The sequence below is a fragment of the Neoarius graeffei genome, chromosome 27, assembly GCF_027579695.1.
Source record: "Neoarius graeffei isolate fNeoGra1 chromosome 27, fNeoGra1.pri, whole genome shotgun sequence".
Taxonomy (NCBI): domain Eukaryota; kingdom Metazoa; phylum Chordata; class Actinopteri; order Siluriformes; family Ariidae; genus Neoarius; species Neoarius graeffei.
The window spans coordinates 15,529,093-15,601,181 of NC_083595.1; the positions used below are offsets into that span (position 1 = coordinate 15,529,093).

Genomic DNA, 72,089 nt, shown 5'->3' on the forward strand with positions numbered 1-72,089 from the left:
TGTAAATAAAAATGGAATGCAATGATGTGGAAGTTTCAAAATTCCATATTTATTCAGAATAGAACATAGATGACATATCAAATGTTTAAACTGAGAAAATGTATCAATTAAAGAGAAAAATTAGGTGATTTTAAATTTCATGACAACAACACATCTCAAAGTTGGGACAAGGCCATGTTTACCACTGTGAGACATCCCCTTTTCTCTTTACAACAGTCTGTAAACGTCTGGGGACTGAGGAGACAAGTTGCTCAAGTTTAGGGATAGGAATGTTAACCCATTCTTGTCTAATGTGGGATTCTAGTTGCTCAACTGTCTTAGGTCTTTTTTGTCGTATCTTCCGTTTTATGACGCGCCAAATGTTTTCTATGGGTGAAAGATCTGGACTGCAGGCTGGCCAGTTCAGTACCCGGACCCTTCTTCTACGCAGCCATGATGCTGTAATTGATGCAGTATGTGGTTTGGCATTGTCATGTTGGAAAATGCAAGGTCTTCCCTGAAAGAGACGTCGTCTGCATATGTTGCTCTAGAACCTGGATATACCTTTCAGCACTGATGGTGTCTTTCCAGATGTGTAAGCTGCTCATGCCACATGCACTAATGCAACCCCATACCATCAGAGATGCAGGCTTCTGAACTGAGCACTGATAACAACTTGGGTCGTCCTTCTCCTCTTTAGTCCGAATGACACGGCGTCTCTGATTTCCATAAAGGACTTCAAATTTTGATTCGTCTGACCACAGAACAGTTTTCCACTTTGCCACAGTCCATTTTAAATGAGCCTTGGCCCAGAGAAGACGTCTGCGCTTCTGGATCATGTTTAGATACGGCTTCTTCTTTGAACTATAGAGTTTTAGCTGGCAACGGTGGATGGCACGGTGAATTGTGTTCACAGATAATGTTCTCTGGAAATATTCCTGAGCCCATTTTGTGATTTCCAATACAGAAGCATGCCTGTATGTGATGCAGTGCCGTCTAAGGGCCCGAAGATCACAGGCACCCAGTATGGTTTTCCGGCCTTGACCCTTACGCACAGAGATTCTTCCAGATTCTCTGAATCTTTTGATGATATTATGCACTGTAGATGATATGTTCAAACTCTTTGCAATTTTACACTGTCGAACTCCTTTCTGATATTGCTCCACTATTTGTCGGCGCAGAAATAGGGGGATTGGTGATCCTCTTCCCATCTTTAATTCTGAGAGCCGCTGCCACTCCAAGATGCTCTTTTTATACCCAGTCAAGTTAATGACCTATTGCCAATTGACCTAATGAGTTGCAATTTGGTCCTCCAGCTGTTCCTTTTTTGTACCTTTAACTTTTCCAGCCTCTTATTGCCCCTGTCCCAACTTTTTTGAGATGTGTTGCTGTCATGAAATTTCAAATGAGCCAATATTTGGCATGAAATTTCAAAATGTCTCACTTTCGACATTTGATATGTTGTCTATGTTCTATTGTGAATACAATATCAGTTTTTGAGATTTGTAAATTATTGCATTCCGTTTTTATTTACAATTTGTACTTTGTCCCAACTTTTTTGGAATCGGGGTTGTAAGGTATTTGGTATACTCTATAAGGTGCCATAATGTTTCATGAAAAGTGATCAAAATTTTGTCATAAAAGTCATAAAATAGCAGTTTTTTCCATAACTTTGAGCTCCTGGTGTCACCATTAAACTTTTGAATTTTGTCAAAATGTTTCACCCAGTGTGTTTCCTTACCAAAAGGAACATAAAAACAAAAATGCATCATGATCGGAGGAACTTTTCATTTTTAGGGGGCAACTGATGCACCCTACTGTTTACTGGACAACTGTTTAGGAAAATGAGAAAAACCTTTATGTTTATAGGCTATTATATGTATGCTAAGTACGTGCCATAAATTGCATAAATGTCACTAAAGCTTTATCCTATGCCACACTCACAACTAGGGATGTTAACCGATGACTGTTTGACCGGTGGTTGACCGAATCAACGTCAACCGGTTAATTTTTTTTGGTTGTCGGTTAAAAAAAAAATCAATCGTTTTGAAGCTGCCGATTTTGGAGCGGAGGACTTGGAATTCTGTGTTGTAAACACTTGGGGCGTGCCATGCGGTGTAAGGACGACAGCTGACGAATCAGAAACACCCATTCAGTCATGTCCCGCCCTCCTGCCCCAGTTAAAGACAGCTGACAAATCAGAGACACCCATTCAGTCATGTCCCGCCCTCCCGCCCCAGTTAAAGACAGCTAACAAATCAGAAACACCCATTCAGTCATGTCCCGCCCCAGTTGAACACAGCTGCCACTCGGCGAAAGAAAAAAGTGTAGACACAGGCTTTTTAGCTTATAAATTACTATTCTGTTTTGTTTTTTTAATTATTATTAGAAGGCACATCGAGTTTAGTCCTGCCTTGGCCAGTGCATTCTGAAAGTATGTTTCGGTCTGTAGCCAACAATGCATGTTATTGCAGATCATATCTCTCCACACAAACTAAAAGCGCAGATGCCGACTTTTTCATGGCTGAATCGTGCAGATCTGATTGCTTTCCTTTGAGCATACAGAATTTACTCTGATGAAATTATTCAGACACTCCAACACCCCCCCTAAAAAAAAAATCGGATCTTTGCACGATTCAGTCACGAAAAAGGCAGCATCCGCTAAAAGGCGTGCCGTTTGCATCCCTGTTTAAACTCATAAGTTAACCGACTTTAACCGGCTAATGAGGCTCGGTGGTCGGTCAAGATTTTTTTTAGTTTTCGCCATCCCTACTCACAACCCGCCGTAAGTATTTTGGACACGCACAGGTCGCAGGGTTTGGTATCTCGCAGCCATGCCACAGGGTTGCGGTGAACCCGGGGGAAAGTTTGGAAGAGGAGTAAAAGCAAAGTACTTGTCAAGTATAGGTTGCACACCTGACTTCCTTGAGGCGTGGTAAAAATTGCGCCGTTAGCCCGTGGAAAGCATGTATCTGACACACGTGATCAGTGTGTGTTCAGTGAGTGTGGTGTGTGTGTGACTTGCATTTTACCAGTTTCCTGCACTACGAGTTCGGGCCACACTTGTGAAGCGTGTGTGACCAGGGTTCCTGCGGGTCCTTAAAAAGTCTTAAATACAACTTTCGGTTTTCAAGGCCTAAAAACGTCTTAAATTGTTTGGAATGACTGGAATTTTCGAAAGGGAGGTATTAAATTTAATATTGGACCGAACGAGTGAAATGTCTCCATCCAGTTTGGGGTATTTTTTTTAACCGTAATTTTAAGTGACCAGCGTACCTTTTGGGGGCAGCATTGGTTCTGTGCGTTCTGTGCATTCCGTAGATCAAGAACTAACGTTAGGAGGCTACTGGAGGAAGTGTGGTGTGGTGTGGTGGGTGTGAAGAGTGAGAGATATCAAATCAAATCAAGTTTACTTGTATAGCGCTTTTAACAATAAACATTGTCGCAAAGCAGCTTTACAGAATTTGAACGACTTAAAACATGAGCTAATTTTATCCCTAATCTATCCCCAATGAGCAAGCCTGTGGCGACGGTGGCAAGGAAAAACTCCCTCAGACGACATGAGGAAGAAACCTCGAGAGGAACCAGACTCAAAAGGGAACCCATCCTCATTTGGGCAACAACAGACAGCCTGACTATAATATTAACAGTTTTAACAGGTATAACCCTCAACTGTCCTCATGGGGCCGTCCTTCACAGGAGCAGTGCGATAAAACTCCAACCAGACACAGGGCACCAGGATGGATCAAGCAGGTCCAAGGGGCAGAAGAGGCCAGCATCTCAATCCCAGGATCAACATGTAACTCAGAGGGACAGATTGGGGGGGGAAGAGAGAGAAAGAAAACACGTTGTTAGGTATGCCCTAAAAATGACAAGTATTAAATCTGTGTGGTAGGCTCGCAGAGACGAGAGTCTTTACATCAGGCATAACACACAACAATGGCATGTTAATATGGTAAAATATATCATGACCTGCTCTGGCTGGATGCTTGATTGGGTGATGGGAGCACACTCCTCAGCAATGATGAGATGCAGATGGGACCCAGATTAGGGCTGGCCAAGACAATTCAGTTACATTTCACTGGGTCTGGGACATGCGACAGAAGTCTGACGGCCGATTCCCTGCAGGCTACGATAGCCAGTCGAGGTCTCCACCCTCTCCACCAAAAGATTTCCTGTTGACTCCATGTAACTCAGAGGGACAGATTTGGGGTGGGGGGAGGGAAAGAAAACACAGGTGGTTAGGTATGCCCAATGTCACCTGAATAAGTAGGAACAGTATACATATTGCACCGAGTACAAGCAGGGACTCCAGCAACTAACTATGACAGCATAACTAAAAGGAGAGAGCCAGAAGGTAACACAGGCATGAGGGAGCTCCGGGACATAAAGCAGCCAGCCACTACACCGTCAACAAACTCAAGTTAGCAAGCGAGTGGGGACTGACAGCATCCATACATCCCAGTTTACCAAAACACTCTATGTCTGAGGACCCTCCAGATCTACTCCTTTACCTCATAAACACCATTAACAAAAGGCTTGACTAAACAGATATGTTTTCAGCCTAGACTTAAATACTGAGACTGTCTGATTCCTGAACATTACTTGGAAGGCTGTTCCATAACAGTGGGGCTTTGTAAGAAAAGGCTCTGCCCCCTGATGTAGCCTTCACTATACGAGGTACCAGCAGATAGCCTGCACCTTTTGATCTAAGTAGGCGTGGCGGGTCATAAAGGAGCAGAAGTTCACTCAGGTACTGTGGTGCGAGACCATTCAGTGCTTTAAAGGTCAATAGTAGTATTTTATAATCAATACGAAATTTGATTGGGAGCCAATGCAGTGTGGATAAGACAGGCGTGATGTGGTCATATTTTCTAGTTCTAGTAAGGACTCTTGCTGCTGCATTTTGAACTAACTGGAGCTTGTTTATGCACTTATTGGAACATCCAGACAGTAAGGCATTACAATAATCCAACCTGGAGGTAACGAAAGCATGGACTAGTTTTTCTGCATCATGCAATGACATTAAATTTCTTATCTTTGCAATATTTCTGAGATGAAAGAAAGCTATCCGGGTGATGTTATCAATGTGAGTTTCGAATGAAAGACTGGGGTCAATAATCACTCCGAGGTCTTTTACTGCTGCACGTGAAGAAACAGAAAGGCCATCCAGAGTCACTGTGTAATCAGAAAACTTACTTCTAGCTGTATGTGGTCCTAGCACAAGTACTTCAGTCTTGTCAGAGTTAAGCAGAAGGAAATTATTAAGCATCCAGTGTCTAATGTCCTTAACACATTCCTCAATTCTATTAAGCTGGTGTCTCTCATCAGGTTTTGCAGAGACATACAACTGTGTGTCATCAGCATAACAGTGGAAACTAATACAATGTTTACAAATAATATCGCCCAGAGGTAACATATATAGAGAAAAAAGCAGTGGACCCAAGACAGAACCTTGTGGAACACCAAACTTTACCTCGGTACGTCTAGAAATATCACCATTTATATCGACATACTGATAACGATCAGTTAGATAAGACCTGAGCCAGGAGAGGGCCATTCCCTTAACTCCCACAACATTTTCTAGTCTATTCAGAAGAATGGAATGATCAATGGTATCAAATGCTGCACTAAGGTCAAGCAACACAAGTAGCGAGACACAGCCCTGATCAGACGCCAACAGTAGGTCGTTTACTACTTTAACCAGTGCTGTCTCTGTGCTATGATGAGGTCTAAATCCTGACTGATACATTTCATGGATGTTATTCCTATGTAAATATGAGCATAACTGCTGTGCCACAGCTTTTTCAAGGATCTTGGAGATAAAGGGGAGGTTTGATATTGGCCGATAATTGGACAGCTGACAGGGATCAAGGTCAGGTTTTTTAATCAGGGGTTTGATAACTGCTAGTTTAAAGGATTTGGGTACATAGCCAATCATAAGAGAAGAATTTATTATTTTTAGAAGCGGTTCAATTACTCCAGGATTGTCGGTAAGGGATCTAGTACACAAGTTGAGGCTTTTGATGTAGAGATTAATGAAAGTAATTCAGTTTCTTTTAGGGGAATAAAACATTCTAACTGATGATCTGATACAGTTATATTGTTAACTACAAGGTCACTTTCATTGTCTAACCTTAAATTAGTAGTTTGAATTTTTTGTCGGATATTCTCAATTTTGTCATTAAAAAAATTCATGAAGTCGTTGCTACTACATACTGCAGGTGTGCATGTGTTGATAGTGGGCTTATTCCTGGTTAATTTTGCTACAGTATTAAATAGGAACCTAGGATTATTTTTGTTATCTTCTATTAGGGAGGAGAAATATGTTGATCTCGCAGCACTAAGAGCTTTTCTATACTTCACGAAGCTCTCCTTCCAAGCTAATTTGAACACTACCAATTTTTTTTGACGCCATTTACATTCCAATTTTCGAGTGGTCTGTTTTAATGTGCGAGTGTCATCATTATACCAGGGTGCTAATTTTTTGTCTCTGACCATTTTCCTTTTTAGAGGAGCTACATTATCTAAAGTATGGCGGAATGTTGACTCTAAGCATTCAGTTGCCTGATCAAGTTCTGCAGGGGCTGACAGTGACCCAATCAAAGTTGACAGCTCTGGGAGATCATTTATAAAGCTCTGTGCAGTAGTTGACGTGAAAGTACGTTTAATACAGTAGCGTGGTGAGGTGCATATATTATTACTCAGACATATTTTGAATGAGATGAGACAATGATCTGAGATAACTTCAGACTGTGGAAGTATGACTATATTGTCTACGTTTAATCTGAATGTTAGTATTAGATCAAGGGTGTGACCACCATTATGGGTCGGTCCTATGACATTCTGCTTAATCCCGACTGAATCTAAGATGGACACAAACGCTGTTTTTAAAGGGTCTTCTGGGTTATCGAAGTGAATATTAAAATCTCCGACAACTAAAGCTTTGTCTAAGGAAATAACCAGATCTGAGATAAAATCTGCAAATTCAGAAAGAAACTCAGAATATGGCCCCGGGGGCCTGTAAATAATAAGTAATGGAATTAACTGGGTAGACTTATTTTTCGAGGCTACATACATTATATGAGTATGAAGAACTTCGAATGTATTAAATTTATAACCAGGTTTGTGTGTTACACCTAGATAATCGTTATAAATAACCGCGACGCCTCCTCCTCTGCGAGTTAGACGAGGCTGGTGTATATAACTGTATCCAGGAGGACTCGCTTCATTTAATGCTATATATTCATTTGGCTTAATCCATGTTTCTGTTAAACACAGTACATTAAACTCCTGATCAGTAATGAGTTCATTAACCATTAGCGCTTTAGATGTAAGAGATCTAATATTTAATAGCCCCACCTTTAGATCAAAGGTGCTGGCAGCAGCTGTACAGTCAGTATGATCTAATTTTATATTGATTAGGTTACTGGAACAAACTCTCTGAAAATTTCTACCTTTTTGTTGAGCTCGGGGAACAGACACAGTCTCAATGTAGTGGGCCCTGAGTGACGACTCTGTGCAGCTAGCAGACAGTCGGTTTAGCCTGTTCATCTGCTCCCTGGCCTTGGCTCTGGATTGTCAGAAATTAACTAGGCCTGTTCTGAGACTATGACCTATGCTGCAGGAAATGAGAGCAGCACCTTCCCGAGTGGGATGGACACCGTCCCACCCTAACAGGCCAGCAGTGCCCTCAAAATTAGCCCAATTATCTATAAAGATAATTATCTATAGATAATATCTATAGATATATATCTATATAATTATCTATAGGTATCTATAGAGATACGCAGGTAGCTTACGCGGGCGCTAGAAAGCGTTGATAATTATGGGAAGATGTCTGTTTAACGACAAGTGGTTGGGGGATGACAAATACCCCCAAAATATGGAGAAGAATCGTTTGCGATAAAAAGCGCTGGATCGCACAAATGTGTTTAAAGATGGTAACGCAGCGCTGGGGACATGGCGGACTGGGAAACTGGCTTTTCACAGACACGAGGTGCGCGCGCGTGTGTGTGTGTGTTAGAAGTCAAGCACTCCGGAGTGAAATGCAGGGGGGTTCGCGCATGCGCACAAGAGTCAGGTGGAAAATGGGACTTACAGGAAATACTACTAATAATAGTGATTAGCATCATTTTTTTTACATAATTAACATTGTTTATTGTACTAAGTTTAATATAAATATATAAACAACCTTTATTTCAAAACTCAATTAAAAAGAACTCCAGAAAATACAATAATTCTAAATATAGTACAATATAAATAATTTGTACAAAAAGTTTTTTAGTTTTATTACTTATCGTCTACAACAGTGTTTTTAATATAATAATAAGAATAATATTAACAACCACTAATAATAATTAGTAGTAATAGTAATTATTATTGATTATTAATCATTACTACTTATGAATTAGTGATAAGTACTAGGGATTATTAAATGTTATACAATTAAGTTATTAATTATTACAAATAATTATTAAAAAATAGTAATTGGTAGAATACAAACAAATACTCATGGATTATAGATAATTTTTTTAAAATAGTGAACATTGATATAAAATAACTATACTACTACTACTACTACTAATAATAATAATAAAAACAATAATACTACTAGTAATACTTGTTGTAAATGTTTATTATTATTATTATTATTATTATTATTATTATTATTATTATTATTATTATTATTATCAGTTCAATTGTTATAGCAATGTTCACTATTAAAAACAAATTCTCGTCTCGTCTTCTTCCGCTTTATCCGGGACCGGGTCGCGGAGGCAGCAGTCTAAGCAGGGAAGCCCAAACTTCCCTTTCCCCAGACACCTCGGCCAGCTCCTCGGGAAGAACACCGAGGCGTTCCCAGGCCAGCCGAGAGACATAGTCCCTCCAGCGTGTCCTGGGTCTTCCCCGGGGCCTCCTCCCGGGGGGACATGCCTGGAACACCTCCCCAGGGAGGCGTCCAGGAGGCATCCGAAAAAGATGCCCGAGCCACCTCAGCTGATTCCTCTCGATGTGGAGCAGCAGCGGCTCTACTCCGAGCTCCTCCCGAGTGACTGTGCTTCTCACCCTATCTCTAAGGGAGCGCCCAGCCACCCTGCGAAGGAAACTCATTTCGGCCGCTTGTATCCGCGATCTTGTCCTTTCGGTCATTACCCAAAGCTCATGACCATAGGTGAGAGTCGGAACGTAGATCGACCGGTAAATTGAGAGCTTCGCCTTTTGGCTCAGCTCCTTCTTCACCACAACGGACCGGTAAAGCGACCGCATCACTGCAGAGGCTGCACCGATCCGCCTGTCGATCTCACGCTCCATCCTTCCCTCACTCGTGAACAAGATCCCGAGATACTTAAACTCCTCCACTTGAGGCAGAACTTCTCCACCAACCTGGAGAGGGCAAGCCACCCTTTTCCGGTCGAGAACCATGGCCTCGGACTTGGAGGTGCTGATTCTCATCCCAGCCGCTTCACACTCGACTGCAAACCGCCCCAGTGCATGCTGAAGGTCCTGGTTTGAAGAAGCCAACAGGACAACATCATCCGCAAAAAGCAGAGATGAAATCCTGTGGTTCCCAAACAGGATTCCTTCTGGCCCCTGGCTGCGCCTAGAAATTCTGTCCATAAAAATTATGAACAGAACTGGTGACGGCTGAGCTGGGGAGCTATAAGCAAGCCCACACCAGCCCGCCGCCGCTCACCACGGGCGACTCCAGAGAAGTGGAGAGTCCAGCCCCTCTCGAGGAGCTGGGTTCCAGAGCCCAAGCTGTGCGTGGAGGTGAGCCCGACTATCTCTAGCCGGTACCTCTCAACCTCCCGCACAAGCTCAGGCTCTTTCCCCCCCAGCGAAGTGACATTCCATGTCCCAACAGCCAGCCGCTGTGTCCGGGGATCAGGTCGTCGAGGCCTTCGACTGCCACCCAATCCACATTGCACCAGTCCCCTACTGCTACCTCTGTGGGTGGTGAACCCACAGGAGGTCGGGCCCACGTCAGCTCTTCGGGCTGAGCCCGGCCGGGCCCCATGGGCAAAGGCCCGGCCACCAAGCGCTCGCATACGAGCCCCAACCCCGGGCCTGGCTCCAGGGTGGGGCCCCGGCTGCGTCATCCTGGGCGACGTCACGGTCCTCGGATTTCTCTCCATAGGGGTTTTGGTGAACTGCTCTTAGTCTGGCCTGTCACCTAGGACCTGTCTGCCTTGGGAAACCCTGACAGGGGCATAATGCCCCCGACAACATAGCTCCTAGGATCATTCAAGCACACAAACCCCTCCACCACAATAAGGTGGCAGTTCAAGGAGGGGTAAAAACAAATTATTATCTATAATCCATGAATAATTGTTTGCATCACTACTACTACTACTACTACTACTAATAATTACTACTTTTTAATAATAATTTTAACTAATCTTATAACTCATTGTTTATAGCATTTTAATAATCACTACTTATTATTTATTAGTATTATTTAGTCGTTGATAATAATAATAATTATTACTTATTATTAAATTACATTTTGATAATCACTGCTTATTAATTAGTAATTAATAATACTGAATTATAATAATTGCTACTCTATTATTAATTAATATAGCTAATAAGTAGTGATTATTAAAATGTTATTGAGTTAATTTTTTAAAATTATTAAAAAAGTAGTTATTATTATTATTATTATTATTATTATTAGTAGTAGTAGTAGTAGTAGTAATACAGACAATTATTCATGGATTATAGATAATAATTAATGATTATTTTTGAATAATGAACATTGATAACAATTGCACTGATGATAATAGTTTAGTTATTACAACACATTGATTAATATTGATAATGGTTATGAAAGGTGACAGTTGTTTTTCTGTGTTTAATGTAACGCTCTGATGATTGTATGACTGCATAAACAGGTTTATGCTGTTACCTGCTATAATGCAGAAGATACTCGAGAACTTCCTCAGCCAGCTGTATACTGTACGACACTCAGACTGATTTTGCTGTCGGACACAAAATCACACATCATCAAAGATAATCTTTGGGGACTGAAATAATGCCAGCTAAGGTTGTTCAGCTGGTTCTACTTGCCGTTTATCGCTTTCGTTTTTGAAATGATTCATGGTGTTTTCTCCAGTAAACACCAGTCTTCTCCTTGCTGCTACAGTAGTTCTGCAGGCCCAAAACACACTGCTTTGCTTCAGCTGTTTGCATGTCTAACAGTTGCCATTGATGCACCCTGTTGTTCACCAATTGTGTGCATTCTTCTTAAAGTTAGTAAAAAAAACTATTGCAGAAAACAGTTTTAAGTTGTCGTATTTATTATTTTCTTTGCCATGGTACAGTCTTAATTTTTCCATTTAGAGGTCTTGAAAAGGTCTTAAAAGTCTTTAAATTTGTACTTGAAAAATGTGCAGATACCCTGGTGATGCATGTGATTAGCATGTGACAATCACTCATAACTTGCGTGTGACGCAAGCCAGGAGTGGGTATAAAACCAGCATGTCTGCAGCATTTTGCATCTGTCTTTCGGCTGAAGAACATTGGATATTTTGTGGGAAAAATTTAAAAAATTTCAGTTTAAAGTTTAGAAAATGAGACCCAAGAAGAAGTGAGCAAAAGTGAAGTAACCCAGCCTGAAACAGCAGAGGAGGAGGAGGAGGAAGCATTTGATGATGATGGTAGCAGCACCGGCGAGCCCTGCACGGACAGGGAGAAGTGTGCCTTCAAGCCAGCAGACGGCACAGCACCCCACCAGAGGGATTTTCACAGGTAAATACGCATGCTTTAAACATTCATTTCAGTATCTATATGCTTATGTAATTAATATTATATACCGTGTGCTGCTTTTCATGTATGTTTCAGCTAACGACGCCCAGAACTGAGGACATTGCAATCCCATCATCGCTGTCAGGCCATTGTGCCATGCTCAGTGATAAGGACAAGGACATCCCGACACCCCGTCCCACCACTCAGCAGGAGTAGGAGCAGGACAGTAGCTCAGAGTCAGTGCCCAAACTATTGGGCTATTTTTAGTTGGGATTTTTTTACAGTGTAATAAAATGCATTATTCCCTTTTACTCATGTTTTATTATTTGACGTTTGCATGGTAAATTAACATATACTCAAATAAAAACAGCAATGAGGTGGTCTTCTTCCTTTCTACAATGCTACACACTAAATGATCGGTTCCTTGGTTCCTCCCCAATATATATACCCAGAGTCCTGCCCCTCATGTCGCATGCAGGTCGCGTGCGCTGCGTGCGGGTCGTGAGCGCTGCGTGCACACCACACATAGGGGTAGAAAGTGAGATGTACTTCTGTCTTGTGCGCCGCACAAATAGCAAGTGTGAAGTACTTGTGTAGTATTTCAGAGGCACGTCACTCATACAATAACCGTGCGCCACTCATGAGTCTTACTGTCATCGCAAAGCCCCTACTAGCCGCGCTGCTGACTTGGTTCAGGCGTACAAAAGGAGTACGGGTCCCGTACATAGTATGCGTTCTTGATTTGTTGCAAGACCTGTAGAATTTGCATGTGCTGGACCAAAAATCTCCACGGGCAGTCTGCGACCTTCTGTGGCGCTGAACACACACACAAGTGTCGCGCAAGTCTCAAGCACGGTTTTGCCAATTTTTTTTTTACCATAGACCGCCCATACGGCTTTACACCTGCGCAAATAAAGTTCTTTCAGACACAGTAATCTCAGCTCCACATCCACGACCTGGACATACATGTCAAGTTATACGGTTTCCCCATATTTTGTACGGGAAAATGCAATTTTTTGGCTAATACGGGAAAATGACGTTTTGTATCAGGTATTTTTTCTGTTACTCTGAGAATTTTCTTAGCATCCACCATTTATTTTTTCAAACACGCATGCCCAGTGAAACGGAAATATTTTCAATTTATGTGGTTTTCTAGTTGCACATGGTTTTCTCGGTCATTTGTAGTTGAGCAGTCCTTGTGTGCACATCAAATTTGACAAGCTTTATCTTTTAAAAATGCCATCTGGAAACTCAATGGCAAAGAGAAAACGTGCTGGAACTGGAAAACATCTGAAGGGATGGGAAACTCTGGATGGAGAGTACAAAGGATGGATCCAGGCGTCTTCGAATGGCCCCCAATATTTGTTCTGTGTTCCGTGCAGAAAGCACATTAAAGTGGCAGTTTCAGGTTTTTATGACCTGAAATTGTATTTCCAAACCAAGGCACATAAAGACTGCGTCGATAAATGCAGGACCTTCAATTCTATGGAGCAGCATTTTGGTGCAAGTACATTGGCTCAGACTGCCCAGACTTCTGTGACGGCTGCAGAAGTTACAGTGGGGCAAAAAAGTATTTAGTCAGTCACCAATTGTGCAAGTTCTCCCACTTAAAAAGATGAGAGAGGCCTGTAATTTTCATCATAGGTATACCTCAACTATGAGAGACAAAATGAGAAAAAAAATCCAGAAAATCACATTGTCTGATTTTTAAAGAATTTATTTGCAAATTATGGTGGAAAATAAGTATTTGGTCAATAACAAAAGTTCATCTCAATACTTTGTTATATACCCTTTGTTGGCAATGACAGAGGTCAAACGTTTTCTGTAAGTCTTCGTAAGGTTTTCACACACTGTTGCTGGTATTTTGGCCCATTCCTCCATGCAGATCTCCTCTAGAGCCGTGATGTTTTGGGGCTGTCGCTGGGCAACACGGACTTTCAACTCCCTCCAAAGATTTTCTATGGGGTTGAGATCTGGAGACTGGCTAGGCCACTCCAGGACCTTGAAATGCTTCTTACGAAGCCACTCCTTCGTTTGCCAGGCGGTGTGTTTGGGATCATTGTTATGCTGAAAGACCCAGCCACGTTTCATCTTCAATGCCCTTGCTGATGGAAGGAGGTTTTCACTCAAAATCTCACGATACGTGGCCCCATTCATTTAGTTTACACGGATCAGTCGTCCTGGTCCCTTTGCAGAAAAACAGCCCCAAAGCATGATGTTTCCACCCCCATGCTTCACAGTAGGTATGGTGTTCTTTGGATGCAACTCAGCATTCTTTCTCCTCCAAACACGACAAGTTGAGTTTTTACCAAAAAGTTCTATTTTGGTTTCATCTGACCATATGACATTCTCCCAATCCTCTTCTGGATCATCTAAATGCTCTCTAGCAAACTTCAGACGGGCCTGGACACGTCTGGCACTGCAGGATTTGAGTCCCTGGTGGCGTAGTGTGTTACTGATGGTAACCTTTGTTACTTTGGTCCCAGCTCTCTGCAGGTCATTCACTAGGTCCCCCCGTGTGGTTCTGGGTTTTTTGCTCACCGTTCTTGTGATCATTTTGACCCCACGGGGTGAGATCTTGTGTGGAGCCCCAGATCGAGGGAGATTATCAGTGGTCTTGTATGTTTTCCATTTTCTAATAATTGCTCCCACAGTTGATTTCTTCACACCAAGCTGCTTACCTATTGCAGATTCAGTCTTCCCAGCCTGGTGCAGGTCTACAATTTTGTTTCTGGTGTCCTTTGACAGCTCTTTGGTCTTGGCCATAGTGGAGTTTGGAGTGTGACTGTTTGAGGTTGTGGACAGGTGTCTTTTATACTGATAACGAATTCAAACAGGTGCCATTAATACAGGTAACGAGTGGGGGACAGAGGAGCCTCTTAAAGAAGAAGTTACAGGTCTGTGAGAGCCAGAAATCTTGCTTGTTTGTAGGTGACCAAATACTTATTTTACAGAGGAATTTACCAATTAATTCATTAAAAATCCTACAATGTGATTTCCTGGATTCTTTCCCCCCATTCTGTCTCTCATAGTTGAAGTGTACCTATGATGAAAATTACAGGCCTCTCTCATCTTTTTAAGTGGGAGAACTTGCACAATTGGTGGCTGACTAAATACTTTTTTGCCCTACTGTATGTTCTGCCAATTTCTTGTGGAACACAACATTCCCCCGACTATGGCTGACCATTTTTCGCAGCTAGCGAAAAAAATGTTTCCTGATTCAAAGACTGCACAGGAAAGCATTTGTGTGTGTGTGCGTGTGGTTTTTTTTAAGTTTTTACTGTTTGCATGTAGGAAAGATTCCTCCATTATCATGATAATTTAGGGAGGCGATACTGGGAGTCGCCGTTTATACAACGGCAACTGTAGTTACCCGGCGATTTTGCTTCCCTAAACATTTTAATTTCTGATAGACAATTGGCAAAAAAGTACCAATAGATGTATATTGGGGAAAGGTCTTCAATGTAAAAAAACTGCTCTGGGTGTTGCCAGGTTTTCAATGCTGAAACAACTTTTTACTGCTTTGCTGTGCCTCCCACATAGCAACGCAGATAGTGAGAGGGCTTTTTCATTGGTTAGGAAAATTCATACTGAGTACAGAAAAAAATATGGCTGCAGACACGTGAACTGCATGTCTGCAAATTAAAATGAAGTGTGATGAGGAGCTACAACTGCTACCCAAACAGTGATATTATAGCTGTAAAATTCTGGACTACCAGCAACGTTTTTACTACGTCATAAAGTTATGTAGAGAAATTACGTACCTACCACCTTCCCACTACCTTATGGGGACCTTCCCACTATACTATGGATACTTTCACACTCATATGGGCACATTCTCACCACCTTACATTTTCACATCCTTTCTACTACCTTACAAAACCCGAGTAATATTATGCAGAAAACATGGAAGAAGCAACAATATTTTGCATAGTCAGTGCATTTATTTCAACAACAACAACAAAAAAATAGCTGCATCAGCCAGGTTAGGTCAGAAACGTGAACAATATATATAAAACCGCGTGTACTAGTACAAGTGACAAACATAACAGGTCATGTGTTGTTTCACAGGATGAAATATAAGATTAATACATGCATTACCTGAATCAAATGTAGTCATGAATATGCAAAGGAACTTAAAGTATTATTCTGCACTTTTATGATGGCTGCTGGTCAGATATTACATTACACTAAAATGGCATAAAAACCTACAGAGACTGACTGCAATATTTACACACATGCCAACCATTATTTTTGTTCTGGCTCTAGAAAATATTTAATGGTGAACCAGTATTCAATAATAGAAATTCTAGCAGTGAAAGAGCTAACAGCTGTCTCTGGTTTCCGAATCAGATGAATGGTGGGTTGGTACAGTAGTTCTCTCCTTAGTTGTTGCAGCCACAGCAGCGCGAGCCTGCAAATATAATTGTAATCAATGATAAATTGGGAATTCCTTGTTTACCATTATATGGTCAGATTAAGTGATGTATGCACAAATGAAATATTTGCAAGAGGTAAGTACCTACAGATAATTCTGCACAATTTCATCTAGGCGCATCAGAACCTTTCTCTGATAATCTGTAAAAACACACAAAAAGGGTTAGGGTGAGTGTCATGGGCCACATAAAAACGAGTGAGCATTATGCATTTATGAATTAAAAAAAAGACATACATTTAAAAAATGGTTGGATTTTATGATAAAATACCACACATAAGTAATATTATTAGTACTGGATGTCACTACACAGATATTCAGACTGACATATCACAAATGTAAGTCATTTATTCAAGTAGTGTTTCTATCTTTTCATAAAATGATCTCCAGCGCGTGCGCATCATCCCCCACAAACAACATGGCGCCGCGCGTGCTTTCCTGCGGTGGAGACTCACACACTAACATTCATTAAAATAAACATTTAACGATAACATTTGCATATATCATCAGTCTTAATCACCTTACATTCACACAGTGACAGCAATAGCAAGGGTAACATTCTTACCTTGAAAGATTCTGTCGATCAAAGCTCTCCAATTATAACCAAACACCTTCCCTTCGCACCAATAAACACAACTGGGACATGGGAAGTCACTCCAACGGGTTTTGAAAGACCGACGCGATCCAGAGCCGCAAAGCATGATGGGATAGCGGTCAGCCAGCATATGCCCTTTTCCCGCCAAGTTAACAGGGTGGAGGGGTCGGGGATTGGGTTGGATTGATAATTTCTACGAAAAGCATCGGCGAGCAGCACGAAGGCGCCCTGGGAAATGAAACTGTACATGTTCATTCAGTGAATTTGAGCATATTTTGAATAAATTTGCTTGCTTCAAACTTTCTGTTGTGTTTACTTTTTTATACCCCCCCGGTCGCTGAAGGGGGTTAAACCCCTCCCGCGGATCCGCCCCTGGGGGTCACAAACATAAACATTCTCAATCACACATCACAGGAAGAGAAACAGGCTCAAATCACGGGTCACGGAAATAATTTGTTGGCAATCACGGATCATGTGAAAGTCCTCCCCTTCAGTTAAAGTTTTGCGTGTACCAAACATGATTTTGGATAAAAAAAAGTACCACTGATAGTTATATTAGAGGGTTACAATGCAGATAAACTGATAAGACATGCCTAACTGCAAAATCATGAATCTACAAACTTTTATTTCATTGAAATGGCGCTATTTTAAAGTTAAAATGCGATCAATTCATCAATAGACCAAGATCACATTGTTAATGTTATTCATAGAGACATACAACAAAATGTACGAAAGCAAATTATTAATACATCGATCATCAAATAGAAAATACACACAACATGTAGACTACGTAGTAGGACATACGTCACTGGATGGTCACCAGATAACATGTCCGTTACGTATTACCACTATGTTGTTGTTACATATTACAACTACGTTGTCGTTAGGTATTACCACTACGTCGTCGTTACATATTGGCACAACGTTGTATTAGGACATGCCTACTACGTAACGACGACGTATTTCCCTGACACCAAACCACTACCTAACCACTACGTCGTATATACGTTGTGTCTTTGCTGGGTTGATGTGGTTCAGTCATCTTTAGTTGGATCTAACACTGCTTGTGGTGTCAACACTTTTTTCTCAAATGGAACTTTTACTAACCTTCATTAACTGTTTGACATGATTATATATAATTTATTACATGCAACCTAGGTGGCGGCATGGTGGTGTAGTGGTTAGCGCTGTCGCCTCACAGCAAGAAGGTTCTGGGTTCAAGCCCCGTGGCCGGCGAGGGCCTTTCTGTGTGGAGTTTGCATGTTCTCCCCGTGTCCGTGTGGGTTTCCTCCGGGTGCTCCAGTTTCCCCCAAAGACATGCAGGTTAGGTTAACTGGTGACTCTAAATTGACCGTGAGTGTGAATGGTTGTCTGTGTCTATGTGTCAGCCCTGTGATGACCTGTATACATTTCATATTAGCAGATGTTCTAACAGATATCAACATTTACGCACAACCTTAGGTCAGAGATAGCACAGGGCAATATGTTCTGATAGAATGTTCCAAAAGATATCAATATTATGTCTCGAGCAATGTGTCTAGCTTAGACAGAAGGTCACACAGTAACTTGGTCAAGTTACACAGGAGACAGAAGAATTCAATGCCTTCTAGCTGAAATAGTAAAATAGAACAGAACAATATTAAGAATAAATCCTTACAATTTTGTCACAAAATAAATTACTGCCTTCTTGGTCAAGAATAAATACTTACAATTATTTATCCTTACAAAGGAATAAAACCTTACAGGGTTCGAGCCCCGTGGCCGGCGAGGGCCTTTCTGTGCGGAGTTTGCATGTTCTCCCCGTGTCCGCGTGGGTTTCCTCCGGGTGCTCCGGTTTCCCCCACAGTCCAAAGACATGCAGGTTAGGTTAACTGGTGACTCTAAATTGACCGTGGGTGTGAATGTGAGTGTGAATGGTTGTCTGTGTCTATGTGTCAGCCCTGTGATGACCTAGCAACTTGTCCAGGGTGTACCCTGCCTTTCGCCCGTAGTCAGCTGGGATAGGCTCCAGCTTGCCTGCGACCCTGTAGAACAGGATAAAGCGGCTACAGATAATGAGATGAGATGAGACATGTAACCTACTATTTTAATTAACATACCTACTGTTATATTTCAAGTAATTTTCTTTGGTGGAATGTAATATTGTAGGTGATGTCAACACTTGTCAAATAGAACTTTGTGTAATTTTTATGAACTATTTAATATTAATACGTTTTATTTGCAAAATTTACATCAATAATTCTGGTATTACTGTTACAATGCATATTAAATAATTAAGTTTATAGTTCAGTCATTCTCTTTAGTAGATAATTGTTTACTTGACTGTACATATAGTCCTTTTTAATTCAGTTGTTTTCTCTGGGATCTAAAATTTCTTTTTATTCAGTACATGCTTATTTAATCCCTTTCACTTGATGCAGTTTGATAAATATACCTATTACAATAGGAGTGTATAATGTGGAATTAAACAATCAGTGCTTTGGATTATATATTAGAATTTTTCTCGTGTATAAGGGCTCATGGGTGTATGTAAAGGAAAAGTACAGATTTATTTTAGGAGTGTAATGCAATGCTGCTATCTATATCTGTATTTACTTAGTGTTCCAAATATTGATATTCAGATTTACACTGGAAGCAGGTAACCGGAACTGGGTTTTTCATCTGACTGAGAAAGCTAGATAACGTTCAATGACATCATTACGCCTGGGTATTTTGAGCCTAGCCCTGGGTATTGTCACCCTAAAAAAAAGTAAGAGATTAACAGGAAATGATGAAGAAGATGAAAACACGTGGTAAGTTATCAACTGTGGGTGTATACATAGAATGCATCAACAGTGTAACCTACTGAATTATGTTGCACAGAAACTCCTCCGTGTATCCTGGTTATGTTGAATTTACAGCAAAGGGTTTGTATGATTAGTGTGCCAGGCTAGCTCAAAAATATGAGTGGTTTCATGAATGTCAACAGCAGTGGTCAGTTTGCCCCAACTAAGTTTACTCACTGTTGTGAAAATCCAGATGAGTCACGAAATATGGATTAATGGAAAATAAAATATATAATACAAAGTATGGATCTTTTATTCATGGATATGTGATAATTTATGTGAGATATCAATAGTAAATTAATAAACATATAAATGCAGGGAAGATATTTTAATTATGAACTTCGGCAGTCCAAACATTTAATTGTTTTAGACTTCTTAATTTGTTTTATCCTTAATACATCATCTGTAAGGGTGGCACGGTGGTGTAATGGTTAGCGCTGTCACCTCACAGCAAGAAGGTCCAGGTTCGAGTCCCGTGGCCGGCGAGGGCCTTTCTGTGCGGAGTTTGCATGTTCTCCCCGTGTCCGCGTGGGTTTCCTCCGGGTGCTCCAGTTTCCCCCACTTGTCCAAAGACATGCAGGTCAGGTTAACTGGTGACTCTAAATTGACTGTAGGTGTGAGTGTGAATGGTTGTCTATGTGTCAGCCCTGTGATGACCTGGCGACTTGTCCAGGGTGTACCCCGCCTTTCGTCCGTAGTCAGCTGGGATAGGCTCCAGCTTGCCTGCGACCCTGTAGAACAGGATAAAGTGGCTAGAGATAATGAGATGAGATGAGATGAGAGACATCATCTGTATGAAATCCATAACCAATCCATAATATACTGAAACGTCCGTGACCAATCCATAAATTACTAGCATCCATGATGCAGCCGTATTAAAATTCGTAACCACTCTGTATTTTGAGTCCTTTTTTATTATAATTTACCGGTGACCATCTGCTACCCAATCCCTACTTTCTACATCAGTCTTTGGGTGAAATAAGTAAACTTCACGCCTACTGGCAAAAATGCCATTTCAGAATTATGTTCTCTATGCATTATTAGATGTTCCACATATCATCAAAAGACTCGTCTGCCAATTAGTGAGTATTAGCTCATCTTTATGTGGTGCTTCTACCTCCATCATGTAGCTACCATTGGCAGATAACGTCACCATAGAGACAGTCCATGTCATTGTTCCATAGACTCGTAGCAATGTCCATAAAATTAACCATCCGTGATACATCATCTGTATGAAATCTGTAACCAATCTGTAATACAGTGGTGCTTGAAAGTTTGTGAACCCTTTAGAATTTTCTATGTTTCTGCATAAATATGACCTAAAACATCATCAGATTTTCACATAAGTCCTAAAAGTAGATAAAGAGAACCCAGTTAAACAAATGAGACAAAAATATTATACCTGGTCATTTATTTATTGAGGAAAATGATCCAATATTACATATCAGTGAGTGGCAAAAGTATGTGAACCTCTAGGATTAGCAGTTAATTTGAAGGTGAAATTAGAGTCGGGTGTTTTCAATCAGCAAGATGACAATCAGGAGTGAGTGGGCACCCTGTTTTATTTAAAGAACAGGGATCTATCAAAGTCTGATCTTCACAACACATGTTTGTGGAAGTGTATCATGGCACGAGCAAAGGAGATTTCTGAGAACCTCAGAAAAAGCGTTGTTGGTGCTCCTCAGGCTGGAAAAGGTTACAAAACCATCTCTAAAGAGTTTGGACTCCACCAATCCACAGTCAGACAGATTGTGTACAAATGGAGGAAATTCAAGACCATTGTTACCCTCCCCAGGAGTGGTCGACCAACAAAGATCACTCCAAGAGCAAGGCGTGTAATAGTTGGCAAGGTCACAAAGGACCCCAGGGTAACTTTTAAGCAACTGAAGACCTCTCTCACATTGGCTAATGTTAATGTTCATGAGTCCACCATCAGGAGAACACTGAACAACAATGGTGTGCATGGCAGAGTTGCAAGGAGAAAGCCACTGCTCTCCAAAAAGAACATTGCTGCTCATCTGCAGTTTGCAAAAGATCACGTGGACAAGCCAGAAGGCTGTTGGAAAAATGTTTTGTGGACGGATGAGACCAAAATAGAACTTTTTGGTTTAAATGATCAGCGTTATGTTTGGAGAAAGGAAAACACTGCATTCCAGCATAAGAACCTTATCCCATCTGTGAAACATGGTGGTGGTAGTATTATGGTTTGGGCCTGTTTTACTGCATCTGGGCCAGGACAGCTTGCCATCATTGATGGAACAATGAATTCTGAATTATACCAGCAAATTCAAAAGGAAAATGTCAGGACATCTGTCCATGAACTGAATCTCAAGAGAAGGTGGGTCATGCAGCAAGACAACGACCCTAAGCACACAAGTCATTCTACCAAAGAATGGTTAAAGAAGAATAAAGTTAATGTTTTGGAATGGCCAAGTCAAAGTCCTGACCTTAATCCAATCGAAATGTTGTGGAAGGACCTGAAACGAGCAATTCATGTGAGGAAACCCACCAACATCCCAGAGTTGAAGCTGTTCTGTACGGAGGAACGGGCTAAAATTCCTCCAAGCCGGTGTGCAGGACTGATCAACAGTTACCGCAAACGTTTAGTTGCAGTTATTGCTGCACAAGGGGGTCACACCAGATACTGAAAGCAAAGGTTCACATACTTTTGCCACTCACAGATATGTAATATTGGATCATTTTCCTCAATAAATAAATGACCAAGTATAATATTTTTGTCTCATTTGTTTAACTGGGTTCTCTTTATTTACTTTTAGGACTTGTGTGAAAATCTGATGATGTTTTAGGTCATATTTATGCAGAAATATAGAAAATTCTAAAGGGTTCACAAACTTTCAAGCACCACTGTATATTGAAACGTCCATGACCAGTCTGTAAATTACTAGCATCCATGATGCATCCATATTAAAATCCGTAACCATTCCACATTTTGTATCCTTTTTCATTATAGTTCTGTAATCTGTAGTCGATGACCTATCAGAATTTTGTCAACCACCAAGTTTACTTAACAGGTCAACAACAGTTTGTGTTCATGTAGACACCAATAGTTGCCCTGACATAATTTAATCACGTTTTAATGCTACATGTAGCTTACGCAGACCCAGCCAACCCACCATCCCATAGCCAGCCTTTGGTATATTAGTCACATATAGGGATTTTTTTCTTTTTTTTTTACCATGCAACATTAATGTCAACATAAATTTGTGTTTCCCAGACACCACAAATGAGCTGCTGCAATCAACTGAGCCTGGATGCATTGGAGAAAACAGTGTGCGTGAGAAACTTGGAAGACATATTTATATGATGGAATCAGACACAGTCTCAGCATTTAAGTCTAGGCTGAAAACATATCTGTTTAGTCAAGCCTTTTGTTAATGGTGTTTATGAGGTAAAGGAGTAGATCTGGAGGGTCCTCAGACATAGAGTGTTTTGGTAAACTGGGATGTATGGATGCTGTCAGTCCCCACTCGCTTGCTCACTCGAGTTTGTTGACGGTGCAGTGGCTGGCTGCTTTATGTCCCGGGGCTCCCTCATGCCTGTGTTACCTTCTGGCTCTCTCCTTTTAGTTATGCTGTCATAGTTAGTTGCCGGAGTCCCTGCTTGTACTCGGTGCAATATGTATACTGTTCCTACTTATTCAGGTGACATTGGGCATACCTAACCACCTGTGTTTTCTTTCTCTTCCCCCCCCCCCCCCCCCCCCCCAAATCTGTCCCTCTGAGTTACATGGAGTCAACAGGAAATCTTTTGGTGGAGACGGTGGGGACCTCGACTGGCTATCGTAGCCTGCAGGGAATCGGCCGTCAGACGTTCTGTCGCATGTCCCAGACCCGGTGAAATGTAACTGAATTGTCTTGGCCAGGCCTAAGGGTCCCATCTGCATCTCATCATTGCTGAGGAGTGTGCTCCCATCACCCAATCAAGCATCCAGCCAGAGCAGGTCATGATATATTTTTTACCATATTAACATGCCATTGTGCGTCATGCCTGATGTAAAGACTCTCGTCTCTGCGAGCCTACCACACAGATTTAATACTTGTCATTTTTAGGGCATACCTAACAACGTGTTTTCTTTCTCTCCCCCCCCATCTGTTCCTCTGAGTTATATGTTGATCCTGGGATTGAGATACTGGCCTCTTCTGCCCCTCGGACCTGCTTGATCCATCCTGGTGCCCTGTGTCTGGTCGGAGTTTTATCGCCCCACTCCTGTGAAGGATGGCCCCATGAGGACAGTTGAGGGTTATACCTGTTAAAACTGTTAATATTATAGTCAGGCTGTCTGTTGTTGCCCAAATGAGGATGGGTTCCCTTTTGAGTCTGGTTCCTCTCGAGGTTTCTTCCTCATGTCGTCTGAGGGAGTTTTTCCTTGCCCCCGTCGCCACAGGCTTGCTCATTGGGGATAGATTAGGGATAAAATTAGCTCATGTTTTAAGTCGTTCAAATTCTGTAAAGCTGCTTTGCGACAATGTTTATTGTTAAAAGCGCTGTACAAATAAACTTGATTTTTTTAGTCTTGTGAGATGGGATGTCATCTGGTATTTTGAATGCTTTAATATAATAATTTAGCTTAGAATTGGTGTCTTTGTGGTCCTAAAGGAGAGATATGTAATTGAGAAATCATATAATTTCATTAAACTGATGATAAATTTTACTAGTGATATTTAATAGTCAATTGGCACATGCCTCAGTTTCCTGAGATATTATGGGTATTGATAATAACTGAATAATGAGGACAGAAACTGAAATGAAGTACATAAATTTAAAAAGAGCAGTGCAAACATCAGTAATAAAAATGTCATAACCTTTGAATGTGTGTGGGTGATAATATTTCCTGTAAAGTTAAATATAACCTCCCCAACCTATCTATGCCAATCTCCCTGACAAAATACAAGCCCCAGGAAAACTTGATTCAACCCCTGGTCTTTTCAGTACCTAGAAATGGCCATGCTAATGTTGTTTTTAAACAGTTTTCTTTTTTCCCACCCAATAGCCATCTAATAATATTTTATCAATTTTACTTCAGATTTGATGTTTGCTACAATCCAGAAAGATCAGACTCTACTACAAAGTGATGCCACTAGTCAAAGTAACATCCTTTAAGCACTTCATTATAATGTCTATAAAGGATGATTTCCTTTTATGTACATTTAAGAATGATTAAAAAATACATGTACAATGCAATAATGTACAAATTAATCTTTAAAAAAATATTTAAACATTTATATTTGGGTTCCCCAGCAGATGCTGCCCTTTGGACAGTATGTGGTCTGTGTGGACTACATGAGTGCCATAAATAAAACCTTTTTTTTTCCATTTGTTTGTTTGTACTGAAATATAATAGAAATGGGGTTTTATTTTGGTACTCAGTATAAGGCTGTGTTTAGGTTGGACTCCTAGAGCAAAGTACTAACAATAGAAATAAATAATACTAGTGCACCGACTATTTATATATTGTTAATGAATGTGATCTTAGTTTTCCAGGGTTTCCAGGATCACAGTTTTTACACTACCTTGGTCTCGTTTTTTAACAGAGTTGCTGGTGGAAATATTTTCTCTTTACACAGACTATGGAAAATAAAGGGACAGTGTACTGTAAGTCTAGACAGTGCATTGAAAACACTGTATAAAATAATTTCTGAACTTATTTCCCAGGTAAAGATGGAGACAATAAAGAAAAATGGGTCTCTCCATTTTGCCCCCCAAAGCCCATACATTTTAGGCTAGATCTTTTTGTGAAGATTTTGAATTTTATTTGGGGATGGGGATTATACTGTGACCTCTCATCCTTTCCCATGAGCTTCACCGTGATTTTAAGCTCCACCTGAAAGTAAAAACCACCTCTGTTATGAAGGTGAAGATTTTTGGAAACAGGAATAAAAAATTCTAAAAATGTGAAGCAATGAGGCTTGGACAAGGCACAGCCAAGATATGGCAGGCACTAGAAATAATGCCATGAGTCACCAGTCTTCAAGGTCAAGCCAAGTCAGATCAAGGAAACACATCCACCCTTCCATCCATTATAGTGCTTATCCGTCAGGGTCGCAGGGAAGCTGGAGCCAGTCCCAGCTGACTTCGGGCAAGAGGCAGGGTTCATCCTGGGCAGGTTGCCAATCTGTCTCAGGACTAACACAGAGGTGAACAAACATTCAAATCAAATCAAATCAAGTTTATTTGTACAGCGCTTTTAACAATAAACATTGTCGCAAAGCAGCTTTACAGAATTTGAACGACTTAAAACATGAGCTAATTTTATCCCTAATCTATCCCCAATGAGCAAGCCTGTGGCGACGGTGGCAAGGAAAAACTCCCTCAGACGACATGAGGAAGAAACCTCGAGAGGAACCAGACTCAAAAGGGAACCCATCCTCATTTGGGCAACAACAGACAGCCTGACTATAATATTAACAGTTTTAACAGGTATAACCCTCAACTGTCCTCATGGGGCCGTCCTTCACAGGAGTGGGGCGATAAAACTCCGACCAGACACAGGGCACCAGGATGGATCAAGCAGGTCCGAGGGGCAGAAGAGGCCAGCATCTCAATCCCAGGATCAACATGTAACTCAGAGGGACAGATGGGGGGGGGGGAGGGGGGGGGGAGAGAAAGAAAACACAGGTTGTTAGGTATGCCCTAAAAATGACAAGTATTAAATCTGTTTGGTAGGCTCGCAGAGACGAGAGTCTTTACATCAGGCATGACACACAATGGCATGTTAATATGGTAAAAAAATATATCATGACCTGCTCTGGCTGGATGCTTGACTGGGTGATGGGAGCACACTCCTCAGCAATGATGAGATGCAGATGGGACCCTTAGGCCTGGCCAAGACAATTCAGTTACATTTCACCGGGTCTGGGACATGCGACAGAATGTCTGACGGCCGATTCCCTGCAGGCTACGATAGCCAGTCGAGGTCCCCACCGTCTCCACCAAAAGATTTCCTGTTGACTCCATGTAACTCAGAGGGACAGATTTGGAGTGGGGGGGGAGAGAAAGAAAACACAGGTGGTTAGGTATGCCCAATGTCACCTGAATAAGTAGGAACAGTATACATATTGCACCGAGTACAAGCAGGGACTCCGGCAACTAACTATGACAGCATAACTAAAAGGAGAGAGCCAGAAGGTAACACAGGCATGAGGGAGCCCCGGGACATAAAGCAGCCAGCCACTGCACCGTCAACAAACTCGAGTGAGCAAGCGAGTGGGGACTGACAGCATCCATACATCCCAGTTTACCAAAACACTCTATGTCTGAGGACCCTCCAGATCTACTCCTTTACCTCATAAACACCATTAATAAAAGGCTTGACTAAACAGATATGTTTTCAGCCTAGACTTAAATGCTGAGACTGTGTCTGATTCCCGAACATTACTTGGAAGGCTGTTCCATAACAGTGGGGCTTTGTAAGAAAAGGCTCTGCCCCCTGATGTAGCCTTCACTATACGAGGTACCAGCAGATAGCCTGCACCTTTTGATCTAAGTAGGCGTGGCGGGTCATAGAGGAGCAGAAGTTCACTCAGGTACTGTGGTGCGAGACCATTTAGTGCTTTAAACATTCAAACTCTCATTCACATCTATGGGCAATTTAGAGTAGCCAGTTGACCTGCTTGAGCACCTGGCAGAACTTCAGCTTTTATTTGAGGGTATTTACATTCAAATCTTTTTTTTTATGTGTGTTCTCCCTCTTTTTAAGGGACCAAAAGCAATTGGACAATTGGCTGCTCAGCAGATTCCATGGCCAGAGGTGCATCATTCCCTCATTACTTTATTTGCAAATTAGCAGGTAAAAGGCATAGAGTTAATTTAATGTGTGGAACCTGTTGCTGTTAACTCTCAACATGAAGTCCAGAGAGCTGTCACTGGCAGGGAAGTAAGCCATTATTAGGCTGAACAATCAATACAAGGCCATCAGAGGGAGGGAGAGGGAGAGAGAGGGAGCAAAAACTTTGTGTGATTCAAATAAACTATTTGGTACATTTTTAAACAGAAAGAAAGCCCTGTTGAGCTCAGGAACACCAAAAAGGACCAGAAGACCATAGAAAAACCACTGTGGTGGATGACAGAACAATTCTTTCCCTGGTGGAAAAAAAAACCCTCTTCACAACAGTTAGCCAGATCAAGAACAGTGTCAAAAGTCAATAACTGAGGGAAGAGTTCAGGAGGGGAAATATAGTGGCTTTACCACATGACGCAAACCATTGGTAAGCCTCAAAAGAGAGAGACTACAGCCATCCATTCATCCATCCATTATCTGTAACTGCTTATCCGGTGCAGGGTTGCGGGCAAGCTGAAGCCTATCCCAACTGAACACAGCTACAGCAAAGGTCACGCAGACCATCACCAGTGAAGAAACCCAGTGTGTGGTGATGTTTCCAGACTTCAGGCAGTCAATGTCCACAAAGGATTTGCCATCAAGTATTTAAAAATGACAATTTAATTTATAATTATACTGGTTTGTTCAGTTACTTTTGGGCCCTTAAAAAAGGTCAGGGCCTGAAAAGTTTTGATCTGTCTGTACTGAAGGAGGTTTTATTGACAAAGTATGATCTAGGAATGTAGACCTCTGCCACCTAGGAGATTCTGCCTCATGGATATCAGGGAGCAACAGTCACTGACACAGACACAGCTGTTTAGAGATGTTTCTTAGTTTATTGAAAGACAAAACATGAGTATACATCCACATTCAAGAGTGTGGTATAGATTGGAAGATGTGATTTAAGAAGCTGAGTTGTTTGTGTGTGACAGGGTGCATCAACAGGTGATGAAACATTACATTACTGATCACGATAGCCTTAGATGTGCAAGCAAAGATAAGTTTCAAGGATTTAATTGCAACTAGCCAAAACCAGTTGCAAGCATGCCAAACAGATACCTCTATCAGGGCCACATATAAAAAGTGCTGTAATTCCTACTCTGTTCACCTGTATAGAGGCTTTGCACTGCCATGTGACCCCCATAGCAACCATCACTGCACCACCATTTAAACAGATTAAAAAATCTGTTTTAATTATCAAAATCTTATGAGTTTCATTACAATTCAATTCACATCTCCTTATATCAACTCTAAATACAGTAGTAGGACCTACTGGGTTTGATGCCTTCACAGATATTACTGTCAAAAGATCATTCTGAAGCTATATTTTTCAATTTTTTCCTCAAGTCTAGCACATGCATACACCAAGCCAGATCCCGTGCAGATATACCAACCACTGCATTCGGCTGACTCAAAGCGAAACAAGTTGTCCTTCGTCATCGAGAGGAAAAAGACAAAAGGCCATGTGGTTTTGTCATTCTTACAGATAGACTTCAGTTTGTCTTTGTCCCAGCACTGCAATAAAATAGAGCAATTCAGTTGGCCTGTAAATAACTTTGTATAAATGGCTCAAACATACTGAACTCTGAAAACATTTACTCTGAAAACAAGGATGCTAAGATCTAATGGAGAATTTAATAGTAGCCTGATTTTTTTTACTGCACTTTATAATTTTGAGGTCATTTTGTGACTGTGCTGACGTGCTGAAGCTTATTCAACACACCATAGCACATTCACCAGTGTCAGTGGGCCAACCTCTGACACTTCTCCAAAAACATTATGCAGGTTCATCTTCATGGAATGCTACAAGCTCAATTCACAGATTTGTGTGATATCATCTCTCTCATAAGGACACCCCACAGTCATCTTGCCATGAAAGCATGTGAGGAGAACTGATCTTCAGAGTTCTCCCAGTGTGTAACAACTCTTTAGCTCATGGGAAACAGAGGAACTGGAAGCAGGCTTCAGAACAGGTGTGTTCTTTTTATTTTGGCACTTTTCAGTGACTTATAAGGACATAAACGCACTACACTTGCACACACACACACACACACACACGTGACAGGGTGTCACAGCGCTCTCTCTCATTCCTGGCTGTCTGAAAGACACACAGAGACACAGGTTAACAGACAGCCAGTAATTCGACACAGGTGCACCTCATCACGTTACCTGCTGGTTCACAGCCGACGCTCGACCATGCCCCACTGCCACACAGTGCTTTTGCCAAAGTGATTGTTTCTAAACGAGAAGTTTTCAGAAACAGCCAATGTGTCTCAATTCGTGTACTTCCGTACTTACACTTGCTATTTTCAGTGCATAAGTGCTTTCACACTGACAAGTAAGGCAACATGCAGTGCACTATGAGTACTCAGATGGTGTCCTCAAAACGGTAAAAATGATGAATGTGCAATGCTACACACTTCTCATCTTCAGTGGCCACCATCTTGGTTATGTAACAGAAGGGGCGGTACCACCAACCTATTTTCAGTCAGTTGGAGGAGGGCATGTCATTGATGCTGATGGTGATGTAATTTCCACATTGCATCTTCATTTTTAAGAGGTGAGAAAAAAAAGCTGGCAGATATTTTTGGCAGGTGATATGATAATTGCGATCAAACATTGCAATCATCATTTCCAGTAATGTTCGATATGAGACAGGATTACCCTGTCGAAATTGACGCATTCTGCAAGTTTGCACACAGTGTGCACGCTGTACTACATGGAAGGATGTTAATTGAGACACAGCATAATTCTGTGAATTTATAAAATGTGATGCAATGTTATTACCTCTGCCAACTTTGTTGGAGGATATGTTTTTGCCTCCACTTGTTTGTTTGTTTGTCTCTTCCCAACATAACTCAAAAAATAGTGAACAGATTTTGATGAAATTTTGATGAAAGGTGGGCCATGGGGCAAGGAACAATTGATTAGATTTTGATGCAAATCAAAATCTGTGGATCCAGGATTTTTTTGTTTGTTCCCAACGTAACTCAAAAAGTAGTGTACGGATTTGGATGAAATTTGGTGGACAGCTTTAATATTATCCTAGGTTCAAGTTATTTGATTTTGATGTTGATAATACAGCCCAGGGCATAGATTCGCTCTCTGCTGGAACAAAGCAGCAGCAGAGTTTGGCAGCCCCCTGGGTGTCTAAGCAGCCCTGTTTAGGATTCGCTCTACTCACCTCCATAGAGGAAGGGGCTAGAAAATGTGTGACAAACATAGCCTGCCTCACCTCACCCTGGCCAGCACACGATGGCTGGCAGGGATCCCACTCAGCGGTTGAAATACAACAAAAAAGAAAATAAACAAGATAGTGAAAGTACTCAACATTGGCATGTGGAACATGTGTACTCTACTGGATAACATCAAAGCAGACAGGCCAGAGAGAAGAACAGCACTAGTCACCAAGGAACTAGCTCGCTACAATGTGGAGATAGCTGCCCTCAGTGAAACATGTCTAGTGGACAAGGGCCAGCTCTTGGAACATGGTGGTGGTTATACCTTCTTCTGGAGTGGTCATAGCAGCACTGAATGGTGAGAGGAAGGTGTTGGATTTGCTGTAAAGTCCCACCTCACCCAGAAACTTACCAAACTCCCAGAGAGCATCAATAATCACCTGATGACACTTCAGCTTCCACTTGGAGGCAAGAAGAACACAACGTTGATTAATGTTTATGCTCCCACAATAGATGAAATGCATCACCGAGGCCCAGAAGAAACAAGCTGTGATGAAGGCTCAAACTATTGCCACCCCCACTACGGCACCTACCCATGCATGCTGAACATGTGGGAGCACCTTCAAAGCCCGGATTGGCCTCAATCACCTCTGGACCCACAACCACCACCCACCAAATTGAAGTCATGGTCATCTTCAACCCCGAAGGATGAACATCATCAATGCACCCTACCTGTGCCCTTCTAGTATTTTTATGAGAAGTTAGAGCACGATTTTCATGAAAACTCTTTCAACCATAGTGAGACAAATCACTGGTCAAAATATCTTTTATCTATGGTTTAGAACAAATGGAACAGTCAGATCTTATTGGTGAACTGAGCCAAATGATCTGACTCACTGGAAAGAGCTGGACACGATCATAGATCTTTCTCTCCAACACACAAGCAAACCTCATACTTATTTTCACTAATACTCTAACTTTTGTTAAATATAATTGCATATAAAAAACAGACAGGGCGGCACGGTGGTGTAGTGGTTAGCGCTGTTGCCTCACAGCAAGAAGGTCCGGGTTCGAGCCCCGTGGCCGGCGAGGGCCTTTCTGTGCAGAGTTTGCATGTTCTCCCCATGTCCGTGTGGGTTTCCTCCGGGTGCTCCGGTTTCCCCCACAGTCCAAAGACATTCAGGTTAGGTTAACTGGTGACTCTAAATTGACCGTAGGTGTGAGTGTGAATGGTTGTCTGTGTCTATGTGTCAGCCCTGTGATGACCTGGCGACTTGTCCAGGGTGTACCCCGCCTTTCGCCGTAGTCAGCTGGGATAGGCTCCAGCTTGCCTGTGACCTTGTAGAACAGCATAAAGCGGCTAGAGATAATGAGATGAGATAAAAAGCAGACACTTCTTCAACAGAGTATGCCTTACCTCAAGAGTGAGAACCGCTTTGCCATCCTTGTCGGTGCATTTCAGAAATTGATCTGAACCGCTGAAGTTTAATGTGACAGGCCGACCATTACGGTGATCTTTCATAGGGCAATTGTAATAGAATATTGTTACTCTATCTAAAACACAGAAAACATGCAAAACTTAAAATGTGTTATATCAACAGAAAAAGCACAGTCAAAACACACAGAACAATGAAGGATTTTTCCTTTAAAAATTCTAATTAGTGGCACATGATTAAAAGAAAATCTACCAGACCTTATCTTGTGGCACTAATCAGACAAAACTGTAGACCAGATGTACATGTGTCAGGAAATGCGACACAAATCCTAACTTGATGCAGCCACAAAAGTATTCAATTTATTACTCACTGATTTAAATGAAAGATGGCTGTGAACAGAATAAACTAGCGAATTTGTCTAAGTTTGAATTTGTGTATTACATTTTTACTGTGTTCAGCTGCAGCTTCTATACCTTTATGAAAAAACAGCAATGTGAAACAGGACAAACATCCTGTTTAATGTGTTGAATTTCTTTGTTAGATATGAGGTGAGACTGATGTATGCACTCCTAACATACTGTAGGTGACATAGCACTGAATAACACACATGGCTAGAATTTAGACAAATTTACACAAATTCCAATTAGCAGTATATCAAACAGTGCACTTTCCCTTTTTCCAATGTTGCTTTACTCTGAATTTGTCACTTTTTGCATCATTCTTCCTCAAACATACTGCACATTTAAATGTCATTTAAATACACCTTAAAACAAGTCAGTGTAGTACATCTGCCTCTGTATCTTTCACATGTTGAATATGATCGTGTACTAACCAGAATTGGAATGATTCATGCAAGCCCTTTTTATTCTTGGTGGGAAAAGTTCAGGACGGATGACTATGTATCCTAAACTTTGGATCATAACCTGACAACTTTCAGCGTCTTTGATAATAGACTGGCAAACTGGGGAGGAAAAAACAACAAAACGTTATTGCACAAAAAATGTTACTTTGCATACAATCACTTACATAGAAAACAACCACATGCAGAAAATAACTGGGTAACTTTCACTTATTTTTGTGAAACAACATAAATACTGCTTAAAGGATATTTCCCTCCAATAAAATGTACTGTATTGCATTGGAACAGTTCAGACACAGATCAAGTATCAAGTAAATACTAACCCCATTTCAAGAAAAGTTGGGATTTTTCCAAAAGGCAATAAAAACAAAAATCTGTGATTTGTTAATTCGTGTGAACCTTTATTTAACTGACATAAGTACAAAGAAAAGATTTTCAATAGTTTTACTGAACAAGTTAATTGTCTCATCTCATCTCATTATCTCTAGCCGCTTTATCCTGTTCTACAGGGTCGCAGGCAAGCTGGAGCCTATCCCAGCTGACTATGGGCGAAAGGTGGGGTACACCCTGGACAAGTCGCCAGGTCATCACAGGGCTGACACATAGACACAGACAACCATTCACACTCACATTCACACCTACGGTCAATTTAGAGTCACCAGTTAACCTAACCTGCATGTCTTTGGACTGTGGGGGAAACCGGAGCACCCGGAGGAAACCCACGCGGACACGGGGAGAACATGCAAACTCCGCACAGAAAGTCCCTCGCCGGCCACGGGGCTCAAACCCGAACCTTCTTGCTGTGAGGCGACAGTGCTAACCACTACACCACCGTGCTGCCCCAAGTTAATTGTATTTTGTAAATATAAACAATGTTATGATTTTATGCCTGCAACACACTCAAAAAAGGTTGGGACAGAGGCATTATTACCACTGTGTAACATCACCATTCCTTTTAATAACACTTTTTAATCGTATGGGATCTGAGGATACTAATTGTTGCAGTTTTGCAATTGGAATTTTTGTCCGTTTTTGCTTGATACAAGACTTCAGCTTAGTCTGTGGTTGCTGTTTTGTGATTCTCCTCTTCATGATGCACCATACATTCTCAGTAGGAGACAGATCTGGACTGGCAGCAGGTCAGTCAAGCACACACACTCTGTGTCGACGAAGCCACACTGTTGTAGCCCATGGAGAACGAGGCCTGGCACTGTATTGCTCAAATAAAAATGGACTTCCCAGGAAGAGACGTCACCTTGATGGCAACATATGTCTCTCTAAAATCCCAATATACACTTCCGTGTTAATGGTACCTTTAGACACATGCAGCTCACCTATGCTATAGAGATCTTGCAGTCACGTGACCGGAAAGTACACAGCCACCATCTTGTCGGTAAAAAACACCGCTGAATACTGCTGCACTCGTGTACAAAATGGATAAATTTCAACCGACGGACTACACGGCTCATTTTTCTAATGAACAGATAATTAGATATATGTCTAAAATAAACGACCTACAGATTAGTGACCCTTATCAATTACCGGACATAGTTTTCACGACCGTGTCAGTGGATATTGAACTGCCAGAGGTGGAATACCCAGACGTGTATAATTACCTCATTAACTTTCCCTCGCTGTTCAGTGGTGAAGCACTGCGTGCTTATAAATCTCTGGACAGTTATCTTTACAGAAATTCAGGATTTGTCAGCCGCCCTCAGATGTGGCATCTTGTAAACAAGAAAATAACAATCCTCATTGGACGGGTAAGTCACTTAAGTATTACTAGTACTGATACTAGATATATCAGTAGTATCTAGTATAGCACTGACCAGCTGATTATAGAATAGAATAAGGTAATTCCAGCTGTAATTCCAAATCGTCCGTCTTGTTTACCATGGATCTGGCGTTGGAGAGATAGAGGCTTGGCAGTGGAGATTTGAGTGGCTGTTTTCTGAGCTTAGTCAACAGGCCGGCTCTGCCTGCAGCCTTGCTTTTGCTTCCACTCCCGACGCCGCCTCCTTCGCCTGCCAGACCTGATAACAATCCACAGACACCCCGCTGGTCTCGCTATCTCGTCCGGAATGTTGTGCATGCGATGGAAATCGCTACAAACCGTCATTTTCTGCTGGAAACCAATGTCCAGTAAGTCCATACGGTTGTAGTGGATATCGAAGTCCAGTACAGACGAACAACATGCAAAACTACACACAAAAAACATAAAAAAAAAACGTGCACAGGTAGGGAGAGCTTGTAGGCGCAGCCGTTGTAGTAGAATTGTATATAGTAGGGTTTTCCAGAAGAAAAAGTAGAAGTAGAAGCAGAAGTAGAAGCAGAAGTAGAAGGCGGAAATATGGTGTTTGACCGACAAGATGGCGTCTGTTACAATTTGGATTGGCTGTGACGTCACATGCAAGATCTCTATAGGCACTGGTGCACCCCATACCATCACAGATGCTGGCTTTTGCACCTTTACCTGATGCCAAACTAGATGGTCATGTGTAGTATTGGCACTGAGAACTTGATATCTGGTTTTCCTGAAAACAAGCTGAAATGTAGACTCATCTGACCACATGTTTCGTCTGTCTTTTGATCCATCTGAGATGAGTTCAGGCCCAGAGAAATCAGCAGCATTTCTGCATAGAATTGATGAATGGCTTCCTCCTTGCGTAATATAGTTTCATGTTGCATTTCTGGATGCAGTGGCAGACTCTGTTAAGTGACAACAATTTTCCGAAGTGCTCCTGAGCCCTTGTGGCTATATCTGTCACATTAGCATGACAGTTTCTAAGCCCATGTTTACATTAGACCGTATCAGCAGATCATCAGATTAACGTTTTTAAAACGATTAGTGTGCACACAGCAACACCAATACACGATTTGCGTGCACACAGCAACACTAATACACGGATACGCTCGGCTCCGCAGGCATCCTGCGCTCCAAATCACTCCGCCCTGAACAGCGAGTGCCCTCTGGAGGGTGCACACTCCAGCCTTGCGCAGCTCACAGAGCACGCGAGTGAAGTGCACAAGCTGTGATTCGGGACTGAGCCACTGTGTGTGTGATCCCAGCGCATATCACTTACCACTTGCAAGTGGAAGGATGGCAAGCCTAAAGACAATCATAACTACACAATGGGCAGTATTTGCATCAGTATTTGCAGTATTTTCATACTTTTATACTCTTTAATGAAAGGTGATACAAGGCGGAAGTCCGCGCTGTTTTTCAGCAGTCGCGTCACATGACCAACGCCAGCGAATCAGGAAGGTGGATGTCACAGTGACGTTGTCCAATGATGACGCCAGCTAGAGCTCAGCACAGCGTATCTCAATGTTTACACAGCACCAGAGCTGACACGATCTGGATTGAATACGTGGACCCTGGCAGATTCCCGTTTCCCGGCGTTTCCAGGCGGTTTAATGTAAACGGACAGTGCATCCACGAAGAAAACGAGACAGATACGGTCTAATGTAAACTTGGCCTTAGGCAGTGCTGTCTGAGGGCTTGAAGGTCATACACATTCAATAGTAGTTTCCAACTGTGCCCTTTACACACTGAGATGTCTTCAAATTCCCTGAATCTTTTCACAGTATTATGTACCGTAGAGTTTCAAAGACCTAAATTCTCTGCAGTCTTACACTGAGAAATGTTCTTTTTGAATTGACTAACAATTCTCTCACAAATTTTGGCACAAAGAGGTGAGCCACAATCCATCCTTGCTTGCAAAGACTGAGCCTTTGGTGACTGCTCCTTTTATACCCAATCATGATACCCTCAGCTGTTACTAGTTAACTTGCTTATTGAGGAATCTTCCAAAATGGCATTACTTAAATATCCTGTAAACTTTTCAGTCTTATTTTGCCACTGTCCCGACTTTTTTTGAATGTGCTGTATGCATCAAATTCAAACTTCATTGATATTTACAAAATACCATTATGTTGGTCAGTAAAAATATTGAAAATCTTTTCTTTGTGCTTTTGTTAGTTAAACAAAGGTTCACATGAATTAAAAAAAAAATCACAGATTTTTGTTTTTATTGCATTTTGGAAAATATCCCAACTTTTCTGGAAATGGGGTATGTACTCCATATTTATTAAACAGTCTAATGGAATCTTATCAAACCACAAATATTTAAAATGTTACTGTTTGCAACCTGGTCAGAAGAGACTAAAGGGAAGACTCTTGCAGATTTTCCAATCTGGACTTTTCACTATGTTGTGTTCAGTTTATGTCTAACTTCTAACTAGTAATCAGGGATATACTATAATTGTTCATTAACACGGCCAGTTAGAGGTAAATGGTTTTGGTCAACTAATGCTTTGTTGTAGTTCCTTACTTTCTGGACAACCAGTGTGGAAAATTTGGGGGATTTCTGTGCTCTTTCCTTGCTATGTAGAAGTAGCAAAGCAACCTTGTGATCATGTCCCCATGTGGGCAGGCTATAAAAGGATCCTTCTACGTCACATTTGTACTATTTCCCCATTCTTTTTTCTTTTTTTCTGAGAATTTGAGGAAGTGGACAAAAAGTTAAATATAGTTCAGCTACTTGAGAAGTTTCAGCAGTTCACACAAAGTTATGAATGAATCAAATTCTTATTCAGTTGAATTCTTCACATCTTGTGAATTCCTGCGTATTTCAGGTCAGGATGGTGAGCTGTTGGATGATATACGATATACGTACAATGCCCAGACTGGTAGGCACTGGAGCATTTTTGACTGGATATACAGTCCAGTGGTGCTTGAAAGTTTGTGAACTGTTTAGAATTTTCTACATTTCTGCATATGACCTAAAACATCATCAGATTTTCACACAAGTCCTAAAAGTAGATAAAGAGGACCCAGTTAAGCAAATGAGACAAAAATATTATACTTGGTCATTTATTTATTGAGGAAAATGATCCAATATTACATATCTGTGAGTGGCAAAAGTATGTGAACCTTTGCTTTCAGTATCTGGTGTAACCCCCTTGTGCAGCAATAACTGCAACTAAACAATTCCGGTAACTGTTGATCAGTCCTGCACACCGGCTTGGAGGAATTTTAACCCATTCCTCCATACAGAACAGTTTCAACTCTGGGATGTTGGTGGGTTTCCTCACATGAACTATTTGCTTCAGGTCCTTCCACAACATTTCGATTGGATTAAGGTCAGGACATTGACTTGGCCATTCCAGAACATTAACTTTATTCTTCTTTAACCATTCTTTGGTAGAACAACTTGTGTGCTTAGGGTCGTTGTCTTGCTGCATGACCCTGAGATTCAGTTCATGGACAGATGCCCTGCCATTTTCCTTTATAATTCAATGGTATAATTCAGAATTTGTTGTTCCATCAATGATAGCAAGCCGTCCTGGCCCAGATGCAGCAAAACAGGCCCAAATCATGATACTACCACCACCATGTTAAATAGATGGGATAAGGTTCTTATGCTGGAATGCAGTGTTTTCCTTTCTCCAAACATAACGCTTCTCATTTAAACCAAAATGTTCTGTTTCGGTCTCATCCCTCCACAAAACATTTTTCCAATAGCCTTCTGGCTTATCCACGTGATCTTTAGCAAACTGCAGATGAGCAGCAATGTTCTTTTTGGAGAGCAGTGGCTTTCTCCTTGCAACCCTGCCATGCACACCATTGTTGTTCAGTGAACGTTAACATTAGCCAATGTGAGAGAGGCCTTCAGTTGCTTAGAAGTTACCCTGGGGTCCTTTGAGACCTCGCCGACTATTACACGCCTTGCTCTTGGAGTGATCTTGGTTGGTTGACCACTCCTGGGGAGGGTAACAATGGTCTTGAATTTCCTCCATTTGTACACAGTCTGTCTAACTGTGGATTGGTGGAGTCCAAACTCTTTAGAGATGGTTTTGTAACCTTTTCCAGCCTGATGAGCATCAGCAACGCTTTTTCTGAGGTCCTCAGAATCTCCTTTGTTCATGTCATGATACACTTCCACAAACGTGTTGTGAAGATCAGACTTTGATAGATCCCTGTTCTTTAAATAAAACAGGGTGCTCACTCACACCTGATTGTCATCCCATTGATTGAAAACACCTGACTCTAATTTCACCTTCAAATTAACTGATAATCCTAGAGGTTCACATACTTTTGCCACTCACAGATATGTAATATTGGATCATTTTCCTCAATAAATAAATGACCAAGTATAATATTTTTGTCTCATTTGTTTAACTGGGTTCTCTTTATCTACTTTTAGGACTTGTGTGAAAATCTGATGATGTTTTAGGTCATATTTATGCAGAAATATAGAAAATTCTAAAGGGTTCACAAACTTTCAAGCACCACTGTAAGTAAAGCTTGCAGACCTTGAATACTGCTGACTATTCATTCTATATTGTCATATGCAACTCGTTCTTCTGTTATTGGGAAACCACGCTCTGTATCTGCTCAGTCATAAAGCAGATACAGATCTGCTCAGTCATAAAGCAAAAGGACTTTACCTTTCCTTTTGCCTTGGTCACAACCAGCCGTACGTGCTCCTATGGCTGGTCTACATGCAAAAAACGCAAGAAACGCACGGAGGGCGCGCGTGAAACGCATGGAGGGCGCGCGTGTGATGTGCTGATTTTCGAGCCATAGACTTGCCGCAGACCGGCCGCAGAGGTTCTTTGTCATGTCAAACAAACTCTACGGGCACTTATGTTTTTTCAGGTTGCAAGACAAACTTACGGCCAACGTGCGTCTTTCTCCATGAACAAAAAAAACGCAGCGATTTGCGAAACGCCAAAAATCGCACGGCCAAAAAACCGTACGTGTAACCTAGGCTTTTTAGAGCATTCAGCAACTTCAGTTCTGCAAACACACATTGTCAGAAAGGGCAACTTTCATTTTTCATTTTCCTTTCTTGGACACATGACTGTCTAAAGGGTAAAGAAAGTTCCTGCAGAGAAATTCTTGAATGTGAGAAAACTATTCTTCTATGAAATGCTATTCACTGTGTACTTTGGTTATCCCTTGAGCAGCACTAAGAAAACTGCCACTTGAACATTATGTCTACCTTCACCAGATTGAACGTAGCACCACAAATGACCTGTGGTGAGTCTGAGTGACAGTTATTTTCAGTAGAATAGAGAGAATTCAGTACAATACATATATGTTGTGAATGAGTGAGTCGCCAGAGTCCGTATCCGGGGTCCGTAACCAGGGTCCATATAATAGGATATGGACCCATTCGCCAGCCAATCAGAGCTCAGAATTTGATGGAAACCGGACCACAAAAAAATAAAGAATAATATCACATCTTTGAGCAATTATCATTCTCTTATGATCTGGAATCTGGCCTGAAGTAGACAACCATGAAGCAAATAGGAAAGTAACCTTGTGAGCTTAACCCCATATAGGTAGCCTAAAAATATCATGCTATGTCACATTTATATTGTACTATTTCCCATTACTTGTTTCCTGAGAAGTTGAGGGAGCTGATAAAAAAGGCCAATGATCATAAGTTCACAAATGTACCGTACTATTTGTACTTAGTAAACAAGCAAACACAAGAGAATCTCCACTAATTCAGAGGGAAATCACCCTGGCAGTTCCTGGATCAAGCACAATACACTTCACTGAATCTAATCTTTATCATGTTACTGAAGTAACAATTTTCTGAGGTTGTTTCAGTGTTAAACATCGGAAAAACCTCATCCAAACCTTCTCAGGTAGACCACATTTTAGAGGTTGCATTAATATTTAGCATAATGCTTGTTTACACTTTACTGGAAGTTTTTCACAAATCCGACACAAGACATCATGGGACCGATAGGAACATTGTGGATACTGAATTTAATGCTCACCAATATGACTGAGCACTGCTATCACATGTAGTACAGTCAAACAAAGGAAATTATGTGATTCTTTGCTTTAGGTCTTACCTGATTCAAACTGATGTTTGGTGGAGGTGCACCAAGTCATGCCATAGTTCTCACCCTTCGACAACACTTCATCCACAGAACATTTGCCTTCTATACTGTCTTCTGGACCATCTGTACTACATTCAGACTCTTCTGGATTCTCCTTTTCATCTAGATGCGTGTCTCTAACCATGGCTAGATAGAAGTGTAAGAAGTTCTCCTTTTTGCTGTCAAACTCCAGACATTCATCATTTTTCTCATCCATACTCAAGTGCTGTATCATCTGCAAACATAAGAAGAAATGTACTGATTTTGGCTGATACTGTATCAGGTTCAAACTGCAGTCAGAGTTCAAAGTGATAATTATAAAAATAATAGACTATCATTTTTAAAACTATAATAATTAATTTCCCAACATTACCAAGTAAGACATAAATAATATACATGTCTCTACACATATTATTTATGTATCTGTCTTCCATACGGAAAAATTCAAATAAGAAATTCTGAGAAATAAAGAAACTGGTGAGTAAAATTGTCACTGAATACCATCGAAGACAATGCACAGAGCTTCCTCAATGGTCTTGTGCCCTGCTATCTTCCAAAGGATGCAAAGTCTGAAAAGTTCCTTAATTAAAATGATTTTGGCACATCGGAATGTGGGAATTTGTGTATTTGCATATAATTTCAATTAGAAGGTAGAAGAGGATTAGACCTCCCAAATCTTTTAGACAAGAGACCTTACTTTACAAGCAATTGTATTATAATTACTGTATTGTCAAAGGAATTTATCTGAGGCACACATCAGGACAAACCTGAAAGGGTTAATGGATCTAAATGCTAACACTTTAAACAGAATTAGAGACCCTAAGTTTGGCATCAAGAAAAACTTCTCTACAATTTTACGCTTGATTTATCATCAAGAGCTTTTTTTTAAAAATCATTTTACAGAATTGCAGAGCTTTCCTAAAAACAGCACAATATTTCCAGAACATTTAGACAGTACTCTACCTGTTCCATGTTGCTCTTCTGACAGACAGTAACAGATTTGTAGGGGTTTTATAGGGTTAGAAGTGGGTTGAGCTTCTGTTAGCATTCATGCAATATGATCTGATTTCATTGCTTTGTGGGCACTAGAGGAAACGAAAGTCTGTTTGGAAGCCAGAAAAAAATTATGGTTTCAGGAAGGCATATACAGTGCTCAGCGTAAATGAGTATACCCCCTTTGAAAAGTAACTGTAACACTTTGAGTGGGTGGGTGGAGCACAGAAGTGCGGCAGGCCAGAACTGAGTTTTCAAAAACTCTTTATTTGCAGCTTTTCAGCATTCACACTCTCCCAGTTCACACAGACATGCACACACATTATCATCCGTCTGGCTGGGGAGAGAGCTCCCTTCCTCGGCTCTCTCTCTCCTTATATAGGGCGCAGTCACTGGGGAAGACACACAAACACAGATTAACAGACATCAGGTGCAGTGATTCTGCCACTTACCTTCCCTGACTCTGCCCTCCGGTCACAGACCGACGCTTGACCATGCCCCCGCTGCCACAGTAACATTTTAAACAATATCTCAATGAACACAAACAATTTCCAAAATGTTGACAAGACAAAGTTTAATATAACATCTGTTTAACTTATAACGTGAAAGTAAGGTTAATAATACAACTTAGATTACACATTTTTCAGTTTTACTCAAATTAGGGTGGTGCAAAAATGAGTACACCCCACAATAAAAACTACTACATCTCGTACTTTGTATGGCCTCCATGATTTTTAATGACAGCACCAAGTCTTCTAGGCATGGAATGAACAAGTTGGCGACATTTTGCAACATCAATCTTTTTCCATTCTTCAACAATGACCTCTTTTAGTGACTGGATGCTGGATAAGACAGTGGCATGTACATACACAGGGTATAGTAAGTATATGGATACCCTATTAATGAATACGAGCAGTAGCCGGACAGTTGACACGTGTGTAAGCCTGCTGCAGTATCTTATCATTTTGGCTTGTGAACATTACCATAATACAGTATGTTATTAGGTCAATGCACGAAGTTCCCGTGCCCTGTTAAAATCCAACAGGACTCGCCCAGCTTGCTTTTCACTGCATTTGTGTCACGAGCCAAATAACCTAAGCTAAGACCTCATCTCATCTCATCTCTTAAATATAAATTCGTACCATAAACTTTTCAGCTCAATCCCACATAACAATTTATTTTATTTATTTTTTAAACCTTATTAATTAAATAAAAAAATGGCAGGCATATCTTGGTATCTGCAATACTAAAACTTTTTTTTTTTTTCATTTTTTGAGATGGGGTGCACACTGTCTTTTTTTTTTTTCAGGTCTGTCAGTCATGGGTAAAAACGGGGACATTTCTGGGGACAGCTCCAGCCAGGGACAGCCCACCAAAAACGGGGACTGTCCCCAGAAAATGGGGGCATCTCGTCACCCTATTGTAAAGTCAACTGTAATAGTAAACAAATTATCAGTTAAGTGCCATAAACACAGTTCTTAAGAATAAAATTAAGCTCATGGAAATTTATTTGACTGATAAACATTGCAAATTCTCCAACAATGAAGGAGAAAATGGTTAATAAAGAAAAATCTAACACAATCTATCAGCAATAAATAATTAAAGGTGCTGACTGCAAAGTCATCTGAAATTTTAAATATTATTATTATTATTATTATTATTATTATTGTGCATGGCATTTTCCTTTGTCTCACAAGAACACTATCATGTGGAAGAGATGTGATTATTTTGACATGCTGAGGGTTGCTTTTCTCCATTTTGGGACCGTTTTCCTACTTCTTGAGGTAAACAGGATGGCCCTACGGAAGCAGCTGAATGCGAGGAGCTTTAACTAATTAACATAACTATGGAACTGCGTCACACCAAGATGGCATCACACGAAAAACATTGTGACAATTAAAAATTTAGATTATACCACACTGTAAAAAAATAAGACATGTCTAGGGTATTTACATGAAACACCGGGATATTTAAATAATACTTCAGTGTCTTCTAGGAAGACATGAGTGTATATAGAGGATGCAAGAAAACATTATAAAGACACCGGCGTCAATGAGTAGACACAAGACACGTCTTCCAGGTACTTTTAAATACCCAATACATGTCTTCTAAGTGTTACATTTAGGGGTATTTATAAGACATGTCTAAGCCCTTTTTATTTACAGTGCAGCAGATCGCAATACATCCAAAAGCTGAAACATGCCCTTTAGAATTTTCTGTATTTCTGCATTCTCCATTTGTGGGGGATGGTGCGCGCGCGCGCTGGAGATCATTTTATGAAAAGATAGAAACACTACTTGAATAAATGACTTACATTTGTGATCTGTCAGTCTGAATATCTGTGTAGTGACATCCAGTACTAATAATATTACTTATGTGTGGTATTTTATCATAAAATCCAACCATTTTTTAAATGTATGTCTTTTTTTAATTCATAAATGCATAATGCTCACTCGTTTTTATGTGGCCCATGACACTCACCATTTCCTTTTTGTGTGTTTTTATAGATTATCAGAGAAAGGTTCTGATGCGCCTAGATGAAATTGTGCGGAATTATCTGTAGGTACTTACCTCTTGCAAATATTTTATGTGTACATACATCACTTAATCTGACCATATAATGGTAAACAAGGAATTCCCAATTTATCATTGATTATAATTATATTTGCAGGCTCGCGCTGCTGTGGCTGCAACAACTAAGGAGAGAACTACTGTACCAACCCACCATTCATCTGATTCGGAAACCAGAGACAGCTGTTAGCTCTTTCACTCATACATGTCAACCCCTACAGATTTCCTGTATTCCCTACGGATTCTGGCATTTTAAAAATGGTACGGGCGTAGTGGTATTCAACTACGGATTTTTCTACATTTTCAGCTTAAAATTATTTTGATTTATTACCATCAAAAAAATCGTCATGAAATACTAAAATGCATGGGATCCGCCATTTTCTACATTTAGAATTACTCAACCGGTACTTCCGCTAGTACCAACAAGCTATTCTGAATGTCTGAGCATGCGCAATTGTGATTTTCCTGCACACCAAGCGGGAAATAACAGCACATGTAGCGTAACAATAGACAGGTCAAGATGTCGGCACCACCGAAGAAAAAACTCAAAATATAGTTTTTAGATATAGGGTTAAGAAAACACTGACTGACTGTTGTTTAATTGAGTGTTAACAGCACATATGGATGTACAGAAATAAACCAGTGCATATATTGGGTAAGATCTGATACATTTTTTATGCATGAAATATTACTATGGATTTGGTATGGACATTATGGATTTCTTTACCAGGGAGTACAGGTGAGAGCCGTGAGGGGTTGACATGTATGTTCACTGCTAGAATTTCTTTTATTGAATACTGGTTCACCATTAAATATTTTCCAGAGCCAGAACAAAAATAATGGTTGGCATGTGTGTAAATATTGCAGTCAGTCCATGGATTAAAGTTTTCCGTCGCTACGACAGCTTTCCATCAACTGGGAGCGCTAAAGGTCAATAATGAGATTGATGCAGATCCGAGGAAGGAAAAAAAAGGGGGGAGTAGGCCCATAGGTCTGACACCGACGTGATTTAGAACTTCACCAAGCTGCTGTGATTGCCTGTTGTTGAACCCTTTCTTGTGCTATGTTTGAGTATATGTAAAGGAATAAGTTGTTGTGCTAGATAGGCATAAATAAATACAGCCTCCGCTACTGTCTAGTCCCAGGGAGGCTAAGCGTAGGCAGCGAGCCACGGTGCTCGGCTTGAGTTTCGTTTCTATCGGTGGCTCCAGCCCGACTTTGCACACTCGTAACTCGGCCAGGGGAGGTCCCAGCCTCTAAACTTGGCAGCCAGCGACCTCTGCCCTCTCCCCAATGAACCAGCGCTGCCAGGGCGGGCCAGCCCCGCGCCTCGGGACGCGATTCATCCCGAGGCGAGCCGCGGCGCTCCGCATCAGTTTCCTTTTAACGGCGGCTCCACTGATGAAACAATTTGGCTGTCCTACTACTAGGCAACTACTTGCCTACTACTAATACTAGGCCTATTGTAGTAGTAGTAATAATGATATTTGCCTATTGAAAGGTGATCAGGTAAAAAATCTAAATAGCCCTGTTAAAGCTGCAGCAAGACCTATGCTATTAAGCCTTTTGTAGGTTAAACAGGCTTCGGCAGACAACGTTCTGGAAAGGCTGTATTTTTCTTTAGTTTGATTAGCCTACGATTTAATCTTTAAACATTATGGTTTTAGCAGTTCGCTTCAACATTGGAGGCTGCAGAGTCGGGCTGTAAGATTTCCTGACACTTGTTTAAGATGCCAAACTTCATAGTAAGGGGAAAATAATTCCACAGTATTTAGTGCCTCGTCAGTCTCAAAAGTTAATAGTGAAGGAGCAACGCGAATCAAGTCCAAAAAAACATCTCGTAGGCCTATATTTTAGATTTTCAAAAAAGTCCGGAATTGGAAGTCAGTCAGTGGAGTGTAATGAAGTGTCTCATTCACCAAGCACAAAAGATCAGAAAACAGTGGAAGCCAATACTCCGAAGCTCAAAATTCAGGAAAGTGGCTCCGGTGTCGCAAGTGCACAAGAACAGTTATTTGAAAGTTAACCTGATGAATTTGTGCGTGCATGTGCGATTTCATGAAGAACCGGAACAATTGGCATTCAGTGAAAGATTCACACCTATGACTCATTATACAACCCCGATTCCAAAAAAGTTGGGACAAAGTACAAATTGTAAATAAAAATGGAATGCAATAATTTACAAATCTCAAAAACTGATATTGTATTTACAATAGAACATAGACAACATATCAAATGTCGAAAGTGAGACATTTTGAAATTTCATGCCAAATATTGGCTCATTTGAAATTTCATGACAGCAACACATCTCAAAAAAGTTGGGACAGGGGCAATAAGAGGCTGGAAAAGTTATAGGTACAAAAAAGGAACAGCTGGAGGACCAAATTGCAACTCATTAGGTCAATTGGCAATAGGTCATTAACATGACTGGGTATAAAAAGAGCATCTTGGAGTGGCAGCGGTTCTCAGAAGTAAAGATGGGAAGAGGATCACCGATCCCCCTAATTCTGCATCGAAACTAGTGGAGCAATATCAGAAAGGAGTTAGACAGTGTAAAATTGCAAAGAGTTTGAACATATCATCATCTACAGTGCATAATATCATCAAAAGATTCAGAGAATCTGGAAGAATCTCTGTGCGTAAGGGTCAAGGCCGGAAAACCATACCGGGTGCCCGTGATCTTCGGGCCCTTAGACGGCACTGCATCACATACAGGCATGCTTCTGTATTGGAAATCACAAAATGGGCTCAGGAATATTTCCAGAGAATATTATCTGTGAACACAATTCACCGTGCCATCCACCGTTGCCAGCTAAAACTCTATAGTTCAAAGAAGAAGCCGTATCTAAACATGATCCAGAAGCGCAGACATCTTCTCTGGGCCAAGGCTCATTTAAAATGGACTGTGGCAAAGTGGAAAACTGTTCTGTGGTTAGACGAATCAAAATTTGAAGTTCTTTATGGAAATCAGGGATGCCGTGTCATTCGGACTAAAGAGGAGAAGGACGACCCAAGTTGTTATCAGCGCTCAGTTCAGAAGCCTGCATCTCTGATGGTATGGGGTTGCATTAGTGCGTGTGGCATGGGCAGCTTACACATCTGGAAAGACACCATCAATGCTGAAAGGTCTATCCAGGTTCTAGAGCAGCATGTGCTCCCATCCAGACGACGTCTCTTTCAGGGAAGACCTTGCATTTTCCAACATGACAATGCCAAACCACATACTGCATCAATTACAGCATAATGGCTGCATAGAAGAAGGGTCCGGGTACTGAACTGGCCAGCCTACAGTCCAGATCTTTCACCCGTAGAAAACATTTGGCGCATCATAAAACGGAAGATATGACAAAAAAGACCTAAGACAGTTGTGCAACTAGAATCCTACATTAGACAAGAATGGGTTAACATTCCTATCCCTAAACTTGAGCAACTTGTCTCCTCAGTCCCCAGACGTTTACAGACTGTTGTAAAGAGAAAAGGGGATGTCTCACAGTGGTAAACATGGCCTTGTCCCAACTTTTTTTGAGATGTGTTGTTGTTATGAAATTTAAAATCACCTAATTTTTCTCTTTAAATGATACATTTTCTCAGTTTAAACATTTGATATGGCATCTATGTTCTATTCTGAATAAAATATGGAATTTTGAAACTTCCACATCATTGCATTCCGCTTTTATTTACAATTTGTACTTTGTCCCAACTTTTTTGGAATCGGGGTTGTACATGGATTAAAGTTTTCCGTCGCTACGACGGATTTCCGTCAACTGGGAGCGCTAAAGGTCAATAATGAGATTGATGCAGATCCGAGGAAGAAAAAAAAAGGGGGGTAGGCCCATAGGTCTGACACCGACGTGATTTAGTACTTCACCAAGCTGCTGTGATTGCCTGTTGTTGAACCCTTTCTTGTGCTATGTTTGAGTATATGTAAAGGAATAAGTTGTTGTGCTAGATAGGCATAAATAAATAAATACAGCCTCCGCTACTGTCTAGTCCCAGGGAGGCTAGGCGTAGGCAGCGAGCCATGGTGCTTGGCTTGAGTTTCGTTTCTATCGGCGGCTCCAGCCCGAATTTGCACGCTCGTAACTCAGCCAGGGGAGGTCCCAGCCTCCCCAAACTTGGCAGCCAGCGACCTCTGCCCTCTCCCCAATGAACCAGCGCTGCCAGGGCGGGCCAGCCCCGCGCCTCAGGACGCGATTCACCCCGAGGCGAGCCGCGGCGCTCCGCATCAGTTTCCTTTTAACGGCGGCTCCACTGATGAAACAATTTGGCTGTCCTACTAGGGAACTACTTGCCTCCTACTAATATTAGGCCTATTGTAGTAGTAGTAATAATAATAGTAATAATATTTGCCTATTGAAAGGTGATCAGGTAAAAAATCTAAACAGCCCTGTTGAAGCTGCAACAAAACCTATGCTATTAAGCCTTTTGTCGGTTAAACAGGCTTCGGCAGACAACGTTCTGGAAAGGCTGTATTTTTCTTTGGTTTGATTAGCCTACGATTTAATCTTTAAACATTATGGTTTCAGCAGTTTGCTTAAACATTGGAGGCTGCAGAGTCGGGCTGCAAGATTTCCCGACACTTGTTTAAGATGCCAAACTTCATAGTAAGGAGAAAATAATTCCACAGTATTTAGTGCCTCGTCAGTCTCAAAAGTTAATAGTGAAGGAGCAACGCAAATCAAGTCCCCAAAAAACATCTTGTAGGCCTATATTTTACATTTTCAAAAAAGTCCAGAATTGGAAGTCAGTCAGTGGAGTGTAATGAAGCGTCTCATTCACTAAGCAAAAAAGGTCAGAAAACAGTGGAAGCCAATACTCCGAAGCTCAAAATTCAGGAAAGTGGCTCCGGTGTCGCAAGTGCACAAGAACAGTTATTTGAAAGTTAACCTAATGAATTTGTGCATGCTCGTGCGATTTCATGAAGAACCGGGACAATTGGCATTCGGTGAAAGATTCACACCTATGACTCATTATATTCACGCGCGCCCTCCCGCCCACTGTTGCTTCGTTTTCCCGATTTACACGAGTGTCTGAAGATGGAGTTTTCAGAAATCTCCACTCTGCCCAGAGTTTGCGAAAGTAGCTGTTTTCAGTGACTGAAACCTCCGTATACAGTACCAGTCAAAAGTTTGGAAACACCTTCAAATTCAATGTTTTTATTTAAATGTTTTTTTCCTACATTGTAAATGAATACTGAAGTCATCCAGACTATTCAGCAACACGTAAGGAATCATTTAGTAAACTTTAAAATGTTAATCAACCCAAAATATGTTTTAGATTTTAGGTTCTTAAAGTAGGCACCTTTTGCTTTGATTACAGCTTTGCACACTCTTGACATTCTCTCAATCAGCTTCATGAGGTAATCACTCGAAATGGTTTTCCAACAGTCGTGGGTCAAGTTTACATTAGACCGTATCTGTCTCGTTTTCTTCATGGATGCACTGTCCGTTTACATTAAAACGCCTGGAAACGCCGGGAAACGGGAATTCGCCAGGGTCCACGTATTCAATCCAAATCGTGTCTGGTCTGGTGCTGTGTAAACATTGAGAATACGCGGATACGCGGATACGCTGTGCTGAGCTCTAGCTGGCGTCATCATTGGACAACGTCACTGTGACATCCACCTTCCTGATTCGCTGGCGTTGGTCATGTGACGCGACTGCTGAAAAACGGCGCGGACTTCCGCCTTGTATCACCTTTCATTAAAGAGTATAAAAGTATGAAAATACTGCAAATACTGATGCAAATACTGCCCATTGTGTAGTTATGATTGTCTTTAGGCTTGCCAGCCTTCCACTTGCAAGTGGTAAGTGACGCACATGCCCGACATACACTGAGATCACACACACAGCGGCTCAGTCCCAAATCACTGCTCGTGCGCTATACTCGCGCGCTCTGTGAGCTGCGCAGGGCCGGAGTGCGCACCCTCCAGAGGGCACTCGCTGTTCAGGGCGGAGTGATTTGGAGCGCAGGATGCCTGCGGAGCCGAGCGTATCCGTGTATTGGCGTTGCTATGTGCACGCGAATCATGTATTGGCGTTGCTGTGTGCACACCAATCGTTTTAAAAACGTTAATCTGATGATCCGCTGATACGGTCTAATGTAAACCCCACCTTGGAGGAGTTCCCAGAGGTGCTGAGCACTCGTTGGCTGCTTTGCCTTCACTCTGCCGTCCAACTCATCCCAAACTTTTTCTGACTGACTGACCTTCATTTCTTAAAGTAATGATGGACTGTCATTTTTCGTTACTTAGTTGAGTAGTTCTTGGCATAATATGGATTAGAGCAGTACTCAAATACGGCCATTCACTGTATACCAACTCTACCTCTTCACAACACAACTGATGGTCTCAAACACATTAAGAGGTCAAGAAATTCAAGAAATTAACTCTTGACAAGGCACAGCTGTAAACTGAAAGCCATTCCAGGTGACTACCTCGTAAAGCTGACTGAGAAAATGCCAAGATGCGCAAAGCTGTCATCTAAGCAAAAGGTGCCTACTTTGAAGAATCTAAAATATAAAACATATTCTGGTTTGATTAACACTTTTTTTTTTTGTTTACCAAATAATTCCATATATATTTCTTCATAATGTCGATGACTTTAATCTACAATTCAGAAAATTTTAAAATAATGAAAAACCACTGAATTAGAGGCATTTCCAAACTTTTGACTGGTGCTGTAGGTGTGAATGAGAGGTGCAACCGAATAAATAAATATGCGTCTTTTTTATCCGGCTACATGTAGGCTATCACTGCGCAAAGCCTCTAATGTTGAAATGGTAGTAATATTTATTAAAATAATAGTAGGCTAATTTCCACATTAATTGGTAAAATGGCACAAGGGATGTGATGGGGGGATGGTCGTTTTATAAGGGGGATGATTTGACATTTTTATTTCAGAAGGGGGATGCCTCCCCCCACATCCCCCCCCTCAACTCGAGTACTGCGTATAAGGCCACCTGACATAGGCCCTTCGATTTCCATCACTAGAGTGCGTCAAATTACTTTCGGTTTTGCCAGCATGGACGCTCTTCTTTTAAATGAAGGCACAGATGTGTCAGACATCGACAAAACGGTAAAGAATAAGTGGAGATGGGCTTGGCGAAATGAAATGGGCTATAATGGCAAGCTCCTGCTGCTGTGCCAAGGAAAAAGAAACAAAAACAGGCATCAGGTGTTGCCAAACTAGATGCCTTTGGCTTCACTGCGAAGAAGCAGAAAAAGTGAACTTTCACTTTACTTTTCTTGTTTCCTGGCTTTATTTCAACAGATTTTCTTATTTTTCTTTCTGTTCCACTCTTTTGAAAGCATGGTTCAAGTTGGACTGCACTTGCACTTTTCTCTTAACCACTGTTGTGCATTACTAAAGTATTGTTGAAATAAATTTGCACTTTGCGCTGAAAACTTATTTCATCATTTATAGCCAGTAATAACAATGGTAAAGTCTTGCCTTAGTTTTAGTCATTGTTAAAATTACGTAAATGTACTATAAGTAGGGGTCGAGGGGATAATGGACAACATGGCGTTTAAAATTTGATGCATCGCTGACGTGGTAGGGGCCAACGACATGGAGCTTTTTTTTTCAGTCAGATTTTTTTTTTGCTTTAATCCATGAAATTGCTGTTCACAGACGCTCTCCATCCAATCTGGCTGAGCTTGAGCTATTTTGCAAAGAAGAATGGGCAAAAATTTCAGTGTCTAGATGTGCAAAGCTGGTAGAGACATACCACAAAAGACTTGCAGCTGTAATTACAGCAAAAGGTGGCTCTACAAAGTATTGACGCAGGGGACTGAATACTAATGCGCATCACATTTTTCAGATTTTTATTTGTTTAAAATTTTGAAGACCATTTATCATTTTCGTTTCACTTCACAATTATGGTCTATCACATAAAATCTCAATAAAAAACTTTTAAGTTCGTGGTTGTAAGGTGGAAAAATGTGAAAAAGTTCAAGGGGTATGAATACTTTTGCAAGGCACTGTGTGTATGTATATATATATATATATATATATATATATATATATATATATATATATATATATATATGAATAGAATAGAAACACTTTTATTGCCAGGTGTGTGGACACACACGAGGAATTTGACTCCGGTTCACTTAGCTCTCATAGTACAAAAACAGATAAAAAAGCGTAAACACAAAACAAACAAACAAGCAAACAACAAAAATAGGTGCATAGTGCAAAGTAATCCAGGTAAGTCAAGTATGGAATAGTTAAATAAATAGAAAGTATACAGTGTGCACAGAATGACGGTATAAGTGTTCAGATATTTTACAAGTGACATTACTGATATATGAATCTGGATTTTAGCTGTTCATCACAGAAAGGATTTCCCTTTTGGTGCAATATGGTGCATAGTGTAAAGATGAATAGTAAATTTCTCATCTCATCTCATTATCTCTAGCCGCTTTATCCTTCTACAGGGTCGCAGGCAAGCTGGAGCCTATCCCAGCTGACTATGGGCGAAAGGCGGGGTACACCCTGGACAAGTCGCCAGGTCATCACAGGGCTGACACATAGACACAGACAACCATTCACACTCACATTCACACCTACGGTCAATTTAGAGTCACCAGTTAACCTAACCTGCATGTCTTTGGACTGTGGGGGAAACCGGAGCACCCGGAGGAAACCCACGCGGACACGGGGAGAACATGCAAACTCCACACAGAAAGGCCCTCGCCGGCCCCGGGGCTCGAACCCAGGACCTTCTTGCTGTGAGGCGACAGCGCTAACCACTACACCACCGTGCCGCCCCAATAGTAAATTTAAATAAGTAAAAAAAAAAATATATATATATACACACACACACACACACACACATATATATATATATATATCACAGTGAGCACAGAATGACAGTATAAGTGTGCAGATATTTTGCAAGTGATATTACTGATATATGAATGTGGATTTTAGCTGTTCATCACAGAGACAGCCTGAGGGAAGAAACTATTCTTGTGTCTGTTTGTTTTAGCATACAGTGATCTATATCGCCTCCCTGAGGGGAGAAGATTAAACAGATTGTGACCAGGGTGTGATGGGTCTGCAGAGATGTTACCTGCCCGTTTCCTGACTCTGGACAAGTATAAGTCTTGGATGGAGGGCAGGTTGACACCAATAATTTTCTCTGCAGTCCTTATTGTCTGTTGCAGTCTGTTCTTCTCCTGTTTGGTGACCGATCCAAACCAAACAGTGATGGAAGAGCAAAGAACAGACTGAATGATGGCAGAGTAGAATTGTGTCAGCAGCTCCTTAGGCAGGTTGAGCTTCCTGAGCTGGCGCAGAAAGTACAACCTCTGCTGGGCCTTTTTAATGATAGTGACTGTGTTTGTCTCCCACTTCAAGTCCTAAGAGATTGTGGAACCCAGAAACCTGAAGCTTTCAACGACAGTCACAATGTTGTTGGTGATGGTGATGGGCAGCAGAGTGGGGAGGTTCCTCCTAAAGTCCACTGTCATCTCCACAGTTTTGAGCGTGTTCAGCTCCAGATTGTTCTGACCGCACCACCAGACCAGCCGTTCAACCTCCCGTCTGTATGCAGACTCATCACCGTCCCGGATGAGGCCGATGACCATTTTATCGTCTGCAAATTTCAGGAGTTTAACAGACGGGTCTCTTGAGGTGCAGTCATTGGTATAAAGGGAGACGAGCAGTGGGGAGAGCACACACCCTTGGGGGGCACCAGTGCTGACAGTCCGAGTGCTGGATATGATGCTCCCCATCCTCACCTGCTGCTTCCTGTCAGTCAGGAAGTTTGTAATCCACTGACAGGTGGAGGAGGGCACAGTGAGCTGGGTGAGCTTGGTGTGGAGGATGTCTGGAACAATGGTGTTGAATGCCGAACTGAAGTCCACGAACAGAATCCTGGCGTACGTCCCTGCAGAGTCAAGGTGTTGCAGGATGTAGTGCAGTCCCATATTGATTGCATCATACGCTGACCTATTTGCCTGGTAGGCAAACTGCAGGGGGTCCAGCAGGGGGTCTGTGATGTCCTTCAGGTGTGACAACACCAGTCTCTCGAAGGACTTCATGACTACAGATGTGAGAGCTACAGGCCTGTAGTCATTCAGTCCTGTGATGGTGGTTTTCTTGGGAACCGGGATTATTGTGGAGTGTTTGAAGCATGAGGGGACTTCTCACAGCTCCAGGGATCTATTGAAGATCTGGGTGAAGATGGGAGCCAGCTGATCAGCACAGACCTTCAGACAGGAGGGTGACACACCATCTGGGCCAGGTGCCTTCCTGATCTTCTGTCTGCAAAAAAGCTGACAAACATCCTCTTCACAGATCTTGAGTGCTGGTGTGGGGTCAGAGGCGAGAGGAGGCAGAATAGCAGGGGGTGTGAATGGGTCTTTAATGTCTGGGGGGGGGGGGGAGGTGTGAATTTGTCGAATCTGGAGTAGAACACATTTAACTTGTCAGCCAGTTGATGGTTCATTGCAGTGTAGGGGGATGGTCTCCTGTAGTTAGTGATATTCTTCAGGCCTGTCCACACTGATGCCGGATCGTTGGCTGAAAGGCTGTTTTTGATCCTTTCAGCATAGCTCCTCTTAGGCTACGTTTACACTAGACCGTATCTGTCTCGTTTTCTTCGCGGATGCACTGTCCGTTTACATTAATCCCCCTGAAAAAGCGGGGAAACGGGAATCCGCCAGCGTCCACGTATTCAATCTAGATCGTATCAGCTCCGGTGCTGTGTAAACATTGAGAATACGCGAATACGCTGTGCTGAGCTCTAGCTGGCGTCTCATTGGACAACGTCACTGTGACATCCACCTTCCTGATTCGCTGGCGTTGGTCATGTGACGCGACTGCTGAAAAACGGCGCAGACTTCCGCCTTGTATCACCTTTCATTAAAGAGTATAAAAGTATGAAAATACTGCAAATACTGATGCAAATACTGCCCATTGTGTAGTTATGATTGTCTTTAGGCTTGCCATCCTTCCACTTGCAAGTAATAAGTGATATGCGCTGGGATCTCACACACAGCGGCTCAGTCCCGAATCGTGGCTTGTTCACTTCACTCGCGCGCTCTGTGAGCTGCGCAGGGCCGGAGTGCACACCCTCCAGAGGGCACTCGCTGTTCAGGGCGGAGTGATTTGGAGCGCAGGATGCCTGCGGAGCCGAGCGTATCCGTGTATTGGTGTTGCTGTGTGCACGGCTAACGGTTTTAGTGTAAACGCGAATCATTTTAAGAACATTAATCTGATGATCCGCTGATTCGACGTAATGTAAACGTAGCCTTAGGCTACATCCACACGACAATGGCAACGAGATGTTATTTAAAAATATATTGCGTCCAAATGGGCAACGATCAGTAAAATATCAGGTCCATATGGCAACGCAACGCTTGCTGAAAACGATGCAATACACATGCCACACCTCTAGGGGCGCTGTAAGACGGTCCCTTCGGAGACACCAGAACAACCCATACGAAAAAGAACAGTAAAGAACTTATAAGAGTTTACCACTGTCTTAGTAGTAAATCCTTATAAGGATTTATAAATAAATATGCCATGTATGATTTACTCCTGAAAGTGGCCCATTTTGCATTTTCCTCATACAAATTTTTAATGAAAATCTAGTATGTATGAAGTGAACATTGTGCATGGTTTTTACAGATAATGTGTATGATGAATTACACCGTCTTTGTATGCTTCACGTAATGTTTGTAGTTTTAAATTATATTTTACAGTTTAAAATGTATATGCCTTTTATATCCATATAAAAGGCATATATTTTACAGTTTAAAATGTATATGCCTTTTATATCCATATAAAAGGCATATACATTTTAAACTGTAAAATATAATTTAAAACTACAAACATTACGTGAAGCATACAAAGACGGTGTAATTCATCATACACATTATCTGTAAAAACCATGCACAATGTTCACTTCATACATACTAGATTTTCATAAAAAAAATTGTATGAGGAAAATGCAAAATGGGCCACTTTCAGGAGTAAATCATACATGGCATATATATTTATTTATAAATCCTTATAAGGATTTATCCTTATATTTATAAGGATTTACTACTAAGACAGTGGTAAACTCTTATAAGTTCTTTACTGTTCTTTTTCGTATGGGAATAGAAGAAGTAAGGACGCATGCGCATAAACTATTATGCGCGAGACTTCATATTAGCCACAAAGTCAGGAAAATCTGTTCGGAAAATTACATTATAATGACCAAATACAATGGAAAGTATTTTTCCAGTCTCACCTGTGAAAGGTAATCCCATGTGATCTCGTTTGGACGGTAAACCTGTTGGTACAGTTAAACGCAGCTAATCTTTATTCTCCGCTTTGACCTTTCCAATATGGCGGCGAGGATGACGTATGCGGAAGGCGGTGTCTTTAATGGTCCGGAATAAATTGAATACTACACGTTGATGGATTAATTTGTTGTTTCTCACCTGTGAAAGGTAATCCCATGTGATCTCGTTTGGACGGTAAACCTGTTGGTACAGATAAACGCAACTAATCTTTATTCTCCGCTTTGACCTTTCCAATATGGCGGCGAGGATGACGTACGCGGAAGGCGGCGTCTTTAATGGTCCGGAATAAATTGAATGATACACGTTGATGGATTAATTTGCTTTTTTGAGGAATGTATTCTAGGACTTAAACCATCATCTGAAGAGGTGAGATCGCTCTTTTTCCCCCCCTAGTTTTGCTGGTGGGATTGACTCTGCCCTAAGGGCTACTCTCTCTCTCTCTCTCTCACTTTGCACCATTACACAATAAATATTCACAGTGAAAATATTTTGTAAGCGCGTTTCATGAACCAAGTTATAGGATTTGTTGACAACTCGCATCGCATCGCAATGAGATCATTGGCACTACTGGTGTTAAGAATCAGACCATTTCATAAATGAATATTTTGCTGTAGAGCTGCAGTGTTTGTACAATTGCATGTTTTTGCTTCACTATTACTGTCACTATTCTGCTTCTTGCATTACTACTGTGAACTAACACTGAACATAATAATAATAATAATAATATCCAAGCTCGTGTTTCACTCTCACTAGTGCTCTGTAAGGCTTTTTCCTGGTGATATTCGTTACACTTCTACCTGGCGTGAAGCACTCACAGTCATGTGGTTGTGACGTCATCGTAAACAAATCCGTTCTACTCATCCAGACGACTTCACAACGGCAACGTTGCCAGATCTTTCCACTCTGGAACCCGTTCTCAAAAAGATTGCGTTTTGGGCACCCAAAACGCCGGTGCCGTGTGGACGCCAGGTCTAAACGATAAGCAATTGTATCGGAGTCACCTGAATCCGTTGCCGTGTGGACAGGGCCTTAGCTGATTTCACCTCTTTCGTCAGTGTGTTTCTGGCCTGTTTGTACAGGACTCTGTCCCCACTTCTGTAGGCCGCCTCCTTGGCCTGGCGAAGCTGTCTGAGTTTTGCGGTGAACCAGGGTTTGTTATTGTATGTGCGGAAGGTCTTGGTGGGCGCACACACATCCTCACAAAAACTGATGTAAGATGTCACAGTATCGGTCAGTTCATGAAGGTCTGAAGCTGCAGCCTCAAAAACACTCCAATCAGTGCAGTCAAAGCAGGCTTGTAGTTCCACTTTGGCCTCATCAGACCATCTCCTCACTGTCTTAACTACAGGCTTACCAGATTTCAGCTTCTGCCTGTAGGTCGGGATAAGATGAACCATACAGTGATCAGATAGTCCCAAGGCTGCACGGGGGACAGAGTGGTATGAGTCCCTTAAAACAGTGTAACAGTGGTCCAGAGTGTTAGAGTCCCTGGTGGGACACTTAATGTGCTGTTTATATTTTGGCAGTTCATGGCTGAGGTTTGCTCTGTTAAAGTTCCCTAAAACAATGAGCAAAGAGTCCGGGTGGTTTTTCTCCACGTTGTTTATCTGGTCAGCCAGGTGTTGTAACGCCTCATTAACACACGCCTGAGGGGGGATGTAAACTCCAACCAGAATAAACGAGGAAAACTCTTGCGGAGCATAAAACGGTTTGCAGTTTATGAATAATGACTCCAGATAAGGACTGCATGATTTATTAAGAACTGTGACATCAGTACACCAACCTTCGTTAATGTAAAAGCAGATTCCGCCTCCCCTCGTTTTCCCTGTGAGCTCCGTTTCGTGGTCCGCTCGGTGAAGGTGAAATCCAGGCAGGTGGAGAGAAGTGTCCGGGATGTGCTCACCAAGCCAGGTTTCGGTGAAGCACGAGGCAGCAGATCTGTTAAACTCTGTGTTAATTGTGTTGAGGAGCAGCAGTTTGTCCATCTTAAATAATATACACAACACAGTTTATATTGCATCCTTACAAATGCCAAGTTTTTTCAGAGGCGGACTGATTCGCTTCAAATGGCTTGATTTCAACTGAATTTTTCTGGTATTGCGCAAGGTAAAAACAATTGCAGAGAATGCAGAATGTTACAAATATTTGACCAAAGTTTAATATAAAATAGGAGAATTACATTGATCTTGCTGAATTTACCCGTGATATGCCCTTTAATGTTCATGAGTTCACCATCAGGAGAACACTGAACAACAATGGTGTGCATGGCAGGGCTGCAAGGAGAAAGCCACTGCTCTCCAAAAAGAACATTGCTGCTCGTCTGCAGTTTGCTAAAGATCATGTGGACAAGCCAGAAGGCTATTGGAAAAATGTTTTGTGAAGGGATGAGACCAAAACAGAACATTTTGGTTTAAATGAGAAGCGTTATGTTTGGAGAAAGGAAAACACTGCATTCCAGCATAAGAACCTTATCCCATCTGTGAAACATGGTGGTGGTAGTATCATGGTTTGGGCCTGTTTTGCTGCACCTGGGCCAGGATGGCTTGCCATCATTGATGGAACAATGAATTCCGAATTATACTAGCGAATTATAAAGGAAAATGTCAGGGCATCTGTCCATGAACTGAATCCCAAGAGAAGTGGGTCATGCAGCAAGACAACGACCCTAAGCACACAAGTCATTCTACCAAAGAATGGTTAAAGAAGAATAAAGTTAATGTTTTGGAGCGGCCAAGTCAAAGTCCTGACCTTAATCCAATCAAAATGTCGTGGAAGGACCTGAAGCGAGCAGTTCATGTGAGGAAACCCACCAACATCCCAGAGTTGAAGCTGTTCTTTATGGAGGGATGGGCTAAAATTCCTCCAAGCCGGCGTGCAGGACTGATCAACACTTACCGGAAATGTTTAGTTGCAGATACTGAAAGCAAAGATTCACATACTTTTGCCACTCACAGATATGTAATATTGGATCATTTTCCTCAATAAATAAATGACCAAGTATAATATTTTTGTCTCATTTGTTTAACTGGGTTCTCTTTATCTACTTTTAGGACTTGTGTGAAAATCTGATGTTTTAGGTCATGTTTATGCAGAAATATAGAAAATTCTAAAGGGTTCACAAACTTTCAAGCACCACTGTATACTGAATTGGGCTTACAATCACTCATGTACACTTGTGCTGGTCGTTGTCAAACACAAAGCTTGGCTGGATAAACAAATGCGCAGTTACGATGACGTCACTTGAAAGGCCTCTATAACTCCATACTCACTACCGTGGAGTCAAGCCCATGCATTCTATGGCTAAGATAGCTAAGCACTAGCAAGAATTATTTAGTTATCTGTCCAGAAATATGAAGTTATCTAACCTTGCTCTATCTTGCATTTGCACTCACTAGGAAGGCTTTCCTTTTCTTTTCTGCTGGCTTTTAGCTCATGGGAGAGCAGAGTCCACCATGTTTGCCCACGCCTTCTTGTTTTGGTTAAAAGTAAGTCAAACATGCCCCATGGTGGTCATATGATATTGCTGCTCACTTGCTTCAGCAACCTCCGGAATCGTAAAATGTGGGACACTTTTTGTCTTGGCAAAACAGTGACATATAGGTGTGTGCAGCATTGCAACATCTCAAAACTCCAACAGTTATAGACATGGAACATTTTGCCCAGAATTCAACTTTGCACTCAGAACCTTTAAGAATAAACAGATAAAGGATGAATACTGCATACATTTTTTATTGTGTGAAAGTCACAATTTTTATTGTGCTAGTGTGTACAAAATTATAGAATTAGAAGATTATAAGAATCAGTAAAATGAAATAATGATGGACTTCTTATGTATTGTGTGAGTAGATATAAATATTCAATAGTATTATACAGTAGATATTAGTGTAAAACTTATTTTTCACTTATACTATAACAGCATCAAAAGATAATGACAAACACAATATTTATAAACATTACATTCTTGGAACACTAAATTCTTAGAAGCATAACATTCAGAAATAATCCAGAATAACTTTGTATAAAATACATGTTTGTAGATGATGTCGCAAAGAAAAGCACATGCTACAAAAATAATGTGAAAATGAATGTAAAATGCAAAAAATTGTGATATGATACATATTTACTTAATACTGCAATAGCAGTTAAGTTACGCACCAGCTCTGAGTAAAAGTTGCCATTTAATGATACTCAAAAATTGAATGCAAGTGTGACTAATAATTACAAAAGCAGAGATAATTATTCTTAGCATGTGTAACACTTTAAGCCAAATATGACTTTAATTATAATGAGAGATAAATGTAACTGGATGGATAAATGTCAGATGGGAACTCATGATGATGATGATAACTGATGATGGTGAATTCATACTTCTGACAAATTTGAATATCTTTTCATTTCAACCCAAGTTTGAGTTAAAATATTAAAAACTTTTTTTGTTAATTTCATAAGTGGACGAGGATGTAGAAGTTACTTTCTGGGAAATCTGCCCCTCGGTCCACACATACCAAGCCAGAAGGTTTTGTGTGGATGAACCAACCACTGTACATGGCCGACTCAAAATGGCGGTGGTTTGCCTTTGTAGTTTTCAGGTAGAAGACAAAAGGCCATGTGCACGGGTCACCCTTGCAGATAGACTGCAGCTTGCTTTTCTCACAGCACTGAAACAGAAAACCATTACAACAGAACTTTGTAGGCCCCTGGCTATTATGTGAATAACAAGATCTCAGTCTATGAAATCTTGTGTTATAATGTTAAATACTCTGGACTTCAGTTAATCAGTCAGAATCCTGCATAGTTCTTCAACAGTTATGTCATCATTCAGAACTGATGAAGGCCCTCAGATGAATTAGAATACGTCTTCAAGACTACTTGACCTTCAGCATGACATAAAATTCAGGATGACTAAAAATGTTTATACACTGTCATGGAGGCTAGAGTTATATGCATAACCAGTTTTTAAATCACACTCCTGGCCACTACAGGAGACCTGCCCATTCTTGGAGACACTCTTGCCCAATCCCGCAGCTTCCATGGACCATCTTGACCAATCCTGCCCATTGTTCAGGCACTCCTGAAGAATCCCACCCATTTGTGCAAACACTCTTGACCAATCCTGCCCATTCTTTCAGAGACTCTTGACCAATCCCATCCAGTCAGTTTTTAAATCCTACACTTCTGGCCACTCGGAAAGGACACTTGTTCACTCCTGCACACACACACACGACCAATCCTGCCCATTCCAGTAGACACTCTTGACCAATTCTTTCCATTGCATTAGACATGCTTGATTAATCCTGCCCATTCTCCCAGACACTCGACCAATCCCGCACTGTCCATGGACAATCTTGACCAATCCTTCCCATTGCTGCAGGCACTTCTGAAGAATCCCACCCACTTGTGCAAACACTCTTCACGAATCCTGCCCATTCTTTCAGAGACTCTTGACCAATCCTGTCCTGTCAGTTTTTAAATCCCACACTCCTGGCCACTCTGAAAGGACACCTGCCCACTCTTGCACACATTCATGACTGATCCTACCCATTCCAGTAGACAATCTTGACCAATTCTTCCCATTACATTAGACATTTTAGATTAATCCTACCCATTCTCCCAGCCACTCGACCAATCCTGCACCCTCTGTAGATACTCTTGACAAATCCTTCCCATTGCCTCAGGCACTCCTGAATAATCCTGCCCACTTGTGCAAACAATCTTGACCAAATCTGCCCATGCTTTTAGACACTCTTGAGCAATCCTGTCCCCTCTTTTGACCAATCATAGTAGCCTCCTATGTATCTAATTGTAAATGCTGACTGTATCTGACCAATCCTGCCCATTGCTGCAGACACTCCTGATTAATCCCACCCACTTGTACAGACCAAGCTCACCACTTCCTGCAGACACTCTTGACCAATTTCACTCATTCTTGCAGACACTCTGTCTATCTATACATGCTTCTCCTGAGTTACCAGTGATCCTGATCACTTCTGCTCTCTGGACCTGCCTGATCCATCTTGATGCCTACTTGTAGTAGCATTCTCATCACTTTGCTCCTGCTGAGGATGGCCCCATATGGACAACCTAAAGATGCACTTAGAAATCATGAAGATTTGGACTGCAATTGATACAAACAGTTTTGCTCCTCATGTCGTCTCAGGGAGTTTTTCCTTGCCATCATCACCATCAGCTCATTGGGGTAAATTAATATATGTAACTTTTATATTTTTATAAAATTTATATATGCCTGTAAAGCTGCTTTGTGAGCACATCCATTGTTAAAAGCACTATACAAATAAAACTGAATTGAACTGAACTCTTGAACAATCCTACAACTTTCTGTCGACACTCTTAACTAATCTCACTCATTCTCACAGACATTCTTGACCACACATTACCTTACAAGATGTAGCTGAAACTCTTAACCACTAAGCTACCAATGCTCACAGCAATACTTTTTGTTGAGTTCCATGGGTTCCCAGCCCTGATGCATGCCACCTCTGTATTTGTACTCGTGGACTGTCTGTGTATTTTACATGTTTGTTACTGGATCAAACTGTACCACATGTTTTTACAAATTTCCTTGTTTCACTAAATTTTGGATTCTTGAATGGATTTTTTCTTACCTCAATAGTCAGAACTGGTCTGTCATTCTTACATATGCATTTAAGAAAGTTTGTGGAATGGCTGAAGTTCAAAACAACAGGAACACCTTTATCAAAATCTTCTTCTGCATTTGACATATAGTAGTAGATCGTGATGTTCGCTGTAAGACAGGCATTATGAATGGTTTCAATTTGGATTTGGTGTTTGATATCATACAATAAAGATTTATATAAAGTTTTTCACGAGCACAGCATGATTTATTAAATATTATGCTTAATCCTGGAAGCTCTTCTTTGACAGTGATGCCCAAAACTTACACAATATAACCAAAAGTATGTGGACACCTGAGCCTCACACCCATTTGTTGGCCTTCTCCAGCCTGTTGTTAAATAGTTTAAAGCACACAAGAAAGTCTTTGTATGATACAGCATTAAGAATTCCCCTTTAATGAAACTAAGGATCCAAGCTCAAACCTGTTCCAGCATGGCAATACACCTGTGCAAAAAAAAAAAGTGAATTCCATAAAGAAAAAATGTTTTGCCAAAGTTGGTGTGGAAGAACTTAAGTGGCTGGCACAGAGCCGTGACCATAACCTCTCTGAATATCTTTGGGGACATGGAACTGACTGCACCCCAGACCTTCTTGCACATCAGTACCTGACCTTACATTCCAGAAACTAGGGGAAAGCCATCTCAGAAGAATGGCAGATATTATAACAGCAAACATGGTACTAAATCTGAAATGGGATGTTCAACAAGGACATATGGGTGTGATTAGTGATTTACTCAATACTTTTGGCAATATTGTGTATATTAGCCAGACAATTTTGTTGCTTGAAATTTGATCCTGTACTAACCTGTGGTGGGACTCCTTGTGTGAGGCGTTTGACATCCTGGATGGGGGATATTTTCAGGACAGATGTTTTTTTTCAGTAAACTCTGGACCAAAACTTGATCACTTTCAAAATGTTTTTCCACATATTTTCTGCAAACTTGGGAAACAGAAGTTGGATGACAACTATGCACACATACACTGACACTAGAGGACTAATCTACTAGTTCTACTTTATATGCTGACTGTATATAAACTGTATTAGTACAGCATATGATTGCACAAATGTTTCGTTACATTTGTTGATGTTAATGTGTTAACGTGTGTCATGAACAATGTAGAAGTGCTGAGCTCATGGCAGCCTCCAAACATGGCTGCAACGGACTACAATTCCCAGCAAGCTCCACACCACCCTATCCCTCTGGAATTCTAATCAGTTCCGCATCTGAATCATGTTTCCACAAACTAGTATAAGCACTTTCCTTTCGCACAATCCTTGCAAACTATTGTTTAGTGTTTCCATAGCTGACCATACCAAGCCTTGACTTACTTTAGTGTAACTATCAGTTTACAACCTAGTTTACACTTTTCCCCGACTTTGATTCCTGTTTTGCCTCTGACATCCCGACTGCACCTCGCTGGACCTTGACTTCAGTTTACCATGATTATTGGATTACGACTTGGATTTGTTTACCTGCTATGCTGGATACTTCTCCCTGATTGCATCTGTAAGTTGCCTGCTGATTCTGACAATGTGTTGCTGATTTGAAAATGTTCCCAAATCACTTTTCACCATTGCAGGGGAAAAAAAAAAATCTTTTGGCATGTACAATCATACCTGTGATTCTGGAAATAACCAAATACAGTGTGTCTAAGTGAATGTCTTCAAAAACATTTACAGAAGTGTGAATGGCTGTGGCTATGTGGTGTGGCTACAGGAGTTTAGTCTTGCTGTGATTGGTTGTTTTTGTTATATAATAGTAGTATAGATTAGTAGCTCATGGAGGTAATACACATTCCAAACAGAGCCAAATGAATCCCAGTAATCAAATTATAGTCATCAATTTACTACAGTGTGTTAAACAAATTTTTTGCTTTCTCACCTGATGTGATGTTACTTTGGGTAGTGCCCACAACAACGTCATTGAGGGTGCATCCTGTACCACCACAAATGTTGCAGGATTTTTGGTCATCACATCCTCTAGCTTCAATAATTGATACACTTGTGTTAGTCATAGACACAAGCAGAAATTCCTCGTCAGTGAACGAATCACTTTCTGGATCACCGCTCTCCCATTCAGACTCTTCTGGCACCAGTGGATTTTCTTCATCTTTATCCAGACATGTTTCTCTCACCATAGCCAGACTGAAGTCTAAAACTGTCCTTTCTTTGTGGTAGGGTCTCATGCTTTCAGACTCTGGGCATTTCTTCTCTTCCTCATCAATACTTGCCCGGTGGATAGTCTGCGAACACAAGAAAAAAATGTGCAAAACATTTGTACAGAAAAAATAAAATAAAATCCTCAACAGGCCTGATAACAAGAAGTGGTTACACTTTTGGTTTAACTTACTTCCAGCAGTACAAACACCCACATCAAATTTACACACAATGTTTGACTTGCATGTCTAAGAAGTTCCATATGGAAATAGTACGGCATCAGACATTATATTAAAAAATATATACATAAAGGTTCCATGAAAATAAATCAAGTCCTAGATATAAATGCTGCAAAAAATGCAGTCGTTATTAATGACATTACCATTGCTTGGGAAGATTTAACACAACAAGTAGCAATCATGGTGAATGTGAAGGCGCTTCCTAAAGATCTCAGGGACTACATGATTAAACAATGTTTGAATGGAAAAAGCTACAGAGCTACAGCAAAGATCCCTATCAGTATGCCTGATGTGATAATATGCAGGTGGAATAATCATGGATTCACAACTAAATCATCATGAAAAAAAGTGTGCCATGCAAGATTTGCAGATAAGAAAGGTAAGACAAAATCCAGCAGTCACTTGAACAGAGTTGCAGGATGACCTGAAAGCAGCTGGAACAACAGCAACACAGAGACTAATAAGCAATGAACTGTACCGCAATCATCTCCGTTCCTTCCATTTATGCCAAACTCCTCTAATAAAGATGATGCAAATCTACAGTAAAAGCATTTAGACAATCCAGGACTCTTTTGGAATAATACAGTCTGATCAAACGAAACAAAAGTAGAACTCTATTGTGTCATGTTTGGAGAAATAAGGGTTTCCGGTATGATTCAAGAACATCATATGCCTAGCAAAGTATGGAGCTGGAAGCATCATGGTATGGAGCTCCTTCTTTGAAAATGGTACTGGGGCATTGCACATCATCAAAGGAAACATGAATGCAGAGATCTGTGGGGACATGTTAGAGGAACTACATCTCACTAGTCAGTTCCACTTCTGGTTTTTCAAATTGAAAGAAGGTCCACCTTTGCCACTGCAAACAAATGCATCTTTCACTCCCTGTTTCCTTTCCCATACATTTTGGCCATAGACTCTTACATCCTAAAAATTCTTGACCACAGTTATATAATCAAAACAATATCATGAGTAATTACAACAGGCTTTATAAGTAGAATACTAGAAGCAGTGGTTGAAAGTAACAAACTACATAGACTTGCATTACAGTACATAAGTCCATGGGTAACTGTACTTTTTTGAGTATAATGAAATCATTGTACTTTTGCTTGAGTGAAAAAGAAATCTAATTTGATCATCATTACACATTTAATTAGAAGGGCACTCAGTAGAGAGCATACATCTGCCAAACCACACATGATCAACATCAAAATCCAATCACTTGAACCTAGGATAATACTAAAGCTGTCCACCAAATTTCATCCAAATCCATTCACTGCTTTTTGAGTTACATTGGGAACACACAAAAAGCATCCTGGATCCACATACATATCCGGATTTGCATCAAAATCTAATCAATTGTTCCTTGGCCCATGGCCCACCTTTCCTCTAAATTTCATCAAAATCTGTTCACTACTTTTTGAGTTATGTTGGGAAGAGGCAAACAAACAAACAAATAGGAGCAAAAACATAACCTCCAACAACGTTGGTGGAGGTACAGTGATGCTTGAAAGTTTGTGAACCCTTTAGAAATTTCTATATTTCTGCATAAATATGACCTAAAACATCAGATTTTCACACAAGACCTAAAAGTAGATAAAGAGAACCCAGTTTAACAAATAAGACAAAAATATTATACTTGGTCATTTATTTATTGAGGAAAATGATCCAATATTACGGCGGTGTAGTGGTTAGCACTATTGCCTCACAACAAGAAGGTCCTGGGTTTGAGCCCAGTGGCCGATGAGGGCCTTTCTACAACCCCTGGCAAAAAGTATGGAATCACCAGTCTTGAATGAGCACTCATTTCACATGTTTTATTCTGTAGAACAAACTCAGATCACAAACATGATACAATAATAAAGTCATTCCAAAGTGCACCTTCTTGGCCTTCAGAAACACTAAAAGAAATGAAGAAAAAGCATTGTGGAAGTCAGTAAATGTTACTTTTATAGACCAAGCACAGGGAAAAAAATATGGAATCACTCAAATCTGAGGAAAAAAAATATGGAATCATGAAAAACAGACAAACAAAAGAACATTCAAAACACATCACTAGTACTTAGTTGCACCACCTCTGGCTTTTATAATGGCTTGCAGTCTCTTAGGCATGGACTTGATGAGTGACAAACAGTATTCTTCATCAATCTGGTGCCAACTCTCTTTGATTGCAGTTGCCAGATCAGCTTTGCAGGCCGGAGCCTTGTCATGGACCATTTTTTTTTCAATTTCCACCACAAGTTTTCTATTGGGTTGAGATCTGGACTATTTGCAGGCCATGACGTTGACTGGATGTGTCTTTCACCAAGGAATGCTTTCACAGTTTTTGCTCTATGACACGATGCATTGTCATCTTTGAAAATTATTTCATCATCCCCAAACATCTTTTCAACTGAAGGGATAAGAAAACTGTCCAAAATGTTAATGTAAACCTGTGCATTTATTGAAGAAGTAACCACAGCCATCTCCCCAGTGCCTTTGCCTGACATGCAGCCCCATATCATCAAGGATTGTGGAAATTTGGATGTTTTCTTCAGGCAGTCCTCTTCATAAATCTCACTGGAACGGCACCAAACAAAAGTTCCAGCATCATCACCTTGTCCAATGCAGATTCGTGATTCATCACTGAAGATAACTTTCATTCAGTCATCCACAGTCCATGATTGCTTCTCCTTAGCCCATTGTAGTCTTGTTCTTTTCTGTTTAGGTGTCAATGATGGTTTTCTTTTAGCTTTCCTATATGAAAATCCCATTTCCTTTAGGCGATTTCTCACGGTTCGGTCACATACTTGTACATTGACTCCAGCTTCCTCCCATTTATGCTTCATTTGTTTTGTTGTACTTTTTCGGTTTTCAAGACGTATGGCCTTAAGTTTTTTGTCTTGATGCTTTGATGTCTTCCTTGGTCTACCAGTACGCTTGGCTTTAAAAACCTTCCCATGCTGTTTGTACTTGGTCCATATCTTAGATACAGCTGACTGTGAACAGCCCACATCTTTGGCAACCATGCGTGAAGAGTTACCTTCTTTAAGAAGTTTGACAATCCTCTCTTTTGTTTCAAGAGACATCTCTCTTGTTGGAGCCATGATTCTTGCCAATCCACTTGGTCCAGCAGCCCTCCAAGGTGTGATAACTGCGCTGTTTCTAACTGCAGACTAACGAGCAGATCTAATCTGAGGCAGGTGTCAATTTAGGGAAAGGAAGTTGACTGGGTGAGTCCTTATTTTCTACCTGAAAATTGAGTGATTCCATATTTTTTTCCTCAGAATTGAGTGATTCCATATTTTTTCCCTGTGCTTGGTCTATAAAAGTAACATTTGCTGACTATCACAATGTATTTTCTTCTTTTATTTTAGTGTTTCTGAAGGCCAAGAAGTTGCACTTTGGAATGACTTTATTATTGTATCATGTTTGTGATCTCAGTTTGTTCTACAGAATAAAACATCTGAATGAGTGCTCATCCAAGACTGGTGATTACATACTTTTTGCCAGGGGTTGTATGTGGAGTTTGCATGTTCTCCCTGTGTCTGCGTGGGTTTCCTCCGGGTGCTCCGGTTTCCCCCACAGTCCAAAGACATGCAGGTTAGGCTAACTGGTGGTTCTAAATTGACTGCAGGTGTGAATGTGAGTGTGAATGGTTGTTTGTCTCTGTGTCAGCCCTGCGATAACCTGGCGACTTGTCCAGGGTGTACCCCACCTCTCACCCATAGTCAGCTGGGATAGGCTCCAGCTTGCCTGCAACCCTGTAGAACAGGATAAGTGGCTACAGATAATGGATGGATGGATGGATGGATGGATCCAATATTACATATCTGTGAGTGGCAAAAGTATGTGAACCTTTGCTTTCAGTATCTGGTGTGACCCCTTTGTGCAGTAATAACTGCAACTAAATGTTTCCAGTAACTGTTGATCAGTCCTGCACACCGGCTTGGAGGAATTTTAGCCTATTCCTCTGTACAGAACTGCTTCAGCTCTGGGATATTGGTGGGTTTCCTCACATGAACTGCTCACTTCAGGTCCTTCCACAAGATTTCAATTGGATTAAAGTCAGGACTTTGACTTGGCCATTCCAAAACATTAACCCTTTGGTGACTGACCCCTTGAAAATGGTTCCTCCAGGAACGATGACGTTTCAGTTGTCAAGACAACGGAAAAACTAAAATACAAGAGCATTTTGTTTTGTGTACAAGAGCATTGTGACGTATCTTTCTGTTTTTGTATTTTAGTTTTTCCGTTGTCTTGACAACTGAAAAGTCATCATTCCTGGAGGAACCATTTTCAAGGGGTCAGTCACCAAAGGGTTAACTTTATTCTTCTTTAACCATTCTTTGGTAGAACAACTTGTGTGCTTAGGGTTGTTGTCTTGCTGCATGACCCACTTTCTATTGAGAGTCAGGTCATGGACAGATGTCCTGACATTTTCCTTTAGAATTTGCAAGTATAATTGAGAACTCATTGTTCCATCAATGATGGCAAGCCATCCTGGCCCAGATGCAGCAAAACAGGCCCAAACCATGATACCACCACCACCACCATGTTTCACAGATGGGATAAGGTTCATATGCTGGAATGCAGTGTTTTCCTTTCTCCAAATATAACGCTTCTCATTTAAACCAAAAAGTTCTATTTTGGTCTCATCCATCCAAAAAACATTTTTCTAATAGCCTTCTGGCTTGTCCACATGATCTTTAGCAAACTGCAGATGAGCAGCAATGTTCTTTTTGGAGAGCAGTGGCTTTCTCCTTGCAACCCTGCCATGTGCACCACTGTTGTTCAGTGTTCTCCTGATGGTGAACTCATGAACATGAAAAAAAGCCAATGTAAGAGAGACCTTCAGTTGCTTAGAAGTTACCCTGGGGTCCTTTGTGACCTCGCCGACTATTACACACCTTGCTCTTGGAGTGATCTTGGCTGGTCGACCACTCCTGGGGAGGGTAACAATGGTCTTGAATTTCTTCCATTTGTACACAATCTGTCTGACTGTGGTTGGTGGAGTCCAAACTCTTTAGAGATGGTTTTGTAACCTTTTCCAGCCTGATGAGCAACAACACTTTTTCTGAGATCCTCAGAAATCTCCTTTGTTCGTGCCATGATACACTTCCACAAACATGTTGTGAAGATCAGACTTTGATAGATCCCTGTGGCAGCGGGGGCGTGGCCAAGCAGCAGTCTGTGAATGGAGGGCGGGGTCAGGGAAGGTAAGTGGCTAGGTCATTACACCTGATGTCAATTTGTGTGTGTGTGTGTGTGTGTGTGTGTGTGTGTGTTGCAGGGATGGAGTATAAAGGGAGGGGGAGAGGAGAGAAGAGGAGTTCGCTCCCCGACCATAACACATGCGTGCGTGCGTGTGTGCGTGCGTGCGTGAGTGAGTGAATGAATGAATGAGTGAGAGAAAGAAAGAAAGCTGAAAAGCCGAATAAAGTGTGTGTGTGTAAACACAAACTCTCGCCTGCCGTGCTTCTGTGCTCCACCCACATCGGGGATTACTACAGTGGTACCGAAACCTGGGATGCACAGAAGGGAACCACCCCATGGAGTCCTCCCTGTTCAAAGAGCTCATCCTTGCCCTCGCTACTGCCCAGCAGAACCAGCATCAAGAGCTGATCACCCTCCGGAAGGAGCAGCAGCAGCGCTTCGAAGCCTTAATGCTGGCCCAGCAGGAAGATCGCCAGGCGTTCCGGCACCGGCTCACGTCAGCAGGGCCGCCGGCCACCGCTGCCGCCACCCTCACGAAGATGGGACCGCAGGACGATCCGGAAGTGTTCCTCGCTCTCTTTGAGCAAGCAGCCGAGGCGTGGGGGTGGCCGCTGGAGCAGCGCGCGGCGCGCCTCCTCCCGCTCCTGACTGACGAGGTGCAGCTCGCAGCGCAGCAGCTCCCTGCTGACAGCCGGCTGGTCTATACGGACCTGAGGAAAGCCATCCTGCAGCGGCTCGGCCGCTCCCCGGAGCAACACCGTCAGCGCTTCCGGACGCTGACACTGGAGGAGGTCGGCCAGCCGTTTGCATTCGGCCAGCAGCTCCGGGACGCATGCCGGCGGTGGCTGAGGGCGGAAGACCGCGACGCCGAGGAGATCATCGATCTGGTGGCACTGGAGCAGTTCATCTCTCAACTTCCGGAAGGAACGGCGGAATGGGTCCAGTATCACCGCCCGGTGTCGCTGGAACGAGCCATCGAGCTGGCGGAGGACCATCTGGAGGCGGCTCCGATGGCAGGCAGACGAGGCATCGCCCCTCGATTCTCTTCTCTCTCTTACCCTCCTGTCTCTTGTCCCCCTCCCCACCCTGTTCCCCTGCCATGGAGGTGGCGGCTGGATCCTCCCCAGCCTGCCCATCGCACCCGTGGTGTCCTCCCATCTCCCTCTTCTG

General features: G+C 41.5%; 3 protein-coding genes across 9 annotated transcripts in view; 1 reads left to right on the forward strand and 2 right to left on the reverse strand.

Annotated features, from left to right (window-relative positions):
* Positions 1 to 25,985: 25,985 nt before the first annotated feature.
* Positions 25,986 to 42,330, reverse strand: LOC132875025 (uncharacterized). 3 transcript variants are annotated; one of them, XM_060911593.1, is made up of 5 exons: positions 41,765 to 42,330; positions 40,775 to 41,036; positions 32,870 to 32,998; positions 32,019 to 32,155; positions 25,986 to 26,424 (listed from the first exon to the last, which is right to left on the reverse strand). In XM_060911593.1, the coding sequence occupies exons 1-5, from the start codon at positions 41,771 to 41,773 to the stop codon at positions 26,419 to 26,421; spliced, it is 543 nt and encodes a 180-aa protein (XP_060767576.1). In that variant the 5' UTR covers positions 41,774 to 42,330; the 3' UTR covers positions 25,986 to 26,418. The 3 variants fall into 3 exon arrangements, with proteins under 3 accessions (XP_060767576.1, XP_060767575.1, XP_060767574.1); XM_060911592.1 differs by having other exon boundaries at positions 25,986 to 26,564; XM_060911591.1 differs by lacking the exon at positions 25,986 to 26,424 and adding an exon at positions 27,066 to 28,937.
* An 18,390-nt stretch (positions 42,331 to 60,720) lies between these two features.
* The window catches only part of LOC132875023 (uncharacterized), a 27,507-nt gene continuing 16,138 nt past the window's right edge, over positions 60,721 to 72,089 (reverse strand). Inside the window, exons 4-7 of the mRNA XM_060911584.1 lie at positions 65,210 to 65,570; positions 64,132 to 64,266; positions 63,296 to 63,435; positions 60,721 to 61,330 (exon numbers count right to left, since the gene is read on the reverse strand). Of these exons, the coding sequence (XP_060767567.1) occupies positions 61,115 to 61,330; positions 63,296 to 63,435; positions 64,132 to 64,266; positions 65,210 to 65,570 (852 nt within the window). The 3' untranslated portion in view covers positions 60,721 to 61,114. The remainder of the gene's footprint in view (positions 61,331 to 63,295; positions 63,436 to 64,131; positions 64,267 to 65,209; positions 65,571 to 72,089) is intronic.
* The window catches only part of LOC132875024 (uncharacterized), a 38,450-nt gene continuing 30,924 nt past the window's right edge, over positions 64,564 to 72,089 (forward strand). For all 5 annotated transcript variants that reach the window (XR_009651740.1, XM_060911585.1, XM_060911590.1 and 2 more), the window contains exon 1: positions 64,564 to 64,834. The gene's annotated coding sequence lies outside the window, so the exon portion shown is untranslated. The remainder of the gene's footprint in view (positions 64,835 to 72,089) is intronic.

What these genes read in the sequence shown, in the direction of transcription:
- LOC132875025 (XM_060911591.1), bottom strand. An exon ending in CAAACATCAGTTTGAATCAG is followed by an intron (nt 32,999 to 40,774) that starts GTAAGACCTAAA and finishes TTTCCTCCCCAG; the next exon opens with TTTGCCAGTCTATTATCAAA. An exon ending in AAGCGGTTCTCACTCTTGAG is followed by an intron (nt 28,938 to 32,018) that starts GTAAGGCATACT and finishes ATTTTATTGCAG; the next exon opens with TGCTGGGACAAAGACAAACT.